We start from the raw sequence: 51,316 nt of genomic DNA, 5'->3' as shown, positions 1-51,316 counted from the left end.
GGATATGTTGCCGATATTGTGACAAGGTTAACATCCTTCATTCATTAACTTCGTCTATCCAACAGACGACCCAGGCCATGGTTTCTAGGGTCACGTCGACTGATGATCTCGCCCCGTCTTTTGGAGAGAGATTCTGTGCACTTGTGACTGCCATCCTGGTTCTTTTCTTTGCGTTGTTTGTTATTTTTAAATTCTAGGTATTACTGGTTGTGTACCTGATTGAAGAATACTTATTTTGAACTGTTTCTTTATGGTGGGTGATTTGATCACATAGGTATCATTTGGTGTGGTCACCTGTATATCTAAGCCTGCTTCACCTTGATTGTGAATTTATCACCAAGCACTGTCATTTGGTGTGGTCCACTGGATATATGGACCTGCTACATGTGAAAGTGATTTTAATGCACTTGAATCATTTGGTGTGGTCCATTGGATATCTGGACCACACTCATTTTTAGGATAACGCCATTTACACTGTCTGTCAGTTATATTGGATGGTGTGGATACCGCAGTCTTCATTTGGTGTGTCACTTGATTTCTGGACCTGCTACACGTGCATGTGATTTTAATGCCCAAGAATAATAATGGTGTGGTACACTGGATATCTGGACCACATTCTTTTTTTTTGAAAGATGTCAATTAGTCCTTACATCAGTTATATTGGACGGTGTGGATGCCGCAGTTTACAGTTAGTGCGGTCCACTCGAGACCATTTTTCCGAGAAAGGACCATGTCCAACATACCACAAGCAGCTAGGAATTTGATTTGGAATATCAATCCTGAGATTTTGATACAAATATCCAAACGGGCAAAACAATTTTCCCCCAATGGATTACTTCAATCCCATGCCACATCCAAACACAATCACAATCGTAATCCCAGGATATTCCAACCTAACTACACAGACCATTAGAACTTGTTGTGGGATATAGCAATACCTTGGAACTTAAACCAATCCACTGACATATCATCATTACCTTAAAAATGGTCTCATCCCTCCTAATCCAGTTGAATTCGATCGGTCAAACATGCCCTTATATTGGTCTTTTAATCAATGACATTATAAAAGACATCATTTGTCAAACATAATTGAATTGAGATAATTGTCTTCTGATCAAGTTCTTCCAACTCTTCATTATTCATAGTTGCAGAACGCTTCGTTATACTAAGGAGTGCTTGTTGCAATCTTTGATGAACTAAAAGGCCTCTCGTCTTTCCATAGTTTAAAGTCATTTTTTTCGATGAACTTCTCTATCTCATACTTCATATTCGATCCTTTCATCGTCATGTCTCAGATTCAAACTCGAATCCTGGCGTATATCTTTAATATCACTTGTTGGGAGCCACAAAAGCAAACCCTGAGTAGAATCACATAAGTGAAAGATAAACACAAACAAAGCAACATAGATACACACGATTTACATGGAAAAGCTCTTGCGGGAAAAAACTATGACACAAAGCGATGAGCAATCTACTATAAAAATGAAAGTATAAGATATTAGATCAACTTACCTATGCGAAAGCTTTAGTTTCCTTCCTTCCAAACCCGTGAAACGATTTTGCTCTTCTTGTTCTACCCTAATGCCATATTACATCCATATATATAGTATTACACCCGGATATATGAAACAAATTGCGCAATTATGAAGAACCGCACGGCCGTCAATCTAATCTTCGATCGATCGACATCGATCGAGCAACCCTTGATCGACCAAGCCTCCATATTCAACAACCGAACATGCTCACAAGTGTTCAGCAAGTAAACTAGGAAATTTGAAGAATTTTGATTGATCGATGACCCCTGTTTCAACAAAGGCACCCGATTTCCACAACTTCAACTCTTTGAATCGAGAAACACATCACATTTAGTTGAGGTTAACTTCTGTATGTAGTAGCTTTAGCTAATTCTTAGACATAAGAACAAATGGAGAGTTTAAATTTCTAGTGTAATTTGTTTTGTCCAGTCTCAAGTTAATTATAGTGGCTCATATTTGAGTATTATTAGGTTCATGCACTAAAATATGGTTGCAGTCAGTGTGGTCTAATAAGAGATCTATTAGTCTCTTAAAGACATTCTTATGGTTAAGATCTAATAAATCAAACCATTCATCAAATGATTTTTTTCATTAGTACTATTACCTAAAAGGCTTTACTAGTTTTATGCTGTTTTCAATCATATGAGGTACGGTGTACTCGTGTCACAATCAGGATTCTTCATGAAGCGGACCTCTAAATTAAGAGAAATAACATGGGCTAGGCTTAGCAAATGGTACTCGCCATCAACGGACCACCAAAAGAAATTAAGCACTAACCCACTTGAACCAGATGATCAGGAATCTCCGGTGATGGCTAGTCTAGTCCATGGCATCTCCATGATGGGACCCACCAGACGAGTGTTCCACGGCGCAAGCATAGCGTTTAGCCATTTGAAACTTGAATCAATGCTCCCAACAAAAATTTCTCTTCCAAATTCCAGTCCTTATAAAAAGAAGGGGAATGAAACTAAGATGCAAGCTACATGGCCACATCAGCAAATCCCAAATAAAAAATCCAGGGTCATCTGTCAAGTACCTGAAAACTGGAATTGGCCCCACGTTCCTCTCTCAGTAGTGAAAATGGAGACGGATTTTGAGGGGGTGTTTGGATGCAAGAAAAGTTGTGTTTGCAATAGGCTTTCAAAAGGTGAAATAATACGAGGATAACATGTTTGTTGAACAAATGGGACAAATGTGCCATTTGCGGGACCATTCATATTTCAAACACTCCATATGTGTCACCATCAATCTTCAAGTACTATATATGTGCCAAATATGTCAATGTGAACATATACCAGTGATGATAGACAAAAAAAAAAAAAAAGCATTTCGACCTAGTAATCACTCGATGCGATTGTGGGTGGAATCTTTGATAATGGACGAATGCATTTTGGCCTAGGAATCGCTTGACTAGTTGTAGATGGAATAGATCAATGTAATTGGAGGACTTTACTCAACTCCACAAGAGAAGGCTACAAGAAGGGCGGAAATCAAATTCAAGTGACCCTCTTTCATTGCTTAAATGGTCTTTTTATAGAGTTACACCACCTCCTTTCATAACTCCAATCTCAAGTTCCCAACATTATATTTATTACTCTTTCATTTCCTCTATGCTACAACAACTTTCCAATCATTCCCTATGCAACATCATTTTCCCATGCAATAACTCTTCATGGAACCATTGTGGACTGATTAAATGTAACTAGGCATACAATACAAGCATGACACCAGGCCATCTAGATATGCCATGTGGTTGCTAGTTGGCCATTAGTTTATTACTACAACATTCTATCCTTTGAAAGAAATCCTCGAGTTTGAAATGTGATGACCTCTGAACTTGGCTTCTTCTGTTTTTATATATATAGTTGATTATGCAATCTGACAATTTGCCATGGTTCGTTTTCTTTGAATGTCCAAATCAATGTCAACCATTTCTACCACACTATTAGACTAGATATGTAACTTCTTCATTGGAGAAAAAAAAAAATCATTTACTTTTTCAATTGCATGGTTTGAATCCCTTCTTAGACACTTGGTAGCTAGTAAGCTTGAGATAATTATTTATTTATTTATTTATTGTAAAATGAAAAGTCTTTATCACACCAGACTGTCTCCTCTTCCAACATCTTAGCATTGTCGTGATATATCTTCTAAAGTCATAAGTACCATTTTTAAATATTTCTTCGACTTCCTTTCCATACCCAACATTACAATTAACATATTCATTAAAGATAAGTGGCTTACTCCAATTAATAGAGCTTTCCACCATGATGATGGAGGAAGAGAATGAGAATCCCACCTCTTAACTATAACATTCAAAGATGTTGAAATGTTTGATGAAATGAATCTTGGATTGTTTATGGATTCTTCTATCATGAATTGAACTTGCTATATACTACTTTGATGACAGACGGATGAAACACTTATAGGCCGAATCTTTGATGAAGGACAAATGTGTTTGGGCCTGAGAGTCACTCAATCAGATTGTAGGCAAAATTATTCAACGCCTATTGAAAGACTTCACTAAACTCCACAAGCTTTGAGAGAGAGCTATAGGAGGAAAATAAAAAATTCAAATTCAAATGACCCTTTTTCATTACTAAAATAAAATTTTTGTAAAGTTACACACCATCCCCTTTCGTAACAATTTTTCATGCAACTATACTACATTCCACAACATCATATTCTCACGAAACAATGCAAGAACTTGTCAAAAAACTATTGTGGATTAATTAAATGTGCTAACTAGGCATACCATGCAAGCATGACAGTGGGCCATTTGGATATGCCATGTGCGCTCATCCATCTTAAGTTCCTCATATATGCCCCATCCAAGGTGTTTGACAAATGACAAATATAATAACTAGTACAGGAAAACATAACCTAAATAGTTTGTCCAAAGATAGCATATGACCTAGGCAAATTTATCTAGAACATAAGTTGCTTACATCCAAATTCTTCCAAAAATCTCACCTGGTTTCATGTATCCACCAAATGGTATTAATTGCATTGCATTTGAAGAATAAAACAATATTAATTTTTCTACCGAGGATTATAATGTCTCAAATCAAAATGCATCAGACAATGAATAATGCCATGATGCACTACTAGGTACAAACATGGCCCACAGTTTAATAATCGGAACCATTCATCTGAAAGGTAACTACCATGTTTGTAGCAATCCTCCGAAACCTCCCACATAAAATGCACCTTAGGCTTAGATTAGTGGTCTATAAGGGCCTGTTTGGTTTCGCTGACATAAGGTTTTTTTTTTTTTTTGTTTTTTTATGTGAAAAAAAATCACCCTTTTTGGCTTTGAGCGTGTTTAGCTAGCCACTTAATTAATTAGTTTTAGAAACACAATTTTCCATCTGAGCATTTTTATTTTTTTTCCAGTGTGTAGCCCCCCATTTCGTAAAGTCGTTTCTGCTTCTAAAGACTAGCAAAAATCACTGACAACTAGGAATCTCTCTCTTGTTGGAAGGTTTATTAATTGCATGGAGTGAAGATCCGTACACCTCCACACGTGATTTCATGGCGTGTAGGTCTGAGATAAAATCTATCCAGGAGTTGATCCAATCATGCTTTCCCTAAAATTAATATGGTCCACTTAGAAGGTGGGCCTCAATATTGGAAATATGTGATGTGTACGTTTGTTTTGTAAACTGTGGTCCCATCCTAACCAGTGGATCAACCTAATTCTTGGGCTAAAGCATCGGCATAGTGGTGCCTGTGTAATGGACGGATTGGATCTCAGACCAACATGCCATGCTTACAAATGTGTAGCTTGTATATGAGTTGCATTGCACACGTACGTGGCTTAGCAAATCTCATCTCTGAAGAAGTTGGACGGGTGAGACTTTTCCATAAAGCTCACCCCCAGCACTGTGGGGCCCCACCACAATGACTCCCGGCAACCACTCTGTCTATTCATTTCGTCATCTCATGGTAGTATATGACCCCAAAAATGAGGTAGATAAAAGACTTGAGTAGGCCACGCCATGGAAAACAACAGGGATTCATCGCTTATCTCCCCTATTTAAAGGTCATTAAGTGGATAATGGAAAAAAATATGTGATATTTGTCCGAAACTTTCCACTCCTAAGGGTAATTGAACGTTAAATCCCCACGGGTCCGTTAAGCCCACCCGTTATTTTTTGGCTATCGTTTTTTTTAACCCCACCTTATTTATAAATTCAAAATGTAAACCCGATGGATGAAAATGTGGGCCAATCCTTCCAAGTGTAGGTGAGTTAATCCCATTGGTGGTCCGGCATTTTTAATTTTTTGTCCAATCGAAAGCCCCTTTTAATTTATTATTAAAATCTACAACATGAGCCAACTCGGCACTTAAATTTTGGTAGTCACATGGTTAACAAATTTTAATTTTTAACCCCAATTGACAATATGGGGTTACTAGCACTGGGTTTGTATGAAATAGGGGTTCACTAGACTTTAAATTGCTTAAAGTGAGGGTTCACTAGACAAAGTGCGAGGTTGAATGCAAAGTGACGGTCACTAGCAAAGTGAGAGGTTGCTTAAATTGGAGTTAAAAAAATGACGGGTTGCAAAAATGACGGTTCCACTAGAAAGAGGTTGCAAAAAAATTTTATTGTGAATTCGGGTTATTACAAAATGACGGGGTTCACTAGAAAAGTGACGAGATTACAGTACAAAGTGACGAGTTTGAAGTACAAAGTGACGGGGTTCATTAGACAAAGTGACGAGGTTACAGTGCAAAGTGATGAGGTTCACTATACAAAGTGACGAGGTTGCAATCCAATCCAACCATTGGATTGTTGAAAAAAGTGACGGGTTACCGGACAAAGTGACCTGGTTCCACTAGATGAACTGACGAGGTTGCAGTAAAAAGTGATAGGTTTCACTTTGTATAGTGCAAAGTGACGGGGTTCACTATACAAAGTGACGGGGTTCACTAGACAAAGTGACGAGGTTGCAGTGCAAAGTGACGGGGTTCACTAGACAAAGTGACGAGGTTATTATAGATAAAATGATGGGATTACTGGATAAAGTGATGGAATTCCATTAGATAAAGTGACAAGGTTGCGAAGTAAATTGCAAATACTCTTGTTTCTTATAAGAGGGTGTGAACCCCAAAATTACATGTCTCTGCATACTAGCTAGTTATTATTTGGGTATGGGTGAAATAAACACAACAATGCTAGCCAGTTAGAACTAGATCAATTAAATTTTATCATTCAGCCATACATCAAAGAAAAAAATAAATACATTTGTCTATGCATGCTTTCAAAAAAAACTACACAAAAATGCTTTAAAAAATAAATTAAGTGGACTTCACTCACAACATCTCTGGTTCCACTAAATGAATTGACGGACAAAATGACCTGGTCCCACTAAATTTGATAAAAAAAAATATATGAAGAAATTCAAAATATACAATACCAGAAAGTGGACAAAAAGCTACGGATAAAGTCCGTAGCACGAAATCTTTCACTACAGATTAGATCCGTAGCTGATTGCTACTTGAGGTTGCACTGTACCTGATTAATCCCATTGTAATGGAATCTCGCACGTGAACTGTAGTTGGACAACTTTCTGTAAAATATTCAGATACTACACATTGACACCAAATAAGTAGATAGTGCAATTGAAACCAACTGTGGACATTTCAACAATAATCCACCTCTGGTTCAACAGAAGGATTGCTGTTCTTGGGAGCCTTTGGAAAATACCCAATAGAGAGGAGTCTTTCTCTGCTACAGTTTTCTTTGGAAATCCAGACCCCAGGTGGCCCAATCCTCAGCTCCAGCTTTTTCTCTTCTGTAACTTGAAAGGATCCTCTATCCCTTACCAACCAATCCTTTTTATTAGGAATCAGATCAAGAAACTGCTGGCAGGACTCTCCTTCCCTTGAATCTCCCTCCATTTTCTCAGCAAATGTGAAAGTAAACCACCTCAATCTCTGCAGAAGAAATGAACAGCAGAACATTAAAAAACTGAAGATAAAACAAGATAAACCCAGGTGAAAAACCAGCAACTTTCAATTATTTTTTTTTAAAAAAAAAAACAAAAAAACAAAAACAAAACAAAACAAAACAGGGATTCTTTACCAAAACCCAAAATGAAATTAAAAAAAAAAAAAAAACAACACCCACATCTTAAATCAGCCAAATACACATTTTCTAGCAATATAATTTCACAAGAAATGGAGGGATTGAGGGATGGGAGAGAATAAAATGCATGAATGAATGAATGAATGAATAGTACACAACTCAAAATGAATGAATAGTACACAACTCACCTTGATGCCCATTCTCCCTCCTCCTTTACCCGGGCTTGGGACCGGCAATGCAAGGTGTTACATGGGCAGAGTTAAAAAGGGGCTTAGGCTCCATTTGGCTTGTGACGACCATATGGAGTCTAACATGTTTAAAAAGAGGCTTAGGCTCCATTTGGCTTTTGAAGACAAAGGGAAGACAAAGAATCGGACCTGGTAATGCATCAATCCAAAGGAAGGATGTTAGCTTCATAAGGAAGATAGAGACAAGAATTCAACTCAGTGTCTCCATTTTTGTCCATCTAATTTGTGGTGGAAAAGTCCAGGCTGTTCCATTTATGTCACTGATCCTCCTGCATATCAAGATTTCCAGAAGCTCTAGTTACAACAAATTTAGATCCCTCCACTACTTTTTACATAATTGGTTATCATGCAAATTGCTATGCTACACGAAGCAACTAAGAAGCCTTTTTCTTACATGTCAATTATGTTTTTCCAAAAGAAAATTAACAGAGGGAACAGGTCCCTGCAATATTCAACGTCGTTGATGAATTTCCCTGCAAGTGGAGTATCGATTGCCCAGACGAAATCGTCGTTGTTCTTGAGGGGCTTGTCTATTACTCTTGCAAATATAAGAGATGTGGAACTACTTCAAAAGGAAAATTCAGAGAGAATTGGCTGTCACTAGAAGATAGATTTTGAAAATTAAGAAAACAATGGGAAAATTAAGATTAAGATCTGAAAATTAGAAGTATAGGACATATGCTACAAATATTTTCATTGCCATTTTTTATGATGATTAGATGATCAGGTGTGGCCGCCATCTGCTAGAGAAGCTGGATGATTTTGCCAGGATGGCCCTCACATCTGATCAGGCCATGCTGATGAGCTTATGTGGGAGGATCATGTCCCACAAGGATCCATTAGCAAGAATACCAAAATCCAATCTTTGATAGGTGAGCATCAACTTAGAATGTTCCATAATGGAAATGATGGCATAAGAATCACTAATAGCGACAGAAACGTTTCTTGATTGAATGTTTTGCACATGCTGAATGTTTTCCACATGCCGACATGGAAAACATTCTGTTGTATTTGTTCAGTTCATCGGCACCACGACCCGTTTCACGCAGCTTCTTCATAGATGGATTTGCCAAATTTTCAATATAACAATTACTTTCATGTTTTTTATTCTTTTTATGAAAAAAAGATGAGTATGCGCGGGGGAGCGTGATGACTCCATTTTTCAGCAGAAAGACGTACGCAACCCAACAAGCAACAGCTGAAAAGACTGTTAGTAAAATGCGCTAGCGGGCACATACATTTTGAAGCCGAAAAACGATTATGACTATTAAGTCAAAGGCCAACGCACGCCTTACGTAATATTGTGCTTTTCAAAGGTCTCCCTTTAGGGCCCTATACAGAATGACATTTAAAGCAGAGACATCGAAAGAACTACATGCAGCTATAAATTTCTCAGTTAATCATAGGTAATGCCAATATGGCATGGCAGGGGTATAAAGAGAACACTAAAAGAAATACCAACCAACCTAATAGGCCAGCTGAATGGTCGACGGGCACTGTTTTCCAAGATATGACTAGCATAGTTGGTTCTTGGAAAGCAAACCCTAAAACCCATCCTAGTCATTCAATGCAAAGGCTGGAGCCAGAAAATCCTCAATATCTTTTAATACCGACTTATAATATCATGGAACAGGACAAGGAAACAAATGAATGAGGCCACAGAGTCATTGATGTCCATGTAAAACAATGGCTACTAACAAAAAGAACAAGTACAATGGGTGTAGAACATTGAGCAATCAAATTTACTCACAGCCGAGCACCCCATGCATGTGGTCTTTGCGACTTAAGCACCTCAAAGGAAAAAATTAAAAATTAAAAAACATGCATAGCAGGACAGCATAAATTCACAGATGATCGCATATAAACTAGCCAGCGATCACATAGTCCTATCTTGAACTCAATCTACTACTTACAGTGATGCAGGTTGATACCCAAAAAATTCTGATTTGTTAACAGTCCTTTTTCCTGAAGCTAATACTGCACAACATCACAGAAGCAAGTAAAACAAAATACAGCTCAAAACCTCTCTTCCATGTCTAGTAAAACATATGTTCCTTCTTTTCAAAAATTATCAAGTAAACAAGGAAATTAAGGAATTGGAATGGATCCACAGTGCGACTTTTAGAATTCTAATGACCAAATAACTGAATCCACTACATCATCTGAATACCAAAAACACTGTAGCCAATAGCACGTGTGTGTGAAGACATGCCAGATTTCTACCATGTACAGAATTCAATGTAAGCTCACAAATTAAGCATTAGGCTACTGCATGTGTTTGCCACTTTTCACCACCAAGTTGCAACAACGCATTCACTGCACACATGGCATAAACGCATGCCAATCTAGACTGTTCAAATAATGGGCCCCATTTGTGGATGATCATAGCCAAAAATATCAGATGATCCTAACATTGAATTCACAGCCCAAGCAAAAGATTAAAATGAAAAAGGGCATTAGTCCAAATTCAACTGGCAAAGGCAGACCACGAGCATCATCTGGTCAGTGCGATCTTCAGGCTATGATCCATTCAAGCAGGGCACATGGTTTGGATGATCTGGATAGACATGCATGTACAGTAGACAAGTCACCAACACTTAATGAGTTGTGGCGAACCCACAGTATACTGTAGACCCAACAGTGTCCAATTTGATACAGGTTCAACAGGCACATTCCAATGCACAGGACATGATAATATTGATAATTTTCCAAATCCAATATGTAAATAGAATCAACAATCGATGAGATAGCAAAAATTCAATGCTCCTCAAAATGGGCTTGGAAGATCCTGACCATTCAATATACAAATTTCAATTACCCATTTCGATATGGATCTTTTAGATTCATGTCCACTAATATTGGAGGGAGAGGAGTGCTCAACTCATTTTCAGGCTGTCTACCAAACGAGAGGCAGTGGCGTGGAATTGCATGATATTTTTCATTGAATTTGTTAAAATTTGATGGTAGGAGTGATTATTCAGGACACTTCTATCTGTAAGTAAATCTGAATAATCCTGAAAATCTCCTATTAGTCTACATGCATACAGGCAATTCAAAAACAGCATCCAATGTTCCTCATTTAAAAATCTGGTATCTGAACCATTCATTCAGTGGGTCCATTGCAGATCACAGAAAATAGCCTTGAAAAAAAAAGGATTTTGAATGGAGGAAAACATAAATAAATAGATAATCTGTAAAAAATTATAAAAAATTAAAATTAAAATACCTGTGAGGTGGGGTGGATCTTCGATGGATGAATCGAAGAAATAGCAGAAATCGGCTATCGGCTGCCCGAGGGAAAATGGGCAAGAGGGATTGTGAGAGATTGGGGAAAGAGGGCCTCCGATCTTCAAAAGAAAAAACCCCTCTTTTTCTTCCGCTTTGATGAAATCCATCCGTAAACGGAAAGAACTTGAAATTAGAAACGAGGGGAGAAGAAATCTCTGAAAAATCACTGCGAACCGGAAATGGAAAGTGCCGTTCGTGGTGCCGTTGCCGTTAGGGAAGACGGCGGAGAGATTTTCTCGTGGTGCCGTTGCCGTTAGAGAAGACGGCTGAGAGATTTTCTTTTTTTCTTTTTTTTTTATATATATGAAACGAAAACAGATTTGCTAGTCCTACGTGGCAGCTGTGTCGAGCTGGACCAATGATATTGCGGGATATTGCGGGAGAGGCAGAGGATCCGGACTCTTTTTTTTTCCAGTGTGTAGCCCCCCATTTCGTAAAGTCGTTTCTGCTTCTAAAGACTAGCAAAAATCACTGACAACTAGGAATCTCTCTCTTGTTGAAGGTTTATTAATTGCAAGGAGTGAAGATCCGTACACCTCCACACATGTGATATCATGGCATGTAGGTCTGAGATAAAATCTATCCAGGAGTTGATCCAATCATGCTTTCCCTAAAATTAATATGGTCCACTTAGAAGGTGGGCCTTAATATTGGAAATATGTGATGTGTACGTTTGTTTTGTAAACTGTGGTCCCATCCTAACCAGTGGATCAACCTAATTCTTGGGCTAACTCATCAGCATAGTGGTGCCTGTGTAATGGACGGATTGGATCTCAGACCAACATGCCATGCTTACAAATGTGTAGCTTGTATATGAGTTGCATTGCACACGTACGTGGCTTAGCAAATCTCATCTCCGAAGAAGTTGGACGGGTAAGACTTTAGCATAAAGCTCACCCCCAGCACTGTGGGGCCCCACCACAATGACTCCCGGCAACCACTCTGTCTATTCATTTCGTCATCTCATGGTAGGATATGACCCCAAAAATGAGCTAGATGAGTAGGCCACGCCACGGGAAACAACTGGGATTCATTGCTTATCTTGAAACTTTGGGAAAAAATTTTCAAAAAACAATTGCAGATAATCGTTTCTTGAGAATCAATTCTGCAGTTACTAGAAGCAATGCCAAATAGGCCCTAAATGAATGGTCAAATTGGAAGGAGCAAAAAAAAGAGTCTACGAGATACTAGGGTCTTACCGTTTGGAAGAGATTTTGGTAATCACCAATCGGCAAAGGGTGCCATAAGAGTAATGGACTGCACCACTGAAACAAGCGGCCCACTTGTAAGGAATGGTTGTATGGGGACATGTATTCACGTTCGGATGCATCACAACTACATTAGCCTCCTTTTCTACTATAAAAATATAAGCTAATATTGACTCTGCGAGCAGATGTATTTGAATCATCACACATCACAGCAATCATCAAATAAAAGTATTGAAATAGGATATCTCACAAATCTAAAAAGATTCAATCTGGCATTGCAGAGAATTGAAAAAACACTCCATTCATATAGGGAAAGTTTGGCTTTGTTTGGATGTACAAGTGAATTGAATATTCAAGATTCAGTACAATCAAGAGAAATGACACAATCCAAACACACCCAAATGTTTTTCTCAGATCAGTTTCTGAGAGCAAGCAAGCCGCCTAAATAAAGCCATGTGCTCCAACACAATAACAGTGATCAAAACTCTATCACTTGAAGCCTGCCTCCTGCCTTAGTGAGCCGTATGGGTGGTTGCCGTTTTCTTGAAATCGATCTTGTCTACCTTCACTTCTCCATCAATGAGCTCATAAACATAGACCACAACACGAAGGCCATCAATGTCCATGAGGACAAAGCTTGGATTGACTTCATAAGTAATGCTGCTGTAGGCACCCGTTGCAGAGCCAGGATTGATAACAACACCTCCCTCGTGCTTGTAGGCCTTGAATTGATGGGTATGGCCCGTGACAAGGATGTCCACGTCCAACTGTCTCTGGAGCATGGCTAGAGAATCCAGGTCCCCCCATGGGATAACCTTCAGATACATAAAGAAGCACTGCTAAGGTTAGTCAAATGCTACTCTCACAAACACACCAAGGAATGTTGTGGGTGAGATCAAGGTCATTTATCAAATGGATCACACCAGGTATGTGCCACGGCCTGAAAATCAGGCCAGTCCTGTCATCAGGTAAACCACACATGTATGGGTGTGGACCGTTGCTCAACTTATCGTTAACAATCCATTTCTTTCATACACATATAGACCACTCGATCACCGGACTGGCCTGATTTTTTGGCCATGGCATTTACAGGAGAGGGCAACAAGATGAGCCACCATGAGCCTGCAGAGTGCAGAAACATGCCATGTTGGCATGCATGGGAAGAGCAGGATCAGGTATCCTACTCACAAGTAGCCATCGGATTTTGCTACATACAAGAGAATCATGCATTGAAATGTGGGTGAGTTTTGGGGATAATAGGCCCTGTTTCATAAAAGAGAAGCATGCGGTCGAATGAAATATCATAGAGTCAAACTGTTCCTCCTCTCACAACCTTTTGCATCATCAAAGATGACAACTCTTCATAATCCTTCATTTGGTCAATTTGATTATTTCCACTTTGTTAGACTAATAATTGCAATTCAATCCTGTAGCGCATCCAAATGCACCAAAATGTGTCAAGGGAATTAAATTCCATCTCTAACATCAAACCTCGCATGCATAACAACAACCTTTATAACCCACAAACTCCCTCAGAATCAGTCACAGTACAAACATTAGATGCACCAGAAGAGCATTACCTCCTTGCAATGAGGAATGAAAAATAACAAATTTGATGGCTTCAAGATATTATTATTTTGAACATTAATTAAGAGGTCTTATGTCCAACTGATTGGACCCCAAGTTATGGTCCACCCAGCTAATAACATCTAACCAGTGTTTTAAATAGCTATAGTATGTAGCGTGTAGCTTACGTTACGTAGTGTTAACGATAGCTTAGCCTTAATGCTATGTAACGTAACTTAGCCTCGGCACTATGTAGCTCACATGATAAGTTATTTTTACCGTTGAACTGAATTAATGTTTTCAATAATATGGTACATTTTCCTATTTTCAATAAAAATTGTTAATCTTTTCAATGCTTTTTTTTTTCAACAACGATCTTTTCAATGCTTTTAGTAAAATAATACAAGTAACAATATTAAATCGGTATCATTGCTACTTTTATACTCAATCATTGCCCTTTCCATTACTTTAGGTTGCACCAAATATCATGAAATTTTGTTAAATTTCATTATTAATCAGTCCAATTTGGTGCAAAATATCATGAATTGGTGCAACCAAGCACAACCTTAAAAACAATTCTAGAAGTAGTGTGTAGTGTAAGCTGCATGCTATGTAGCTTACGCCTCATGCTTCAAAGAGGTGAATGGTATGCTACAGGCTTTTCGCTATTTAAAACATACCTATTAAGTGCATGTGACATCTAACCCTTCCAATAGGTTGGTCCAAACTGTAAGGATCAATTTAGTGTAAAAATCAGTGCCACGTACCCATCAGGTGGGCCACAACACACACACACACACACACACACACACACACACACACACACACAAAACAATATCTAGCCATTGAGAAATAGAAAAATACAAGCGTTGTCCCACTCAATGAGTGGATGTGTGGATTTTTCAAAAGGTGATCCTCATGACAGGACCAACCTCTTGGAGTGTTGGATGTTGCATGCACACTAAAGGTTGGAAGTTATCCGCCGGGTGGACCGTAACTTGCAATCAAACTGGTTGAACTTGAGACCTATGTAAAAGCACGAAGAAAAAAAAAAGGCATTAGGCAGCACATCAAGAGGAAATAAAAGAAGCATTAGACCTGATGACCGTGGCATAGTCCAAGCTTGAATTGACCAATAGTAAGAGTCTTGGTCTCTGGATAGCGGGCATCTTCATCATATTCACCTCGAGTAATATGCATGTCCGGGCATAGGCTCTTCAAGTAATCATGAACTTCCTATGATGTCAAGCATCACAATAACTGCTATAAGCAAATAATGGCATGTTTGGAAGACAAGCATTACAAATTCTTCTAGCAAACAGAAAGCAACATAAAAGGAAAGGTACGATTTTGTACTATTGTATTGCCAAAGGAAACGAATTTTGGATATCTATAAAACAGTATTGCATGATTCGTAACTTGTAATTATCAATTTCCAAATTCTGTTAAACTCAAAGGTATACTGAAAAACTAAAGAAAAATAAGATCAGGTTTGTTCTAATCTCTGCTTTGACGAGTGTCTGACACACGCTATGTAACAACGGCTCTCTGTTCTCTAAAAAATTGTTGAAATTGCCATGCTGGACAGACTTGTAGGACACATGCTGACATGTATTAAGGAAAACCTTCATTTATTTTTTAATCCTGTATTTAACAGTCTTTACTTTTATATCGAAGGAAAACAACTATAAAAGCTAAGCAACAGCAAAGGAGAAACCAAATGGTCCAGATATCATTAAATAGGAATCGTAGGAGATAGACTGCTTTTTCAAAGTCCAATGGCCCTGTCTCCATGAATAGATGGCTAGGATACTGATATGGACACAATGCGGGGAACAAGGAAACATCTCCACATTTTTCATAATATGGGACATGGATATGGATACAGATGTCATGAGATCAACAAGTATAAACATTAGAGGAAGTTGGGTCCAAATGAGATATTCGATCGAAAGTATGAGCACATTTGGGGCCTCCAAATTTACTACCACTAATGAAAGTTAAAGGTAGAAAATCCAAGAACACATTTTGGAAGGCAGATAACAATTTTACTAGGAATTTTACATTGAGTCATAAACTGATGAAAAAGAATTGAGATCCAGTTACTCAGTCAACTAAATATTCAGAGAGGAATAAGATGAATATATGATCCTCAATGCCCATTTCAGTTTGTTAAAAAACGGGGCCCATGGATCAGTGACCCATACTGTTGATCTGTTGGGCCCCGCTGTGAATGGACCCTGCTCAAATCTACCATATAGAAATATTTCAGTTGAACATCGACCTTTGCTGCACTTATCTTCTTCACATCTATTCGCAGGCCATAAATTGAAAGCATGGGATTGTCATATCAAAGGGATTATTGGGGCATGGTCCATTCATAGGGATTCCCAGCAGACCAATGGTCTGATCACTTAACTGAGGGCCGCACTTGTACAAAGTCAAAACCAAAGCAAGCTGCCAATATCCTCAGATCAAGAATTGTATAATTCCTCAGTTTCAGAAACAATCATTCAAAGAAAAAGACAATAATAGTTCATGAAGAAAACATACTTTGATACAGAGATTTCCCGTACATATGATGTGTTGGATTTTCCCTGGAACAAGCATTGATTTGAATTTTGCAGGCAAGTCAGGTGCCCTGTGAGGGATGTGAAGATCTCCTAGCGCTAAGACCAACACCATCCTTCCCAAATTACAAGGTCACCATTAAGCTTCAAACAACATCAAAATCTGCAAAACAAGTGGTGTAAAGAAAGAAAATTCTTGAGCAGTTGCAATGAACACAATACAAAATTCAGACTCCGAAATTCATTAGGCAGATAGAGATCGAAACCCTAGGGTCTGGTATCCTGATGCCCCTGGCCATAAGATTGACGCCTGGGGTTCAGTGATCCTGACCATCAAACTGATGGGTCACATCATGGATGTGGTAATGCCCCAAAAATTCTCTGGACAAGAAGATCCTAGCCATAAAATCTTTGGCCTATTTATCGGTATAATTGCTGTATATTTCTTTCTCAACCATCTATATTGAAGGGTTAGGATTCATGAATTAGAATCTTCCAACATGGTAAGTTTGTTTTGGGACCCCAATCAATGGCAGGAACTATCAGATCAACGGACTGGATCACCGAACTGTGGGCCCAACTTGCACAGACTGGGCAAATCTGGACACTATATATCCTCAAGCAATGAATCCATTAGACTCCTAAAATTCATAGGATCACTCCACATTTCAATAATCTTGAAAATATACAGTTAAAAAATCTAAAGAAATCTAAAAGAACCCAACAGAAGAAAAGCAAAAAAAATAATAATCAAGATTTGGAGATCCGAGAATGAAAATTACCTCAAGAAGATCTTCAGCAGGTACGGATTACGTAAACCCCTCAGTGGAAGCCGCAGAGTTCTATACAGCCCTTGTTCTGAAAACTCGAGGAGAAAAATGGAAAAGGGGTTATTTGATACTCTGGCAGTGTATGAAGCATGATACGCAGTCACTCGGGAATGGTAAACGTAGTGGCATACATAAGCTCGAGTTAAACCAAACCGATTGAAATGTGGAATCCCATCCTCGTAGCGTCGTATTACTAAAATCAGATTGGTTGATTAGTTGAAAGTTGTTTGTTTGTTGAAATAGGATAAATGGATATTTTCATTTTAACCATCTAATAAATGTCCACTAGTAAATCAAATAAGTATGGTTGCAAATGGGTCGCGTTGGCTGGGTGAAGGGGCTCGCATCCCAACCAACTAAAGATCAGATCTGGTTTCAGTGAATGTAAAAAATAAAAAATAAAAAAATAAAAAAATAAAAAAATAAAAAAAGACAACTTATTTATTTAATGGATGGGATTAGATTTGTCTAATTGGATGTAGAAATTAAAATTGAGTAGCTAAATGGCCACTATTCCAAAGGTTTTTTTTTTTTCTTTTACACATATTGTCTATAGATGATCACAGGCCCAAGATATGCAGAGTTTAAAATTTGTTACATGAAGGACCGCAACTTGGTCCTAACCCAAGGGTAAGATTGTTAAGGTCTTGGAGGCGAGTTAGGGTTGATGTATTAGGTAAGTTAGGAATTGGACTTGGATTTCGGGTGGGATCTCTTTTTTTTGGCCAATTCAGTTTAGGTTGACCTTAATCAGAACAAACCTGCATGAGTTGCCCGGTAATCACAAGCACGGAGTAAAAATGTTTTAAGAAAAGGGGACAAATCATTATGACTCATTTGGGAGCATGGATTTGAAAAAATCTAGACTTTAGGGCTTGTTTGGTTTTTCAATAATTATGATAAGTTTACTTGATTTTTTTAAATTATAATGATTAATGGTTGTAAATGTATAGTGATTATTTACTCTTATAATTATCACTAGGGGTGTACATCGAGTTAAACCGAGTCCAGCTGGTCTCAGCTAGACTCGGCTCAGCCACTAGCGGACCTCTGCTCGAACTCGGCTTGGCTCGGTCCTCAAGCCTAGCTGGCCAACTGGGCTCGGTTCGGTCAGCAGCTTGGGCCCGCTCGAGCCGAGTTCGAGTCAAGATCGAGTCGAGTACGCCATCAAGGCATTTCCACAAATACCTGGACTACACCTTCAAAAATCCTCTTTATGTGAAACAGAAGCCATGGTTTTACAAGTATTTTATCAAATACCTTCTGGTCAACATAAAAACCAAGAAAAAAAAAAGGTATTTGCTTCATGTAGATACCTTCGTTGCCACTAGCCACACTTCGTTGAGTCATTTTATCAAACACTTGGTGAGCAACATCAATGGCAAATTAATCGTGTCACCGAACTGGTTCGATCCGAGTTCAATTCAAGTTGGATTCGATCCGAGTTGAGTTGAGCTGGGGCCTACTCGAACTCATTTTTGAGCTCAAAAAATCAACTTGACTCGGCTCGAACTCAACTTCAAATCGAGTCGAATCAAGGTTTTTCGAGTCGAGTCGAGTCGAGCAAGCTAACCGAGCTAGCTCGGTTCGTGTACACCCTTAATTATCACTTACATTTGACTCTTAGTTCACAAGCTATAATTACTGTTTAAAAAAACATGACATGATAATAATGCCTAAGATACTTTACACTTCATAGGAAATTGGAAGACCTAGGCCTTTGGAGATTGTGTTTGGCAACTTAGATTTTCACTTCAATGATTCTTGAAATTGTTTTGTATGTATTCATGGGATGATGAATGCAATGAGGTGAATTGTCTTCTATACCTTAACATGACATGTTCAAAATTTAAGAAATTATTCAACTAAAATTATTGCAAAATAGACTTGGTAGAAAAATAAGACAACTCTAAACATTAATGACTGATAAAAGTAGGCCCACCAATTTCATAAGTGATTACATAAGTGGCCTATCTTGGGTTTATATTGACATAAAGATGAGCATGCGCTGAGATAATAGGAAAATGTTGCCTAAAATTAACTTAATGTATTGTTAGTAAATACAATTGAAAAAACAAACCCCGATCAATCATAGGATTTTAGGGTATGTTAGGTCATGGAGAAATAACATGTACATGGAACATATGCTGACATGGCGTGAAAGCATTTCCATTTTCATTTAGTGTTGAAAACGACATGTTTGTCAACTGAGAAAAATAAAATAAAATATATACCATGGAATGTTATTTATTTATTCATTGTGTTTTCATTGCTAAATCTCGAAGGAACCGTCCACATGGGTGTAATGATTACACCATGCTAGCACACAGATGTGCTGATGGTGTTAGTTAATTTCATATGCTAGCACACATACATGCTGAAGATGTTAGTTAATTTCACACGTGTGAAAACGATGGACATTCACACACAAGCCATGCTAATATGAAACATCTATATAAGATTTAAGCCTTACATTAGGGGCCCAACAGTTACACTGGGTAGAGGTTGCAATGGCCTGGTTTAGGGCAGGCTAGGCTACACTTGGGGCCCACCCAACACAAAGGGCCTGTTTGGCCGGACCGATCCCACGGTATTAGGAGGGATGGGATCACCATATTCCGGGATATGCATGATGAGCCAAACAGACCTGGTGAACTTGTCCCGGGATATAAGCAATCCCATGGATCTTAAAACAATCCACTGACATCACCATCGTTACCTTAAAATTGATCCCATCCTTTGGTTGGACGGATTGAAAGGTAAAATCCCGGGATATGCCGGGCGTGCCAAATAGACCCAATGAACTTGTCCCGGGATATAGCAATCCCATGGACCTTAAACTAATCCACTGGCACCACCATCATTACCTTAGAATCCATCCCATCCATCCTAATCCCATGGGATTCGCCCGGCCAAACAGGCCATAAGGACCTACGCCCTGCCCAAGCCTAACATAGGCCTAACAAAGCAGACCTAAGCCTGACCTAAAAAAATTTTATTGGGCCCATGTGTGACCTGTTTGACCTAGCCAGACTCGAAAATTGATCAAATCTTCATTTCCTCCTTGATCTTTTGTAATCTATCCATTCATCAAAGGCCACACTTGCACAAAGATATAAGTTTTATAGAGCAATAAAAATAAAACTAATGTTCCACATTAAGAGAGATGATTGCATATCTAAGGATTAAATGGGCACATTTATATGATGTCCTACACTTATATGTGACCTTAGGTTAGGCTAAAATGACCGGAACCCGTGCCTGACCTGAAAATTGATTAAGCCATTCATGTGAGACCTAACCCTGGACTAAAGTGGTTTTGTGCTCATTAGGTGACAAATATATCATGGTTATCACAACGGGGCCCTACAATGCCTTTGTTTAACGTTCACCTCATACCATGATTAGACATGGCCCCTATGCAAAGAAGAGAAGTGGGATCCAGCTACCCTCATTAATAAATTGAAAAGACGAAAATACCACGGGTCGAAGGGCTAGCCACGCCAGTTTCAAGGGTAAATGTATCCAACAAAAAGCTGATCTATATTTTTCATTCCCAAAATATCCTTACCCTTGTTTAAAATTCCTTATCATATCTTTTGATCTTTTAAAATTCCTCTCCCTATCGAAATTATTTGGAGGGCAAAAATGTCAAAAAGCTGCTCGCATGATGCACAATAGTTCAACTGGCTATATGGATGCTATGCACGTGTGCCCGTTTTAAATGATAGATAACACATGATGCTTTCTCATCGAGACTAAATTTCTTCCGTGGTAACATGCGAGTCATACGGTGTGTGTGGTCCATACAATTAAATGGTATTAAATTGTATTAGATGGTATTAACATTGTTATTGTACAGCGATTGCATGTTTCAGAATGTAACATGTATAATGGTGTATATGGACGAACTGGATAGATAAACACATGCATCAATGTGGAGCCCGCATGTATAATGATTTTCCAAATTCACGTAGATTCTGCATGGACCAAATGCATTTCCAACCCATCTAATCCCAACCTTTTTCATCCTCTCCAAATAATGGATGGGATCAAAAGCAATTCTATCCAACCTAATCCCATTCAATACCCTACACCAAACGCCCCTTTGGCCGGACCAATTCCATGGGATTAGGTGGGATGGAATGGATTTTAAGGTAATGATGGTGGTGCCAGTGTTTGTCCCTTGATCCCATGGGTTTGGGATGGCCCATGGGATATACAACAGCCTGATTGGACTGTTCCAAATGGATGGGTTTGCATCTACACTGCTTCTTGTGGTGTGCCTCACTCATTGTTTTATATTTACCTTAAAACAGGTTTACGGCTAAATGTAGGTTGATGAAAATGATGGATGGAGTGGATATCTCATTGATATCTTGGTGGGTCCCATATAGAAATAAAAATTCACATCTTGGGATTGGCAGAATCCAGGTTAGCTACGGACAGTGTTTATAAGGGCGAGGTACATCCCGCACATCCCACCATCCCAAATGGGAGATGGGATGAGATGGTGCGGGATAACCCTCCTAATCCCATCTAATACCATATCCAGCGCCCGGCCAAACACACACTTAACATTTACATTCCCTGTCTACTAGCTTGCATATGTCCAATAAAGGCAGAAGACATTTTACTTTTTAGGCGTCCACCATGGAGTAGGCAACCCATCTATCAAGAGTCAATCAGACGTCCAAGACGTGGACCCCTGTGTGGATGCAACATGGCATAAGAGACCACTCTCATCGACCACCCTCACCTCCTTTTTTTGTCAGGTGAGTCTGGATGAGCACGACTGAAAAGATCCCTAAAGGAGCTCAAAACCCTTCATCCCGCACTTTACCATTGTGATTGACACGTAATGCTGGTTCCAGAGGCACCAATGGGCCAGGTTGAGCTGGCTTAGTTCCTAATTGCTGGCAGCCCAAGCTGTAGCTCACCAGAGGCGGCCTCCGGGCCAATTGCCATCCCTAGATGGTCCTAAAATGTGGTGCGATTTCGACGGTGTGGATTGACATGGGTGCATGTCCAGGGCATTTGGATCCCACACGCAGTTGTGCACTCATTCTCAAACTAGATCCACTTGAGCCTTGGGTTCTGTATCTTTTCTAAGCTCATAACCTAAAATAATCTAGAGAAATTGATGAACATTGTGGATAAAACCCATACATCAAAGTAGGCCTCTCATAGCCCCTACCTTGACTGAGTCCACCTAGGTAAGGGCAGGACGCAATCCTTTCCCTTTAAAACGGCAACGATCCATCCCTCCTCCCTCCTTCTTAGGCCACCATGGCCCTCTTACAATTACTTGGTCATGATCTACTTTATTTCAAGTGGGCCATACAGCTGTTTGAAATATGGTGAGGAATGAGGATTGATTGCCTACTATAGGAACTTTCTTGAGGCCTATAAAAGTTTTCATGGGGCTGATATTTGTGTTTTCTTGGGGCACAAAAAAGTTGAATTGGATGGCCGCAGTTTCCTCTGCTGTGGCCCCACTTGGGTATTTGGATCTCTTTTATTTTTGGGCTCCCATTTCTAACATGAGAAAGTTAAAATTGAGAAAATGATTTCCTACAGACACCACGGTTGGCCAGCAGAGCTTTGGGTCACAGGGAATTCGAATCCCATTCGGTGCTTCCAATGGTTAAAACGGCCCAGTGCCACAACATCAAAATTCAATTTTAATCATCATGTTAGTCAGTCAGTTCTGTCCCTTGATGTCGCATAGCCCTTTGCAAGGGTGCACATATGGCACGAGGCCCACCAGATGAATGGTCTGGATCACACACTCATATGGGACATTGCACGTTTCTAGAGAGCCGGATTGGACGGCTACTCTTCGGGTTTTACCCAAAATAAGAAACGCCACATTTAGCCGCGGGCATTTGAAGCGCTCTGCATGTGCGCACGTGCCCGCATGGCACATGTTAGCGTCATGTGGAGACAGTGCATAAAACGCCTGAGCTTTGTGGGGCCCATCAATTAGTTTTATGTAAAATCCACTACGTCCATCAGGTTCTATCCTCGATTCTAGATCTTGGAGATAAAATTCAACCATATTGACAGCTCAGGAGGGCCACGCCAACGGAACAATGGGAAAGGATGCCAACCATAGGTTTATGTAAAGGGTCGACATGGTGTATATATTTCATCAAACCTGTTAATCAGGTGAAAATCACCTGGATAAAGTGGGAAAAAAAAATTCATCCTGATCCAAAACTCAGGGGGCCCACACTATGTGAACTTAGAAATTGTAGGAACAAATTTACATTGTTTCCAATAGTTTGGAGTATAATATACTTTTATCAGGCTTAATTTTTTGTATGTACGGTTCAAATAAGGGTTCCCAGATGATAGATGGAGTGGATTTATATACAAGACATGGTAGGCCCCACAGAGCTTTAGTGTTTTACGCAGCTGCGTAAAACATGTGACGTAGACGATTCGGTCCTCTGCGACCTGTTCATCAGGCGGGAGAAATTTACAACTGTACGACCCATTATGGCCCATTTACATTTCTAAACCCACTTCTTTATACCTCGCGAGAATAATCTCTATTCGTACGGACGCTTGCCAAAGGTCGAAAATGCCCCTGCTTTTTCAAAAATGTGGTTCCTAGAAGCTTGTGGTTTCCTGCGGCTACGGTTATAAACGTAAACCCTACTTTTTCGATGTGTCCTTTGATATATGTCGAAAGTATTTCGATATGTATTTTGATATGTATCGAAAATTGCAAGATTTTTGAGGCAACCTTGCTAACAATTCTAGACCTTTTTTTATCATAATGAAAGAGGTGAATTTATCCATAGCTATGGATTATAACTGTAGCCATAGCTGTAGTTTGTGCCAATCTATACAATTTTTTTTTTTTTTATTTATTTTTTTTTTTTTTTACATGAAGAACTTTATTCTACCTACAATTTTCTCTAGTACATATTTATATAAATATATATATATATATATATATATATATATATATATATAAGCATATAAATTTTTTTATTCTTTTTTTTTCATTTCTTTCTTTTTTCATTTAACAAGAATATCTTCTAAACCAAAATTAGTTACTTGACGTACCCTATATGATTTTGGGGTAGGAGAAGCTACTTTAGCCAACCAACCTGGTTATTTTCCAAGATTCCATCAGGTCGATGGTTGAAAATCCATTTCATTCACTTCGCGGTCAATTTCAATCAGTTCGTGAACAATTTCATTCATTTCATTTACTTCGCGATCAATTCCATACATTGCACGGTCAATCTCGACGATTCCCCTTCACTTCACGGTCAATTCCATGCATTGCATGGTCAATACCCTTCACTTCACGGTCAATTCCATGCATTTCACGGTCAAATCCCTTCATTTCATGATCAATCTCGGCTATTTTCCATCACTTCACGGTCAATTCCATGCATTTCACGGTCAATTACCTTTACTTCATGGTCAATTCAATGCATTTCACGGTTAATTCTATGCATTTCACAGTCAATCCCAGCGATTCCCCTTCACTTCACGGTCAATTCCATGTATTTCACAGTCATTTCCCTGTACTTCACAGTTAATTCCGTGCATTTCACGGTCAATTCCCTTCATTTCACAGTCAATTCCATGCATTTCACAATCAATTTTGGCGATTCCCCTTCACTTCATGGTCAATTCCTTTTACTTCACGGTCAATTCCGTGCATTTTATGGTCAATTCCCTTCATTTCACGATTAATTCCGGCGATTCCCCTTCACTTCACGGTCAATTCCATGCATTTCACGGTCAATTCCCTTTACTTCACGGTCAATTCAATGCATTTCACGGTCAATTCCAATTCCCTTTACTTCTCGATCATTTCAGTGCATTTCACAGTCAATTCGCTTCACTTCACGATCATTTCCATGCATTTCACAATCAATTTGCTTCACTTCACGGTCATTCCATGCATTTCACGGTCAATTGCCTTCACTTCACGATCAATTCCATGCAATTCAAGATCAATTCCCTTCATTTCACGGTCAATTCCATGCATTTCATGGTCAATTCCGGCGATTCCCCTTCACTTCACGGTCAATTCCATGCATTTTGCGGTCAATTCAATGCATTTCGCAGTTAATTCTCTTCATTTCACGGTCAATTTCATGCATTTCACGGTCAATTCCGGCCATCAATTCCATACATTTCGCGGTCAATTCCCTTTACTTCACGGTCAATTTATTGCATTTCACGGTCAATTCCCTTCACTTCACGGTCATTTACATGCATTTCACAGTCAATTCGGGCGATTCCCCTTCACTTCACGGTCAATTCCATGCATTTCACGGTCATTTCCCTTCACTTCACGATCAATTCCATGCATTTCACTCCATTCACTCCCTTACACTCAAATACACGTCCGAACTCATCTCTGCCATCTCTATGGAGATTTAATGAAGAAAATGGGTGAAAAGAAGGAATAGGGATGACAGAGATGAGTTCAAATGTGTATTTGAGTGTAAGAGAGTGAGTGGAGTGAAATTGATAAAGCATCAGCATTTTTGACCTGTGCAAAGCTGCATGGAATTGACTGTGAAATGCATGGAATTTACCGTGAAATGAAGGGAATTGAAATGCATGGAATTGATCGTGAAGTGAAGGGAATTTACCGTGAAATGCATGGAATGACCGTGAAGTGAAGCGAATTGACCGTGAAATGCATTGAATTGACTATGAAGTAAAGGGAAATGGCCGTGAAATGCATTAAATTGACCGTGAAGTAAAGGGAATTGGCCGTGAAATGCATGGAATTGACTGTGAAGTGAAGGGGAATCGCCGGAATTGATAGTGAAATGCATGAAATTGACCGTGAAATGAAGAGAATTGACCGTGAAGTGAAGGGAATTGACCGTGAAATGCATGGAATTGACCGTGAAGTGAAGGGGAATCGCCAGAATTGACCATAAAATACATGGAATTGACCGTGAAATGAAGGGAATTGACCGTGAAATGCATGAAATTGACCGTGAAGTGAAGGGAATTGACCATGAAATGCATGGAATTGACTATGAAGTGAAAGGGAATCGCCAGAATTGACCATGAAATGCATGGAATTGACCGTGAAATGAAGTGAATTGATCGTGAAATGCATGGAATTGACCGTGAAGTGAAGGGAATTGACCGTGAAATGCATGGAATGACCGTGAAGTGAAGTGAATTGCCCGTTACACCCAGATCCATAACTCAACTGGCAGACTGAGTGGAGATACCTCGTTTCACCACTTGAGGTCTTAGTATCGATCCCTAGCGGGGGTGGCTAACATGGAGTGTGTGTACTGACGTACTGACATGGGTGTGTACTAACAAGCTACCCAAAAGGAAAAAAGAAGAAGAAGCAAATTGATCGTGAAATACATGGAAATGACCGTGAAGTGAAGTGAATTGACCATGAAATGCATTGAAATGACCATGAAGTAAAGGGAATTAACTGTGAAATGCATTGAATTGACCGTGAAGTAAAGGAAATTGACTGTGAAATGCATGGAATTGACCGTGAAGTAAAGGAGAATAGCCGGGATTGACCATGAAATACATGGAATTGATCGTGAAATGAAGGGAATTGACCGTGAAGTGAAGGGAATTGACCGTGAAATGCATGGAATTGACGGTGAAGTGAAGGGGAATCGCCGGGATTAACCGTGAAATGCATGGAATTGATCGCAAAGTAAATGAAATGAATGAAATTGACAGCGAACTGATTGAAATTGACCTCGAAGTGAATGAAATGGATTTTTGACCATCGACTTGATAGAATCTTGAAAAATAACCAGGTTGGTTGGCTAAAGTAGCTTCTCCTACCCCAAAATCATATAGGGTACGTCAAGTAACTAATTTTGGTTTAGAAGATATTCTTGTTAAATGAATAAAGAAAGAAATGAAAAAAGGAGAGAACTTTTTTTTATGTGCTTATATATACATATTTATATAAACATGCATTAGAGAAAATTGTAGGTAGAATAAAGTTCTCCATGTTAAAAATAATAATAATAAAAAATTTTAAACAGTTATGGCTATGGTTATAATCCGTAGCTATAGGTAAATACCTTTGATATGTATCAAAAATTGTAAGGTTTTTGAGGCAACTCACTTGACAGTTCTGGATCTTTTTCGATAATATCAAAAGTCCTTCAATTCATATTGAAATATATATTGAAAGACCTTTGATACATATCAAATGACATATTGAAAAAGCAGGGGCTACTGTTATGGCTACGGTTTTAATCCGTAGCCATAAGAGCCACGTAGCTTTAAGTTCTCAAATTATTATTATTATTATTATTATTTTTTCAGTTGTAATCCCCATCACTTTTTGTGGGTCCTATCATGAGGTATGTGTTATATCTAAACCGTCCATCTATTTGGAGAATTCGTATTAAGGCTTGAGACGAAAAATAAGACAGATTTAGCAATCAAGTGGACCACACTGTAAAAGACAGTGAAGGATTGAACGTCTATCATTGAAACCCTTTTAGGGGTCACAGAAGTTTTAGATCATTATGAAATTTGTTTTTCCTCTACATCCAGGTCTTTGTGACCTTATGAATAAATTGGATAGAAAATAAATGTTATGGTGGGCCCTATAAAATTTTTAATGGTGAAACTTAATTTTTTGACTGCTCTTTGTGGTGTGGTCCAGTTGATCTTTGGATATGATTTTTTTTGTTTTTTTGATAACGCTCCGAAATGATCTCTAAATATGGATGACCGTTGTGGATATAATAAATATATAAGTGTGGGCCCAGTAACTTTGATCTCTTTTGAAGCGTTCGTACAATTTGGAGTTCGAGGAACGTTGGCACTCGTCTTCGAGCACCAGCCGATCCTCTTGTGGAAGGAAAAGCAGGGGCATTTTCGACCTTGGGAGGCCGTCCGTACGTATGGGGCTTATTCTTGAGAGGTAAAAACAAGTGGGCTTGAAAAGGTAAATGGGCCATATATGGGTTGTACAGTTGTAAATTTCTCATCAGCGGGCCCCCCGTTACATGTCATGACAGTTAATCTGGACGGAATACCCATCTTCAACTTAATTAATTAAAGGCCTGATTTTCAGGGCAGGCACATTAATCACGGGCCCAGTAAAGCAAACGGCACAGGTACCGTACACGTGGGGCCACATCTAACTGCAGATCCGCGACTGCGAGTAGAGATAATTTCTTCTTTCAGCTCCCCGTCGTCCTCCTCGTCCTCCGCCGAACTTCAAAAATCCCGCTAGATCTTCTGCAAAATGGCGATCCCGACCGTCGATTCCTCCAACCGCTTCCTCCGACTCGGGTCGATCCCATTCGTCGACCTCCGATTCCTGACTCAGTCCGAACTCAGCTCGCTCTCTCTCTGCTCTGAGGACGCCTTCGATCTCTGCAGCTGCGACGACACCATCGTCCCCAAGATCGACCGCTCCATCTTCAACGAGAGCGCTGGCAGCCGGAAGCAAACCTACTCGCGGATCCTACTCGCCCCTCACAGCTCCGACATGGGCCGCCGCCGCCGGCGCCGGCCCGGCCTCTACCCCGTCTCCCGGCCGCCACCCGACCCGGTTGACGACTCGGAGCAGAGAGAGAACAGGCAGATCGTCTTCTTCCTCCGCCAGCTCTTCTCCCAGCGGAAGAGCACCAATGGCAGCGGGCCGTGCGGCGACGACGGCCAACAGGATACGGGCACGGCTATCGTGCTTTACAGCAGGGGGAGTGAGGTTGTGAACCGAGATGGGGTTGTGATTGATGTCGCGGCACTGGCTGATTGCCAGGATCCATTCGGGCCGGAATTGAGGAAGCGGACGGAGGGTTTGGAGACAGAAGCGGAGCTGCTGGGGTTTTTGAATGGATTGGAGGGTCGTTGGGGGAGCCGGAGGAGGAAGAGGAAGATCGTCGATGCAGCAGAGTTTGGGGATGAGCTCCCGATCGGTTGGAAGATTTTAATTGGGATTAAGCGGAAAGAAGGACGTGTTTGGCTGTATTGCCGTCGATACATTAGGTCCTCTCTCTCTCTCTCTTTGTGCTGGCATTCTCTCTCTCTCTCTCTCTCGCTTCTCTTTCTGTTTTTAGTAACTTCTCTTTGTCCTTGAACTCTTGCTTGATATGCATTGATTAATTTTAAGTTGCAAAATGATCACTAGTGATGGAATGGAGTGTTCTAATTTGAGTTATTGGAGTTCGAAACAAGCGGGATTCTACCAGTATACATTTACCTGTATCTATAGAATAATGCTAATGTGATTTGATTCCTGTGGGGATTGGTTGAAGAGGTTAATTGGGGATCATGTTTAATCACTTAATGTGGCTGATGTGTGGGAGATTGTTCCATTCATCAGGTAGGGTCCCCCATAATGTTCCCTGGCTCTGAAATCTGGTTGGACCAGTAGTCACATGGGTTGCATGTTTTGTGGAAATGGATAGTTTGTAAAAGGACGAATGATCTATATTTGAGGTACTCAGTGGTCCACCTAATAGGGGAATGACCTATTTTGAAATGCTAAGGCAGTTTTCATGGTGGGGCGATTTGTGGTGCCTGTGTCAACCTGGCACATGGATGAGATCCAGGCTGGTCTGGCCTCCTTTTCAGCTTTTAACCAGTCCACACTAGTCTCCATGCACTCTGGAATCCTCCTTCCATGTAAGCCCCATTTTCCTTTTCAATTTTCCCCTAACTTGGAGAGAACTTCAAGGGTCCGTTTGGGTGGGATGCTTTACTCTGCATAAGCGTAGTCACTGAAGTTTTAGAAAAAAAAAAAAAACCTGAAACACTGCTAGTTGCATTTATGCGGAGGAAGCGGCACTTTAGCGTGAAGAATCCTATTGGAGGGCATGGGGCCCACCAAAATCTAGACTAGACATAAACCTGTTATATGGACCCTCAAGTTCGAAATTCTAAACATGGAGTCGTTTTGATTTTTAAGTGTTTCCCATTTCCTTTCCTAAGATTGTTGGCTCCTTAGTGATCATTAAATTTGTCTTTCTATAGAAATCTCTTCTTCTTACAAGAAGTGTAAAAGGTAAGATACTAGCCGGTATAACTTGACATTTATTACTTTCTATGATTGAGCGGGGATCCGACCTTTTGTTAAATGTTTTGTGTTTGAGGCCTGATTGGTGCATGGGGTAATATGTTTTCAAAAGGTGGAATAAATTACGGGTAATATGTCTCTAGGTAAATGTGGAATAAAGATGAGGAAAGCTTATTCCTGGTTTAGTGCGTGCACGTATAATATTTTGTGTACATGCACTATATAATTACATGTGCCAAATGTGCCACCATTAATCTTCAAGCGCCATATATGTGCCGCACGTGTCAATGTGCACCTACGCCATTAGTGCCACATGTACCACTGTCCATCATAAGTTCCCCATGTGTGTCATTCCTCAGTGTTTGATAAACAACAAACAAAAATAGTTATTTAAGACAACATAAACTAGATAACATAGCTAAGTGTGCCTTTCAAAAAAGAAGAAAAAAAAAAGAAAAAAGAAAAAGAAAAAGAAAACCTAGCTATGACAACATGACCCAGACAGTTTGTCTGGAACCACTTTGCTTGCATCCAAGCAGCCCCTAAGGATTGCCGTCCTTACCTTTTGGGATAAGACTATTCTCACTCCTTTAGGCAATCATGAAAATGTGGGTCTGGACATACTAGGAATTGAGCTCCCAAGAACTAATAGGCCTGTGGCTGTATAGCCTATCTGGGACAAAACTTTTGCTGCATGAAAAAGTCTATAAGGGTGTGTTTGGCTGCCTGTAAGTTTTTTAAGTTGTTAGTAAGTTACATGTAACTTACTTATAGGTCAAAGTAAGTTATAGGTAATTTTGCTTGGATGTAAACTGTAAGTTACTTACAAGGATGTTTTTGTGCTTGGATGACCTATGTTTTTGTGTTTGGATGACCTATAAGTTATTTACAGGTAATAAGCTATATATTCACTTCAATCAGAGTTGGGAGTAGGGAATCATTTAAAAATTAGACTAACACATTAGAAAGCTTGGATAAAAGTATGCTATTTTGTTGAGCATATCAAGATGAATAGTTGAGCTGAATCTTAAGCAAAACTAAACATCAGGTGGGCCATAAAAGTGGGCCCACGTATTTGAAATACCTGTAACGTGGAAGAAATTAAAAGAAGAAGGAAGTGCAGAGAAACATGAACCATTTGATCAATGCAAGCATCATGCACTTATGAACCATTTGAGAATCGGCTGTAACAGTTTACTTGCACACATTTCAGAATGGGCTATCATGAGAGCATCACTTCCCATTTGACAAATATGAACCATTTGATCAATAGCCATTAATATGGGCAGTCAAGATAATTTTGACAAAATGAGGTCCAATTGACATAGGTTCCATTCATTTATTTACAAAAAAAATAAATAAAAGCTATCTCTCTCCCTCTCTCAAAAAAAGAAGCTATATCTTAAATAGATATGGAAAATTGGTAACCAAGAAAAACATAAACACTCAAAGAAAAATTACTTTTGATAACAATTGAGGGTTAAAAATTAGTCCAATATGTTTTGGAAACTATGGGCCATATAATGAGCATACCGTCATTTTTTTTTTTGGGGCCCATGCCCTAAAATTAGTTGTCAAAACTGATGGACAGCGTGGATTGAGTATACAATAGATGACAATGGGCCCCACTGTTGCGGCCTCACTAAATTGGGCCACCAGTTTTCAATGGACACAGATTGTCTGCAACAGCTAAGTGGGGCCCACTATGATGTTTGTGAAAAATCCATCCCATTCATCCGTTTTGCCAAATCATGTTAAGACATGGGCCCAAAAATTAGGCATATCCAATTCTCAAGTGAGCCGTAGGACAAGAAACAGATTCAGATGAATGTACACTGTTGAAACATTCATGGGGCCACAAAAATATTGGATCAGGCTAATATTTATGTGTTTTCAATTCATCCCTTAATGAATGACCTTATGAATGGTATGGATGGCATAAAAATATCACGATGGACCCTAGGGAGGTTTCAATGGTAGTCTTTTCCCTATCCGCTTTTTCCTGTTGTGTGGCCCACTTCAGTTTGGATCTGCCTCATTTTTGGGTCCATGTCGTTACATGATTTGGAAAAATAGATGGACGGTGTGGATTTCTCACAAACATCATGGTGGGGAGGGAGGGAGGGAGGGAGTTGCATTGTATAGTAGTTATAGGCATCCAAACGGCCCCTAACTTGGTATTTTCAACAGCCTTAGTTACTCGAGGATGCTTAGAGTCTCTAGAAGCCCCAGCTCCTGAAGATATAATTTCAAAATTTTTTTTTTTTTCTTCTGGACTTCTCATTTGGTCAATCTCCCGCTCCAGCATGACACTTAGCCTGATTTGGATCATCTTTAGCAGATTGATTGATTACCTGGAGGGACTAATCATGAGACTAGGCTATTAGCTTTATTCAGCTCATAGTCTGTTAGAGAGAGCCTCAATCGTCACAGTTAACTAGGTATAATTTGGGCGATGAAAACAGTACCACTGTCTGAAACTAAAAATCTTCCCCACATAGGGTGTTTGATTACCTTTGTTAATATTAAGGGAAATTGTATTCATATTTTTGCTAAATAGTATGAGGTTTTAACCTGGGACCAGGCGCCTACTACTTTTGCACTCGATTTCACATATGCACATGGCACTGGCACAAACATTCCTAATGCCATGTATGTGGTTATGTCCTTTTAGACCCAGTGATATTTGCTTGCTATTCTGGATGTTTTTTTTGGTCCTATTAATGAATACTATTGTTTATGAATTTTAGTGGATCATTATCCACTACATATGCTTGAAGATAAATTTTTGTTGGTAGTTTATTACAAGTTCTGTGTCTCTTTACGGTTTTCGTGGCTTGGTTGTTTACTCACATCTGCTCTTCAATTTTGCATTGTGCAGCCCAAGTGGGCAGCAGTTTGAGACCTGCAAGGAAGTTTCTTCATATTTGCACCCTTATGTTACATCGCAAGATCCAATCCAGCCCGTTTCTGTTGACATCAACGAGAGCACTCATGGGACTTGCAATGTGGCTTCTGGAAGTGTAAGTCAACTACATTTCTAAATTCATTTGATCCGGTTCAGCTCCATTTACTTGGATTTATGGGATGTGCATCAGACTCAAGGTCCTGCCCGGGAAGATGAAATTGCAACGGAAGTTCCCATTTGCTATTCAGCAGTGCCCATTTCTTCTATTTCTCCTGACCATGAGAAGCAAGTCTTATTTAGGGTTGAGAATCCGGCGAAGACCCAACTGAGGGAGATTCTAGGATGTAACAAATGCAATCTGACTTTTGGCGATAAGGATGCATGTGTGCAGCACTTATTATCCTTCCATAAAAGGAGCGCAAAGAGGTGTAGGCTTGGCAAATCCATTGGCGATGGGGTCATAATAAGAGACGGGAAATATGAATGCCAGTTTTGCCACAAGAGTTTTGATGAACGACGCCGTTACAATAGTCATGTTGGGGTTCATGTGAGGGACTACGATAAGAGTCTTGCAGCATTGCCAGATGAGATAATTGTGCAAACGAGCATTGACTCATCATCCTTGGCTGGGATCCCTTTAGCTGTCTCTGAGATGGATATCTCAGTTGAAATGGACAACAATGGGGACTCCCTTCCGACGACTCCAATGGACAAGTCGGGTGATGATGAGCTTAATGTCAGTCCGCCTCGTAGCAAACAAGATCCTGAGAATGCTGAAGCTGCTGATGGTCCACAACTTAATGCACTTGAAATTACTCAGGAACCCTTGCCAAGCAAATCTGTTGATGGGCAGGATGACATTTATATGACGACCGATGCTAAAGTGGGGATGAGTGTCGAGCATAACAACGGCATGGATGATAAACGTAATGCATGCTTTGATGCTACAACTCAATTGCGTGGTGAGGAGAAAAATGTTACTAGTGATGCTTCTAATGAAAAAGATAATTTTCCTAGCACTATGCCTGATGAAATCGATAGATCCAACCACGAGCGGGAACAGGGTTATGAAAGCTGTCCAGTTACTCTACCTGATAATGAGCAAACTCATAGTATTGGAACTTCAGCAGATGTTATCTTGTCCAGTGGTGCAAATGTACCTATGCTTGATGAAATGGAAAAATGTGATGACGAGCTGGAAAGTGATTTTGGAAGCAGCCCTCCTGAATGTGATGAAGACAGTGATGTGGGGATTACTGGGGGCGCCAATGAAGGAAATGCACTGCAGAGTGTGGCAGCCTACCCACTGTCATCAGGCTGTTTTACCTCCCTTGATATGGTATCCGATAAGGTAAGATGCTAATGAGCTCACCGCTTATTAATAGGCTATGAGAATATGCAAATAATTAAGGAATTAAGCATGATGCAGTTTCTTTTCAGAACCTAAAAGATCATTTTGCAAGGTTGATTTTTATCCAGCTTTTCTAGAACTTTTTTTTATCTGGATTATAGAACTCTCCTTGGGAAAAAAAGGAATGAAAAAAGAACCAGCTATTTTTTAGTAAAAAAGCAACCTCTCTTTGCTACAAAATCTATTTGAACTGAATAATTTCTTTTTCTTGCTTTATGATGTGGGGTGCTGTTTGCTTATGTACTAAGACAGAAAGCATAAACATAAATTACTAAGTTGACTTTAACCTTGGCTAAGTCAACTCGACTTGGTGAGATTTTGAGCCGAGTCCTTCGGAAACTCGGTCTTGAGGCTGACTCGGCCTGGATTCAGGAAGACTTGTTGAATTGACCCGCAAACTTGGTTGACTCAATGCGACTTGCGGTGATTTGAGCCAAGTAGCTTCTCTTGTGAAAATGGCATTCATTAAAAAAATGATAATGTTGAGGGAACAAGAATTGAACTCATGACCTCTACAAGAGTGCCAAAAACCCTCTACTACTATGTTGTTAGTTCTCTTATTTCATTGTACTTATACTAAATGTAACTATTTAAATATTCTTCATGAGTACGGATCTAATAATTTACTATGATTAAACATCGGGTCAAGTTGGGTCGAGTCTTAGAATACCCGAGCTGAATGAAATTGAGTCTAGTTGAGCTTCTGGGTGTTTAAACTGTGAACCCGAAGGACTTCTTTCTTCGAATTGTGGCACATTGTAGATTTATATACAACGAATGATTTGTGGCTGCCTCTTAGCTGGTTCCTTAGTCTCTGGTGAAACCTCAGACTAATTTGGTATATAATATGTTTCCTAGAACCAAGGGTTCAATTTGCAATTAGCTTCTTTAATGGAGAATTTCAGGTGCTTCCATCTTAATCCTTCTAGTTAATTATCTTTTTTTTTTTTTTTTTTTTTTTTTTTTAAAATTTTTTTTAAAAATTTTTTTAAAAATTTTTAAAACCTGCCTTGCTGCACAGGGAGAAGAACTTGGTACTGTTAGTCGGAAGCTTGAGAACATATCACCTTTCAAAGAGCTAGGGTTGGATGACATTGATGATCCGAAGATTGGTTTCACGATTGGCCAAGATTCAAGCACCCTGTCAGAGGCACCCATGGATTTGGCTTACTGTCCAGAATTGGAACAAGGGCTTGATCCATCTGTTCAGTTTGAGTGGGACCCAGTATTACCGGAGGTGGCTAGCAGGCATCAGGTCACAACCAATTGCGTTTGGTGCAGAATAGAGTTCAAACTCGAAGGTTTCAACCCCGAAACACAATCAGATTCAGTCGGTTTTATGTGTCCCAGCTGCAAGGCCAAGATATCAGGACAGCTCAAAGTATTGGATAACGGCTCGCCCATGAAATCTGACAAGCTCTGACTGTGGACCTGTGGCTTACTTCTCATCCAAGCATAAACAATTCTTTGGTAAGAGGTAATTCTGCATCCCCTTGGACCATTCTTTATTTATTTGGGATGATTCTTTATTTGCTAGATGTGGCTGCTGTCGCTCTCTAGTTCGATTCGATGTTTTTTTTTTTTTTTTTTTTTTTTTCATTTTTTCTTTTTTAAATTTGAATTTTGCGTCCCTTCTGTTGACATCGTGATACGAACACAGTATTTTTTTTACACCCCTGGGAATTGAATTTGAAGGTACTTTTCATTGCATGTGCAAGGCACAAACATTTGTAAAACGTGTATGTGATTTGTTGTGTATAATGGGTAATCAAAATGATGATATTTGTCAGGTTTGTACTCTTATGGTTAATGCAAATTCGATCACGATGATCCATGAAGAATTGCAATAGAAGGTTAATGATCATGTGTATTCAAAGTTCAAACAAATCGCAATGATCATACATTCAATCTGTGTGGGGCCCACCATGATTTTTGAGTGCCATCCGACTTGTCCAAAATCCAGCTCGATCCATAGCTCAGGTGGGCCACACCAAAGGGAACAATGAGGGACACTAGGTAGGGGACATCCACCATAGAAACTTCTGGATGGAATGTGGGGTCGACCGCGTTGTGTATGTCTTCCAACATGTTCATCAGGTGCGGCTCACCAGCATTAAGGGACACTGAGAATTAAGACATTCCAAAATTTAGGTGGGGTCCAGCCACAGTTCGGAAACCTGAAAACTTGACTCAATGTCCAGCTGGGTCGGGTTGACTCAAAGACTCAAACTTGACTCGATATTTAATTACTAAATTAATAAGGATGTTTAATAACACCTATTACATAGTCTATGAATGTAAAACCTTGACACAGACTTTCAAGGATGAATCATATGGCTTGTTGGTAGAGTCACTTGACTCCCCAAGAAAAGATAAGGGATTGAATCTCATGCTCTACAAATTATTTTTTTTTATCCAAATTATGTAAAGCAATCACCCAATGAGTCACTCAGTTTGAGTTATGCTGAGTCATGTCGAGTCGACCGAGTCAGTGTTCTGAGTTCTGACCTGATGAATGTAGCCGAGTCTCAAGCGAGTCGGGGTTTCCGGTGAGTTTCATGGTGACTCGGCTCCAAATCTCATCGTGTCGAGTTGGCTTGTCCGAGTTTCAAGTTGAGTCACCAAGTTTCAGAACCATGGGTGCAAGTGAATATATGTGATGTAGGCATGATTCTACATTGCTCACTGTTGTGTCTCCCACCTGAGGTGGATTTTTATTTTTATTTTTACAGGGATGATTATTGGGATGTACGGCATCCATTTTCATCAATTTACTGTTTGGATTCTACACAGGCATCAGAAGTGGGCCCCTCACAGCTCAAACAGAATGCACGTGATCATGTCTATAAAAGAAACAGAAAATAACATTAATTATCAAACAGATAGCTAGAGAAGGATCAAAACAACTAAAGCGAAAAAGCAAGCTTGGCGTTCTCTGTATGCTGAGTTGTTGGCACTGTAACATGCTTTCCAGCATTTACCGAAAACAAGGCACGACTTTCGCTAATCCCATGACAGTACACCACGAACGCCTAGAGCATTGTCTGATGTATCATCCGAAACCAGTCTCCTCATGTGGAAACGAATTTGCAAACCTGGGTCTAGAGTTGTTTTAGGTCAGGTTGGGATGGGATCTTGAAAAAATTGTTTCAAGAATGTGGAGTCAAGTGCCCATGGCTTTCAGACTTGGTGATTCATCTTGACTCGTTTGGGTCCAAGTTCAGTCATGACTCGCCTGACTCAGGGGTGAACTGAGGGGAGGGGGGTTGAATTGTGGTGTTGAACCGGATCGTTTCCATTTGAGCCTGAGTCGACTCAGATGTGTCACATCTGACTTGTCTGAGTTGTCAATTCATGCACGTGCAAACTGGGTGGCTCATCTTTTCATTTTTTCGCCTGTAGAAAGGATATTTTTGTCATTTCTTCACATTCGAGAACCATTCCATTTTGCAGGATTCATCAAGAAAAAAATGATGAGATGGGACCCAATGTGGCACTGTGGACCATGCAACATTCTCGGAAGAATATTATGAGAATTCACGTCCAAACTTACCTGTAGCTTCAGTGTTTATTTGTGGTTTGCTGTAGTTTCACTACATTTACTTTCCTTTTTGTTAGGTGATCTCGGTTTGCCAAAACTGGAGACAGGCATGTTGTCCAATCAAGCCAGTCAGCAGGGTTTGCCACGCACTGCAGCACAAGGAAACGCCATCAGAAAGACTCAGGACTGTCTCGCGGCTTGTCGTGGATATAGGCATGTGAATCCTGTGCTGTGCTGGAGCTGGGAATGCAATTGGGGATAGCACTGTGAGTGTGACAATCCGAAAAAGAAAAAAAAAGAGAAGTTATCGTCTCTCATCCTTTCTAATTAGTTGTCAGTTGCCTTTAGAAATTCTGTTTCTGGCTACAGTTTTATTTTATTCAAGAGGGCATGTTGCCTCTCCATTTGCTGCACCCAGCAGGGTTTTCTAGCCTCGCACCACCCTCTTCATGGTCCCTTTGCACATGGCACACATCTGAGCCTTGCATCTGGTGGGCTTCACATTGCAGATGACCTTGGTCCATTCATCCAGCAGGCCACCCTTATAAGAAAACAAAAGATGGTGGGATAAAACTTGCCAACGGTCCACATTCAACACAACTTGTGAGCCCGCTTGATGAGTAGACCGGCTGATTTTTGTGCCAAGTCAGTGGACTTGGGCTCACCTAACATACCGCTCAGATTACCTTGCTTGTGGAAAGGACACATATATTGCTACTTCAATATCGAAAGAGGTACTTGTGGGAACAACGTAGGACTGTCCTGTGATTAAGATAGTTCAGTCACTCTAGAATCTATTTACTACGGTCCGTAATTGTTTGTCTGGGTGAGCCTTGTGCTGGAATTTCGAAACCATAATCCATGTTGGACACTGACGCCAAAGCTTTGCTATTGGTTTAGTGGGTCCCACTTGGTCCTGCCACCACTTAAAACGTCGCACTGACTTATCATCGAGACAATTTGTTTCCTGCCCATTCTCCGCCTTAAGTGTATATGGTGTCTGGTCTGGTCCCTTGGTGCGCCCACCATGCCGAAATGGCACTTATCGGATACCCTCGGACAAGTGGATGTTTAACTAAAAGGAGGCTTTATTTATTTTTATTTTACTTTGACCATCTTTTTGAAGCCCACTGATCAAATGTTTTCACTAGGCGGCACCCGCCCATGGCCCAGTCCTCTGGCTAATCAGTTCAAATTATTGCCAATTTGTAGGGAATTATGGCAGGACGATTTGGGTGTTTTCCAGTGGGGAACTTCCTCTTTCCAAGATCCAAGCAGATCATCACGCAAGTCCCACCACATTGATGCCCGGCCAGTAAAAGAGGCCCCTCCTCTCATTTTTTTATATGGAATGCGGACCATTGGTCATTTTTTAACCATCTCCTTTTACTAGGTTTACGACCTACCTGATGAGTAGACAAGCCTGAGTTTTGGACCTGGGCATCTACACTGATGAATGGCTTATAGGGTAATTACCTCACCAGGGAGAGCGTCAGGTTCCTGGCGTTGTCGTAAATGTAATGAGATGGGTCTGATGATTTTAAATAAGCCATGATCCGATAATCACGCTTCATTATTGATCCTGACTGTCAATTTATGAAGTCAATTCTACACCATTGATAACTTTTTTTTCTTCTTCTAATAATTCTAAATTCATCTACAGTTAAGAGATCATTAGAATCATCCGGACGTTGGTCAGTTGTGTAACGCACCATACCATGACAGTTTGGGGTAGATATCACTGGGTCTGTGGCCTTGTCTGATATTTACGGGCCAAGGCTTGAATCTGGGTCCAAGCTCCTTATGTCCTTTGTCATATCCGAGCCAGAGCAGGATTAAACCTAGGAGCCCGAGTGCACTCTTATGTTACTAGAGAGGGATAGTAGGGTTTTCTCCTTATTATAATTTTCAATTGAAAAATGATCCAGTGCTCTCTGAGCATTTTAAGCTCCTACTTGCATCCAGGCGCTTGGACAATCCATCCAATTCGGACGCGTTTCTTTTCTATGCCCAGAATACATTTCATGGCGATGACATGAAAGTAACTGTGTGATTACATGATCTGATTTATTCATTACCTGGAATTTTTATTATAGCTAACTGTTTTCAAAGCCATGAATGGGATAGTTAGATTTTTCTAATGAACGTGATTCTTTGGAACAATAACCAATCCATGATGGATCCCAATACAGATGGCTCAAATTGCTCATTAGGATTATTTTTCATAAATGATCTTGACATTCATTTTATAGCTCATTGATTGGATGGTTGAAATTGTCATATTGATTAAAATGTGGCCGAGTATTAATTGGGTTTAAAAAGTTTTGGGCCTTTCTCAACTCCATCTATACAAGCCCGAATGCCTGACGGGTTGGCCTGGACAGCACAAAACACTACCACAAGTCCCCTGAAGGTCCTACTGATCCAATTTGTGGCATGAAATTGATTGTTGAGAGATGCAAAGGTCCATATTTGAACTGGAAAAAAAGAAAAAAGAAAGAAAGAAAAGATAGAGGAGTTGTGGGTAGGGCCTTTCTACCGTGGTCATTTAGGAGAATGGTCCATCCATGGATGGACACATCAAGCGGTCTAGATCATTGGGGCTCGACCTGAGAAAACTTGCATATAATGCATATTAGGTGATCCTATAATTCGCTTATCTTGTTTAGGGCCTGTTTAGTATCGTATTATTGTTGTTGTTGTTGTTGTTGTTGTTGTTAGTTTTGATGATTCTCTCTAACTCAAAAGAGCTTATAACCTTTTAACATGGTTACAAAACAATTGAGTTAGGCTAGGGTTGCCCTGGCCTACTCTTAGTACCTTCAGAGCCAATCCTATAATGAAAAGAGTGATGCTATCAAAGGTCTGAAATATTCATAATGAATCTCAAAATGATTTTGATGATATAAGCATCAACCCAAATCCAAAAGTAATTTTAAACTACACATGCACGTTGAATGAGACTATTAGCAAGCATATTCAAATCATATACTCTTTTATATAATAGTGATCTACGTGATAATTAGATTAGGCCAACATGCCAGGCCGGACCATTCAACATTAGCCCTTACCTGTCTCGTCCTGATTTCCAAGCCTAGGCCTGGCTGTAGGCCAAGTTTAGCAGCTCAAACCTTGGCTTAAAGGGCTGGCTAAGTTAGGTAGGGTTGGCCCATTGCCACCCCTACATGGATTAGAACCTTTTAGCTACTTTACATGGTTTGTAGTGATGGTGCAATGTTTCAATTATCCACGGCTTAGAATACCTGTAAAAGAAATCTAAAATATTCTAAAGATTTCTGTACTAGTACACGGTCCTAGTTGCCTCTAGTTCACAGGTCATGCCAAAAGCGATTACGTCGCTGCAAAGCCTCTTGTAAAAAAGAATAGCATGTGATAGGGGATGGAGTTGAAGAATCAGACATACCCCATAGGCCATTTCAAAAAGAGAAGCGGTCACCTCCATGGCTATGCAGACCTCTATTTCCCACCAACATGCCTCTTGTGCAGGGCATCTATATCATGTAAACAGCAGACCCCCGCCCCCCATGAAGAACACGTGGCATACAAATGTGGACGATCAACTCACTACTTGGGCCACACCTACCTGGCAAAAGAATCAGACCACTCTGCTCATTAGGTGAGCCAAATTGTTGGAATCAATGCACAACTGCCAGTTCCACTCAAACAGAGAGGTTTGGCCCATGTAATAAGTAGATCAACTTGGTTTTTGAGATGAGTAACATTCGTGATGGGGCCTACCATTTGCATCCTACGAATGTCATGGGCCCAGGCCCTAGGTTTTACTTTGTGGTCTGGGCTTGGGTAGACCTTGGCTTAATAGCCCTACTCTTGGCTTCAAGGTGGGAAGAAAAAAAACAAACATAAATCTAACTCATGCCAAACTCCAAATTGTAGTGGGTCAGAACTAGAAACCCATTAGGGAGAACTTTCCCTATTTGGTAAGTTACCAAATCCAACTCTTACCTCTCTTCACCCCTTGGGGGTTGTTTTGGCAGCGTGGACTATGAGGGACTTGTGGGGATTTTAGTTTTTTGGGTTGCTTCGTAGCAAGGATTTTGAAGGATTTGGATTTTAATTCCCCTCGAAAGAGCCCTTTTCACATTCCCACCTCAAAGCTTATTTGCAAAATCCACCAGATTCCATGGGATTTGCTTCACCTTGATCAAAGGTCTGGATGCGATTTCAAGATGTTAATGGTTTTTGTAAGCTGTTAATGGTGAAAGCTTGATGCAAATTATCAGACAAGCAAATGATTCCAATGGTCTTTTTGCTACAACACAAACAGACCTCCCAGTGCGAATGCCACAGTAGCAGTGAGATTGATAGAGTTGGAGATTGATGGCTAAACTGCAGCGGAGGATCTGACTTTACATAGTTACAGCAAGATAGGAATGTTGATGAACGCATTTGTCCAATTGGGTGGGTTTGGGAGAGTAATAACGACCAACACAGCACAGGAGGTGTTTAGAAACAAGAGATGGACTTTATCCACCGGCTACATCACCTGCTCAGTAGTCCCACTTCAAGCAATAGACACTCCATCATAGGCGTCACCGACCAAGGGTTTCTGTTCTCATCTAGCTTTTCCGCTGGTGATATGAGTTTTCAGATACAATGTTCGTGTCTTGTATAAGGGCGCATCGGCCCCAGCAAGCTAGGGCCTGACTCAATCCAATCTTATTTAGCCAGCACAAAACATCAGGTTTCAAATTTGGCAGGCGGGGAATAGGTGCACCCAGTCCAGCATACAGTGGGCAGGCATGTAAAGTCATCCCATCCTTCCATTTGAAAGAGCACAATGACCTCCCAACACATTCAATCGCTGCATGTTTTGAGGCGTTTTCCCACATCCCATAACAAATACCAGTTTCACCTCATCAAGTGGGCCACCCAAATGCATTGCATTTTCTATTCCACGTGGCAGACCCCAAAACCGCTTTCAATAGCATAACCCAATTCCTCCATTTGCCTGGACAAAGCTTCTAACATTTCATACATTTCTACAGATAGTGGATGGGACCTATCTCCCACCATGAATACATGAACTTCCTCACCAACCTCTATTGCACTCCAACCAGCTCTCTTTCTCACTCCCCTTCTCTTCATCATTCTCCTCACCCTCTCTGCCTCTTCCCACCTACCAACAGAACTATACATGTTAGATATCAATATATAATGCCCATCGTTTTCTGGGTCTGTCTCAAGAGCTGGTTTCGCGATTCGCTCCCCCATCTCCACTTCATCGTGAATGCTGCAAGCGCTGAGCAAGGCTCCCCAAACACCTCCATCAGGAGCAATTGGCATCGTGCTAATCATAGCTTCGGCTTTGTGGGGATTCCCAGACCGGCCAAGGAGGTCCACCATACAGGCATAGTGCTTCAATGTGGGAGTAATGGAATAGTCTATCATTCTACCAAACATGTTTGTTCCTTCTACGATCAGGCCCGCATGACTACACGTTGAGAGAACAGTAAGGAAAGTGTAAGACTCATATCCTAGTTATAACTGTTCCGTTAATTCCTGCGATCTTTCTCGATGAATTCCGGCAACTTACGACTTACAATCAACGTTTGCGCGCGATCCTAAGTTATATCCTATAGATTTGAGTCAGCTTAATCCGAGACTTGTACTATTGCGATTGTACCGTCGCCGCGGTTCCAACGCCGCGTCTTGCACACCGATTTGATACCCTGGTCAGGAGATGTGGGCCCGTATTCAGTTCGAGAAAAACACTCCGCATTTCAAATCCCAAGAGAATCTCTACATCATGTCCCATCAATCAATCAATCAATCAATCACCTCATGTCAAGTACAAGAGAAATCCCAAAGTCAACTCTCTCCCTCTCTCTTATATACCCATACATGTTAAGTACAACTATCACCTCACATCCATTACTCACACCCATCACCTTTCTCTTACAACCACCCCTCTCTCTCTCTCAACACATTTTCTAAGCAACCAATGTGGTGGACGTCCAAGCATCCCAAGAGAGAAAAGTGAGTGTTGTGTGGCTCACTTTCCACCTCAAGATCTACCATCCTAGCTCTTTATCTCTCATCACCTTCTATCAAAGTGAGACATAAGGAGATCGACGTTCCATCGGACCAAAAAGATCGAACGATGGGTGCTTTATAGGTTAGATTTTCATATTTTGATGATGGGCCAAGTGAGGCCTACCGATTGATGGTATGGATCTCACTTTGGACCCTAGATGTGGCCGATGGCCCACCTTGATTCACATGATTGTTCCATGATGGGGCCATTCTCCATGGACCCCATCATGATGTTTACTTTTCTAAGATTTAAAGAGGTCATCTAGACCTTCCATTTTGGTGGAGAAGTAATCTCCACCGTTGATTTTGATTTGGTGGGCCCACATGTATTGGGACCCACTTGATGTATGATTAAATGCTTGAAAGGGAGGGCCCGTAGTGTTGGGGTCCCTCCATCACACGTGTGTGTGTGTCTCTCTCTCTCTCTCTCTCTCTCTCTCTCTCTCTCTCTCCTTTTTTAATTATTGTGTGTGATGATGTGGCCGTGTGGCCCACCCGGATGGACCCCACCATGAAGCATGTATTTTATCCAAGCCATTCGTAGGTGGGGCCCACTTTATATGCATGTCTTATCTACACCATCCATACCATTTGGTGGCCCACGTAAGCAGCACGCCTGTAGGTGGGGCCCACCTTAGATATGTGTTATATGTGAACTGTCCAGCGTCCAGGGACGCTTGATATGGGTTCACAGAGAATTGTGAATGGACATGTGGTGTATTGACGCCCAACCTCCCTAGACGCACGCTGGAGGTTGGGATGAAAACAAAAATATTAGCTTGGTTCAAGCCTTGGGGTGGGCCGCTCATACAGGCCCCACCTTGATGTATAAATCCAATCCACGCCGTCCATTCCATTCCCCAGTTCATTTTAGGCGTTGAGCCGAAAAATGAACCCAATCCAATTTTCCAGCGGGCCATAACATTGAAAACAGTGATTTCTACAGTTTACATATATTAGGACCCACCTTGATGTTTCTATACGCCAAAACACATCGAATATTGGACTCATTTGGACTGTCTTGAGCTATAGGATCCAATGGGTGGAGTGAATTCACCTGATGCGGACCCTACCTAGGAAAAACCATGGAAAAATGATTTTTCAAAAAAAAAAAAAAAGAGATAGCAGCAGGCGCTGCTGCTCGTCCAGAGGACACTGCAGCAACGTCCTACGCTGTTGCGCTGTGGACAGACGGGCAGGGGGGCCCCAACTGTGGGCCCCACCCTGATGCGTGAGAACATCAACACCGTGCATTTTGATGGGGCCCCTTAGGGCAGTGGGCCCTCCAAAAAATCAGCCGTATACAAGCTCAGGTGGTCCACGCTACAGGGAACAGTGATGGTTGAACGTCTACCATTGAGACCTTGTTTGGGTCACAAAAGTTTTGGATCATTATGAAATTTGTTTTCCCTCTTCATCTGGATCTGCGTGACCTTATCAACAGATTGGATGGCATATAAACGTTATGGTGGGCCCCATGTGGGACCCACTGATGTAAGTGTTTCACCCACACCATCCCTACATGTGGAGGTGAAACGGCTGGTGTACTCACTCCAGCTACATAGCTGATGTAGTGGTGTCACCAAGTCCATGAGTCCCACCTGTATCATCCACGCCGTCCATCTATGAGACCCACCATGATGCACATGTTGCATCCAACCTGTCCAACCATTTTGAAAGCTCGTCTTAAGGCTTGAGACTAAAAATAAGACAGATCTATAGTTCAAGTAGACCCTACCATTTAAAATAGTGGGGACAGTGACATTCACTGTTGAAAATTTCTTAAGGGCCACAGTAGTTCCGATCAAGCTGATGTTTTTGCTTTCACTTCATCTATCTCCATGTTAACTTATGAATAGGTCGGATCCCAAAAAAAATACATAATGGTGGGCCCTGTAGGATTTTTAACGGTAGAAATCATTGTTGCCAGTGTTATTTGGAGTGCGGTCTAGTTGATCTTTTAATATGATTCATATATATATATATATATATATATATATATATATATATATATATATATATATATATATATATATTGATGAACTTGTGACCGTCCGTTGAGACCCACCTTGATATATACATGAGATCCATGTGATTAGGCCCATCTCGATGTATTTGTGGCCCGTTGTTGAGGCCCATGAGTCGAGGCCCAATGGGATGTACATAAGGCCCATTGCAATGTGTGATTCCACCATGGTTTGTGTAATAATGTTTATGGCAGGTTGTGCCTTGGGAGCAATGATGGTTTGACGTCCACATTGTAAGAATAATATTGGTTAAATGTCCGCATTATAACTCTCCCTAGGGCCCATTGATAGGCCCGTACTTGTTATGTGTAGGCCATCTAAACTCATCTTTGTTGTGAGGATAGTTCATCACCTTATAACATGCTTAGTGTAACTCCATGACTCATGCCCATATGCATCATATGTATGCTTGATATGAGTAGTGACTGATCATTACATATGCCATTGGGCAGATTATTTATGAGACTCATTGATAAGAGTTACCCACATGAGCACGTGGTACGCGCGGGATTGCTGCATGACTATACGGTGTGACTCATGCATCTCGCATATGTGTAACATGATTATTGTACACCCTAGCGACATCAGGGCTGTGGCTCCACAGGCACATCGTGGATGGCCATATCGGATACCAAAAATACTTGGTTCTAGCACTGTGGACATTTAAGATGTCCTTAAGTGAAAGTCCTAGAACCTTTTTGGTACCAGGAGATGCTCGAACGTCTAAATCGAGTGGATATACGAGCGCCTTAGTGCCGAAAACCAGTAGGCCACGTCTCTCATTATATCGTGGTCGGTTGGAAGGGGGTGTGGCCTTATCCACTCGAGTGAGGGGGCTGTAAGTTAGGCTGAGTTTGACTAGCTCGCAAATGAGTCCGCTATCGACGAGCCGGGCAGGTATTGGCAGACTATTGGTCAGGCGAATAGTGTAGTTTATTCCGCTTACTGGGCTGTGCGGCTAGGGAGGCGGCAGTCAGTGTGAAGTATATTAGACCCCGGTGATATCTCAGAGAGAAACTGTACTGATATGTGTACTTGATGAGGACTAACATATTTACTTTGCATCTCGCATATTGCATTTGACTACATAGGCCTCGCATCGTATGGCCTTGGTATGACTGATAACATTCATGTCTTGCATCACATAGCCTTGGTACGGCTGATTGTATTCATGGACTTACCCACATATTTCCGCATTACTCTGATATTGTATATTTGACACTCGCCTTGCACACATACTTACACCACCCTCTAAGCTTTTGTAAGTTTATACACGACCGTTGCATGTAGGTGTCGTTGGATCGCAGCAGCGCTGAGGCAGGAGTGCACGTCAGATTATTTTGGAGCCTTTTGATCACCTTATATTTCCCTTTCCTCATTGTACTTAAAGTTTTTCATATAGTGGATATGTGGTGATGTTGTTTTGTGACTTGGTTATGCTTGTGGTTATGCTCCATTACAAAAAAATTCATACTGAAAATCTTCCTTGTAGGACCAGGAACGGAACTTGGCATATGAATGCCGGGAGCCGAGAATGGGGCACTACAGAAGCTGTCGGGGCCGGATTCGGCGATCGGGAATTTCGTGAGACCATTTTCCGAGTTTGGGGCGTGACAGAACGGGACCTCATTTGGTTTCATGCCCGAGTTCTCCATTTGTTGGAAAATCTCCAGAGCATCTCTGACATTTCCATGAATTCCATATCCAAAGACTGAGATGACATCTCTTTTGGGCATGGCATTAAAGATCTCCCTCGATATTTCAAGCGGGCCACATTTTGCATACATATAAACTAATGCGGTGGCAAGAGATACATCAAATTCCATTCCAATTTCTGTGACATAATTATGTATCCATTTTCCATGGTTTAGAGCTGCCTGATTAGAGCAAGCTGAATGAGCGCTCACTAAAGTCGCCGAGTTAGGTTCCACATCTTCCAAAAGCATTTGATCAAAGAGTGATAAAGCTTCACTAGAATGCCCGCTGTGAGTGTAAGCTGAGATCAAAGAATTCCATGTCACAGTGTCTCTATGCATCCTATAGAATATCCTCTGTGCAAGATCTAGGTTTCCACATCTTCCATACATACCCACAAGTGAATTCATAACTGAAACATCTTCATCAACGACAACTTTGATTATGTGACAATGGATGGACTGACCTACAAGTAAGGCTACTGACTGTGGACATGAAGAAATCACAGTGATCAAACTGTTTGAATCAGATTCCGAGCCCACAAACTGCATCTCTCTAAACATTTCAATGCATTTGGCTTCCAACCCATCTTACCATATCCGACAATCATACAATTCCAAGTCTCTGAGTCTTTTTATTGAATTCTATTGAAGAGCTTCTCGGCAGCATCCATGCATTCAAACTTACAATACATTGACAACAGAGAATTACTAGCCGAAACATCTAATTTGAAATTCTTCTTCACAATCAGCCCTTTCACTAAAACTCCTGAAATTTGCAAAACCCATGAGCAAACAGCTGACAACGATTCCATCAGGATCAATTCCTGAAACCTCCATTGTTCGAAACAACTCTAAGCATTCTGCAATGCATCCTTTTTTCACATGAACTCCCACAATCGCAGCCCATGAGATGAGATCTTTATTAGGCAATTCACTAAAAGCAAGGGAAGCTTTTCCAACACTCCCACCCTTGGAATACATTGATAACAGCGACGATCGAACAAAGCGACAAGTCCCAATTCCAGTTTTTACCACATAACAATGTAAGCATCTGCCTTCTGACAAAGCCACTAAATTTCCGCAAGCCTGTAAACTGCCTTCCATCGTTCGAGAATTCAGCTCCATCTCTCCATCTTCTGCATCCCTGTGCATATCTCGAAGAAAATTCAAACCCATCACACTCTCATCATTCTGCACGCAACCAATTATAAGAGCAGTCCAAGCAACAACATCTCTCACAGGCATTTCCTCAAACACCCTGCAGGAATTATCCATTTGACCACATTTCGCATACAAATACACAAAAGATGAGCCGACCGCCGGACTACCCGCAAACAAATTCAACTTTAGAGAAACCCCATGAACATTTCTACCGACTTCGATAGCAGGTAGTTTGGCGCAGGCGGCAATGACCATGGGGATAGTGAAATGGTTAGGCGGGGCGTCGAACCTGCACATCCGGAGATAGAATTCAATAGATTTCCATAACTGCCATTGGAGAAATGAGATTTGATGATGGAATTCCAAAGGAAGGTATCTTTTAGAGGGATTGAATTGAAAATGAGGGTAGAGAAATCGGGTTTGTTGAAGGAAGAGGAGAGAGAGATGAGCTTGGCTGCGAAGAAGATATTGCTGGAATGGCCATAGGTTATGACGAGGGAGTGGGCCTGGAATAGGGATTGGATGGTTGAGATGGGTTCGGAGAGAATGAGATCGAGAATGTAGTGAGTGGGCCGTTTGGCTGATGAATGGCAGAGATTGGAGAATTGAAGAGAGGAAGCGAGGATTCGTTTGGTGTTTTGGGAGCTGAGCATATGCACGGGATTTTCTTCCCTGAGCTCTTTGGAGTTTTCAGCTTGTGCTATGTCAATGTAATGAGAGGGGTAATATTTTTTTATTTAAAAAAAAAAAAAAAAAATCTGACTTCATTTCAACCGAGGGATAATTACATTCGGGTTCCCCTCGAGAGAAAAAATGCTGGAGGGGAACCTATCATAAACGAGGCCCCCAGGAGCAAGGAGACCGAAGAAAGATTAAAAAAAAAAAAAAAAAACCGAGAAAACCAAAACACCCACTAACACCCTTCCGTGACCGAGCCCAGAAAACAGAGACCCCGAACCTGAAGCGAGAGGTCCTGGAAATTGGTAAGAAGACAGGATTGTTGGTCCGAGCTCCCGGACCGAGCCAACGCATCTGCCGTTGCGTTTCCTTCTCTGAAAATATGTTCAAAGAGAAACTCCCCTCTGTTCTTTAAGGGCCTGTTTGGATGCCTGTAAGTTCTTTTAAGCTGTAAGTGACTTACCTATAAATCACTTACAGGTGAAAGTTACTTACAGGTAACCTGTTTGGATGTAAGCTGTAAGTCACTTACAGGTAAGTTAGTTTTTCTACTTGGATGACCTGTAAATTACTTACGGGTAGAAAGTTGAATATTCACATCGAGCAGAGCTTAGATTAGAGAATCATTCTAAAATGTTATAATCATATATATATATAAAAAAAAGTGAGATCAAATATATTATTTTGTTAAGCCCATCAAGATAAATATTTGAGATAATTATTAAGCTAAACCAATCATCAAGTGGGCTATAAAAGTGGGCCCACGAATTCAAAATATCTATAATATGGAGTAATAACTCAATTTAAGTATTGAGAATAAACTTAAAAACATTAATAGAAAATCTACTAATTAAATTACATTACCAATGTCTTCTTTAACTATAGAAATTATATTTAAAACTTTTTACTTGGGAATCATCCTCTCCAACCATTCATTCCTCTGAATAGGACTTATTTCAAAGTGTACATCAATGGCCCGCATTAAACTAAAGAAATGCTACCCATGGTCAGCCCTACTGTGGCCTATTCATCTGGATTGCTGAACCATGGCTCCAGTTATAAAAATCAAGAATCAAATGTACCGTGGATATTTGCAGTTGAACAGTTATTAATGATCAAGTGAAGAATCGGGACATGGTCCATCCATAGTGGGTCCATTTGAACAATGGCCTTAGTTGCAAGAGCCATAAGAATAAATAGGATTTATGTACCAGATACATGATGCATTCGTGGTTTTCTGATCCAGGCCACTAGTCCATATAAGGGAACTGTGGTTGCTGGCCAATGAAAACTTACAGTGTAAGCATACGTCCCACCAATCAAATCTCAATGGGCGTCTACTATGAATGGAAATGCCCCACAATCCATGCAAACTAGAAAATCCAAACCATCTAGAAATGTCAAGCAAGGTGGGCCTAAAATCCCTGATGGAGAAATTGCAGCATATTTTAACA

At 40.6% G+C, this 51,316-nt stretch overlaps 5 protein-coding genes across 9 annotated transcripts; 1 reads left to right on the top strand and 4 right to left on the bottom strand.

Moving 5' to 3' along the window:
- Positions 1-7,130: 7,130 nt before the first annotated feature.
- On the bottom strand, positions 7,131-7,871 carry LOC131225859 (uncharacterized). Its single transcript, XM_058221464.1, has 2 exons — positions 7,819-7,871; positions 7,131-7,479 (listed from the first exon to the last, which is right to left on the bottom strand). The coding sequence occupies exons 1-2, from the start codon at positions 7,828-7,830 to the stop codon at positions 7,186-7,188; spliced, it is 306 nt and encodes a 101-aa protein (XP_058077447.1). The 5' UTR covers positions 7,831-7,871; the 3' UTR covers positions 7,131-7,185.
- Positions 7,872-12,657: 4,786 nt separating this feature from the next.
- On the bottom strand, positions 12,658-17,411 carry LOC131231880 (vacuolar protein sorting-associated protein 29-like). The gene is made up of 4 exons (XM_058228222.1): positions 17,293-17,411; positions 16,494-16,673; positions 15,039-15,176; positions 12,658-13,189 (listed from the first exon to the last, which is right to left on the bottom strand). Exons 2-4 carry the CDS (start codon positions 16,623-16,625, stop codon positions 12,887-12,889), a joined length of 573 nt encoding a protein of 190 aa, XP_058084205.1. The 5' UTR covers positions 16,626-16,673; positions 17,293-17,411; the 3' UTR covers positions 12,658-12,886.
- Positions 17,412-28,452: 11,041 nt separating this feature from the next.
- On the top strand, positions 28,453-38,635 carry LOC131231865 (uncharacterized). 5 transcript variants are annotated; one of them, XR_009164540.1, is made up of 5 exons: positions 28,453-29,334; positions 33,246-33,387; positions 33,463-34,623; positions 35,705-36,160; positions 38,302-38,635. XR_009164540.1 is itself a non-coding variant. In XM_058228200.1 (5 exons), exons 1-4 carry the CDS (start codon positions 28,589-28,591, stop codon positions 36,104-36,106), a joined length of 2,451 nt encoding a protein of 816 aa, XP_058084183.1. In that variant the 5' UTR covers positions 28,453-28,588; the 3' UTR covers positions 36,107-36,153; positions 38,302-38,635. The 5 variants fall into 5 exon arrangements, 3 of the variants coding, with proteins under 3 accessions (XP_058084183.1, XP_058084195.1, XP_058084169.1); XR_009164543.1 differs by lacking the exon at positions 38,302-38,635 and adding an exon at positions 38,137-38,295; XM_058228200.1 differs by having other exon boundaries at positions 35,705-36,153.
- A 4,518-nt stretch (positions 38,636-43,153) lies between these two features.
- On the bottom strand, positions 43,154-48,572 carry LOC131237997 (pentatricopeptide repeat-containing protein At4g39952, mitochondrial-like). Its single transcript, XM_058236127.1, has 2 exons — positions 47,947-48,572; positions 43,154-43,697 (listed from the first exon to the last, which is right to left on the bottom strand). Exons 1-2 carry the CDS (start codon positions 48,570-48,572, stop codon positions 43,154-43,156), a joined length of 1,170 nt encoding a protein of 389 aa, XP_058092110.1.
- Positions 48,573-48,731: 159 nt separating this feature from the next.
- On the bottom strand, positions 48,732-50,216 carry LOC131237996 (pentatricopeptide repeat-containing protein At4g39952, mitochondrial-like). The gene is made up of 2 exons (XM_058236126.1): positions 50,143-50,216; positions 48,732-49,473 (listed from the first exon to the last, which is right to left on the bottom strand). The coding sequence occupies exons 1-2, from the start codon at positions 50,214-50,216 to the stop codon at positions 48,732-48,734; spliced, it is 816 nt and encodes a 271-aa protein (XP_058092109.1).
- Between the last annotated feature and the right edge of the window lie 1,100 nt (positions 50,217-51,316).

This window comes from Magnolia sinica, chromosome 2, assembly GCF_029962835.1.
Source record: "Magnolia sinica isolate HGM2019 chromosome 2, MsV1, whole genome shotgun sequence".
NCBI lineage: Eukaryota > Viridiplantae > Streptophyta > Magnoliopsida > Magnoliales > Magnoliaceae > Magnolia > Magnolia sinica.
Note: the sequence above shows the minus strand (reverse complement) of the source record. Positions and strands in the feature narration are given on the sequence as shown.

Excerpts from the sequence above, each read along its gene's own strand:
- LOC131231880 (XM_058228222.1), bottom strand. The coding sequence starts at position 16,625 with ATGGTGTTGGTCTTAGCGCTAGGAGATCTTCACATCCCTCACAGGGCA. Across the intron at positions 15,177-16,493 it reads CGGGAAATCTCTGTATCAAA|GAAGTTCATGATTACTTGAA; the intron begins GTATGTTTTCTT and ends TTGACATCATAG. Across the intron at positions 13,190-15,038 it reads GACTATGCCACGGTCATCAG|GTTATCCCATGGGGGGACCT; the intron begins GTCTAATGCTTC and ends ATGTATCTGAAG.
- LOC131231865 (XM_058228200.1), top strand. The coding sequence starts at position 28,589 with ATGGCGATCCCGACCGTCGATTCCTCCAACCGCTTCCTCCGACTCGGG. Across the intron at positions 29,335-33,245 it reads TATTGCCGTCGATACATTAG|CCCAAGTGGGCAGCAGTTTG; the intron begins GTCCTCTCTCTC and ends TGCATTGTGCAG. Across the intron at positions 33,388-33,462 it reads GCAATGTGGCTTCTGGAAGT|ACTCAAGGTCCTGCCCGGGA; the intron begins GTAAGTCAACTA and ends GATGTGCATCAG.
- LOC131237997 (XM_058236127.1), bottom strand. The coding sequence starts at position 48,572 with ATGCAGTTTGTGGGCTCGGAATCTGATTCAAACAGTTTGATCACTGTG. Across the intron at positions 43,698-47,946 it reads ATGAAACCAAATGAGGTCCC|TCATGCGGGCCTGATCGTAG; the intron begins GTTCTGTCACGC and ends CTCAACGTGTAG.
- LOC131237996 (XM_058236126.1), bottom strand. The coding sequence starts at position 50,216 with ATGCGTTGGCTCGGTCCGGGAGCTCGGACCAACAATCCTGTCTTCTTA. Across the intron at positions 49,474-50,142 it reads TCCAGGACCTCTCGCTTCAG|GTTCGACGCCCCGCCTAACC; the intron begins GTTCGGGGTCTC and ends CCGGATGTGCAG.